The following is a 61,896-nucleotide window of genomic DNA, read 5'->3' as shown; positions in this document are numbered from 1 at the left end:
CATAAAAATGATTAATGTGCACACTTCATAATCTGATAGTAATTTTGCAGGTGCACTTATTTTTGCGGAGAAAATAACTTTTTAACAGTAATCAAAGAATGAATCCCATTCTCTTTGTGTGTACAACATGTATGAGTGTCTTTTTGTGTCAATGTTAAACATATTTTTGTTTGGCTACATTTTTAGTGCTCTATCTGGTTTAACTTCAGATTATTTGGATGATGTTTGTATTTGTTCTTTATAATAACGTATATGAGGACAGTTACTGTAAGACTGAGAGGCTGCACCAATATAAAGAGATGTTTAGTTAGCTGCTCTTTATAAACTATGTTTCTGTTACTAATACATAAATATAAAAACTTTTCAGGGCAAACTGAGTAACTCACACATTTTCTATTCTCTGCTATTGACCCTGTCTGCTGCTGCAAACACAGAGCTGTGTTAGCTTCTCAGGTGCTTTTGATGCCTTCATGTTTTACAAATTTTCAAATATATTTTACGGTAGAATTTATGTGTTTTTACTTTTTTAAAACTCTTTTTTTTAAAACATGTATTTCTGAATTCTGTTGTATTATGGGATAGATACACCTTCAATAAACTTCTATTATCAATGATCAGTGACTAATTATTTATAAAGTCTTTTTATGAATCAGTCAGCACTGAGGCTGCATTCGAAAACAGCTTCAGTGTAACAAGTAATGTAACAAAGTAACAATGTTAAAGCAAAGTGAATGCTGAAAATTCCCCCAGGACATGTTTCAGCGACTGTGATGGCCAAACCCATGGCCACACTCTAAAGTGGGTAACTCTTATGGGTTTTTTTTTTTCATTTGAACACAATAATACACTTTAGTTTCCAATAGGTTTATTGATTGGTTTTGATACATTTGTTCTATTTGTACAGTGGGGCAAAAAAGTATTTAGTCAGCCACCGATTGTGCAAGTTCCCTGATAGGTTTGTAGCATAAACCTATTCGCTGGAACGTTGAAGACAATATAATTACACCGCAAAGCAAGACACGAAGTAGGCAAGTTCTTCATGTTACTCGTATACGGGAGAGAACCGGACAGAGCGCCGTCCCTTCGCTTGACCCCAGTTGCTCTCGTCCGTTCTCCCGTACCACTGTTCTTTTATTGAGGTTACATGAATATGCATAAGTTCATTAACATATGACATCTACACACACACAAAGAGTACCTTGCCTGTGTATGAGGGTGTGTGTGTGTGTGTGTGTGTGTGTGTGTGTGTGTGTGTGTGTGTGTGTGTGTGTGAGGTCAAGATGTGACCCTGTGAAGCCTCCCCAAGGCTGGCGCCTAGAAGTCTAGCAAATTTATCTAAACAGAAAAGCACTTAGACTAGAACAAACGTAGCTACGTTAATCCCACCATAAAACAATAAGACAAGATGCGAACTTTTCCCATGCCCCCAAGATGCAGGTGTGCATAATGCACACCAAGCCTCTGTAGCCTGTTAAAGATCACACAACTTATCACTACACAATTGATTATACACCTCTAAGCATATATGGTTAAATATTTCTAAGCATAAATGACAATCAACAATACAAAACCTATCATTCCCCCCTTTTTGACCTTTATGCTAGAAAAGTTCCCAGTTATGAATACCTCATGTCTGACAGCTTTAAGGCAAACACTGTTATATTCAGCATATGTCAAATCACCCTAAATTACTGAAAAAATACACAGTTTAACAAACGTATTAGCAGTTATCCCATTCCTCATTGAGCTCATCTCACAGCAAACTGCATCTTACGAGCAACCAAAGAAATTGTTAATTTAATAGTGAAAATAAGAAAGTAACATTTTCAAACACATCTCAGCTTGGTGATGCTTCCTGCGGGTGTGCAAATCACATGTCTCTCTGCAGAGTTGTTTGAGTTCTGCAGGGCGTCATGAATGTCTCTTCCAGTTGTTTCATTGTCCATAGGACCAGAGTCCAAATGTATGTAGGATAAACATTCAAACATACCAGTTAGTGTTGTTGTTTGTCAACATGGGTCTCAGCTATTTCCAAAGCTGCAGACCTCTCAGCACTCTAGTTTTATGGCCTCCACCAACCCCCATCACCTCATTCAAGCCTTCGTCCTGTGAGGGGGATATTTATGACTCCTTAATTGTCCACGCTCTGCAGAGAAACACCTCTGTGAAAAGGGTGCAGGGTTCAGTTGTCTTACTGCTATTATGATCCCAGCAGCCTTCAGAGTGTCATCGTATGCACAGTACAGTGGCACATTAGGTGATGTTCATAGGAAACTGCTGTCATCACCACCATAGCTTCTGGTTCCTGTGCTTTCACAGAATCATGATGTCATCCTCGAACTCCTTCTGCGCTGTCGATGGAGCTTGGCACGCTCCCTCATCCCTTGAGTTTTCATGTTCCAACGCTGCTGAAGGTTTAAGGCAGAGCACGTTGTACACCTTAGTTGTCTTCCTCAGCGTCAATATTGAATCTTTCATTTTATTTAAAATCTCCTGGAAGCTCAGTAGCACAGCTCTCTGTGTCATGTCTGCTGTGCTGAAGATGATCTCTGATCCTCCTGAAGTCTCTCTCCTGGGGCCCGTTCTTCGTACCTCGCTAAGTAGGTTAGCCGGATTAGATTGTTGACGATTTCGCGTGATCCTGGATCAGTCGGTTCCCCGAAGCTCATCCGGGACTTGCTGTCATAGCAACAGAGCCGTAAGCGTAAACCTGCTCCCGAGCAGGTTTACTTTATGTAAACAGGATTAGATCGCGGCCACGCAGGTATGTCCGCTTCATTTATACGAAAGCAACAGCGATATTTTTCCACTGTTTCACCATAAATAAATATTATCAATGTAACTAAAGATAATGCAGCACCTGATCCTTTTATTGATTTCACACAGATACATACAGGTCATTTCCTAAAAAAGGGAAATGTACTATTAACATTCTATTACATGTATGTGATTATTACAGATGTAATTCATATTTCAGAGTAGTAATTGTAAATTACTTCGTGTAATCAAGATGAGAGACCACGGCTATAAAAGCGAAGGTGGATTTGGGAAGTCTGTCGCAGCCATGTCCTGTCCGTATACGCGAGCAGCCCATTGCGGAAGGTGCAAGATTGATAAGGAGAGTCCTCAGAATTCAGCGTATATTGTGGGACAGACAGGATCCTTTAGCTCAGCGCGACAGTGTGCTCATAGAGAGATATCGATTTTCCCGTGAGGGTATTATTTACTTAACCAACTTGTTGACGAGGGGGTGCAGGACCACCACCTGTCTTTTTTTCCTCTGCCCTTTTCTTGGTTGCTGTTATGAACAAACTAACAGAGTATTACAGGCCAGTATTACCTTGCCAAGAGACGCAAAGCAATCTAAGAGATAAATATTACCATTCTGTAGAATACTCCTGTATTCCACTTTTACTTGTTCCCATGTTCTTGTGGGTCCTGTTGTGGCTCTAATGTGAAAGGGGATATAATATAACATATTATAATATAATATAATGCCATATGATATTGGACAATATAGTGTCATATGATAGATCTACCCTACCGCCTACTGGTGTTGGCCAGAGGGGCCGATGGCGCGATATGGCAGCCTGGCTACAACCGTAGCTGCCTCCACCAGTGTGTGAATGTGGGAGTGAATGAATAGTGGTATCGTAAAGCGCTTTGGGTGCCTTGGAAAGCGCTATATAAATCCAATCCATTATTATTATTATTATTAAATTACCTACGAGTTTGATTTGTCAGCAACTTTCTGCCAGCCCTCTCTCCTTGCTTTTGCAGCCTTTGCAGTGTTCTCTTGCGTTTTAATTAAACTCTGAAACTCCTGAAATCCCTCACTCAAGAGTTCTTGCTCTGCTGCCGGAAAATACCGAGCACGCCCCTTCGACATTTTCGCCGACCAATCAGCGGGTTGCCGATCAATGTTTCTACTATCGATGCGTAGCCCCTTTTACGACGCCCAGTGATGTCACATTCCTGCGTCCAGCTGTAGTAATCGTCAACAGCAAGTGTGTTCGGGGAACCGGATTAGCGAGCTCACGGTTAGCGCGATGATTTGATCTTGGATGTGTCATTTGATCTTGGATGTAGTAAGCGACGTACGAAGAACGGGCCCCTGGCCTCAGGTCCCATCCTGTGGACGATCCTCTCAGGCACTCCTTCTCGTCATGCATAGTCCTGATTTTGGGCCTGCTGGATCTGTCTCAAAACACTCAGCTTCTCTGCCTTCCTCCTGGTTCAGCTGATTTCATGATGGGCCCCAACCAGCTTGACCTTTGACCTCAACCACTGCCTGGGCTATGCCTGGAATGTTTCTCCTCACTGCTGCACCTGTATTTCAGAAAGACTTCTATGTGGAGAGCATGTCAACAATCATCAAACCACATTCTTTAGTTCAGTGAACTTCACTTATAGGCCATCAAGCCTCATCTGAACATGGATGCACCACTTGCATAGATTTAATACTTGTAAATAAACGGCTAATCACACAAATCACTGCAACAATAATAGTAAACATTGTTTAATGTTAATTCTGGACCCCACCTCTTGACGCATGGACAACCATGCGTCAACTCACCAAACCTGGATCCCTGTCTTAAAAACTGGCTCCACCAGGAGCCTGCATACACAAGATCTGGAAATAAAACCAAACTTCACACTTATAAACAATTATATCAAAAGAGTAATAAGCATTCAGCACGGGCAAGACAAGTGTCATGTGCAGGTTTTCTCAAATCATTAAATCACTATTGTTACCATAATTCGCCTAAAACATGGATCATCCCATGTGCTCAGTTAACATTAATGTAATCGGTGACTTCTCTTAAGCAAAGTCACTCCACTTACATATTATTATTATGGGTTCAAAGTGGCCAGCTAAGAGCCCATATTCAACTTTTCCATAAACACCGTAATCTCTTATTTGTTTTACTCATGTCACTTGTCCGCTTCTGCCGAATCCTCCACAGCATTCACAAAGAAACAAACATTAGCAATACACATTGACTGTGGTCAGACGGAGGTCAGACACAGGTCAACAGGTTCCAGAGGTGCCATAAAAACACCATAAAATCAACCATCCATTGCTGTGGAAAATATGTTATTCATATCATCAAAGTAACCGTCACATTTTCCCAAAACACAGTGTAACAGCATCACCACTCATAACCTGTAAACACAGTTTTCCTCACACATAAACCCCAAAATCCTGTAGTAGGAAAAAACATCAACCAGTTGTCCTGGTATAAATCATGTGATCAAACCACATGAAGAACTGTAATGCTATAGAAAAGAAAATACAAATGTTAGCGCTGCACAGTGTGTACACTTTCTCACAGTGATCTCTGAGCAACACAAAATAGGGAATAGCACCCTTAGTAAATGCACAGACACAGAAAGTGGCATTTCACAGGTTAAATCATCATGCACCCTCGAATGTTGCTGTCATCTTACTGCTCCTGTAAAAGGAAACACATATAGATTCATCCACCCTTTTGTCCTGTCTAGGTGGAGATTAACTTTGAGCCGTGATCAAGTCTTGTCAGCTTTTACCAGTCGGTCAGTCAGTTTGTTTTTATTTCCATTCATACATTCATTCATTCTTTCTTTCTTTGTTTCTTTCTTTGCTGATAGTGGAACCTGTCGTCGCATTTAGTTTCCACTTCCAGCAAAATGACGTCATTTCAAAAAGAAAAAAGAAGAACTTTAGATCGGATTACATCGCTGAATCCTTTTTGGACAGGGACTTTCATTTAATAATTGTCCCAAATGAGTGGCTTTCTCCAGAACCCATTTTAATGTGGAGAAAATGCACTTGCAACGGCTTTCTCGACAGGTCGTATAGCACTTTCAATTCCTCACGTGCAGATCTGCTTAAAGAAAAGAAATAGACAAACAAAATCAGTGCCTGTTCAAAAGATAAAAATGGAAAATAACAGAGATTATCAAACAAAAATCTCAGTGCACTGTAAAAGTATCAAAATAAGAAGGCCTTGTTAAGTCATGACACAAACTCCTCATCAACTTCACAACAGGAGAAGAATCATCAGCTAGATTCACTCCAAACCAATCATCAGCTGCACAACGCACAACAGCCTAATGTCTTATTAACTTATGAGTTTAATCACCAGGTCTGTGCTCTTCACTCATTTAGGCCACAGATCTATTGTATTCAATTTTCCTTTTTCCTTCATCATAAAACATGTGACATGCTGTCATGCACTTCATAAAAGAAGTTTGTTCTGACGTATTCAGAGTTGTGTATCTAAATACAGGATTCACTCGCACATCAAAGCAGGAAACTCAGTGTTTTAAAGTCTCCACTTAACACAACAAACTCCAACACATCTCATTCACTCGTGCTAGAATTCAGTCACCTTTCATTAATCTAAGAACCGATCAACTAATTTGCATATCAGCTATTAACCCACTAAGTTGACAGGACAACAGGAAAGCATGTTCAAAATAGTATCACAAAAGACAATTTCCCTCATACAGTAAATTACTTGCTGCATTAATCAAGCAGGAAGCTTCTCCCAATTTACCATTTTAACACTAAATTTATTGTCTGATCGCTGGTTAGTCAAACCAGGATCTTTTTTTTTTTTTCCCACAAAAGTTAAATTGTTGTCCTGCAACCTAGAGAGTTAATTTTTTTCCCTTTAGGATAAATTCAGTATTTGATAACAAGTGTCTGCTAAATTTACACTATTTTACACTGATGAAAGATAACAAGCTAATTTTCATTGCATGGGTGTTTGTGTTATTAGGCAGGTCTAATGCATGTCTGTGGAGCTGCATCTCCAGCAGGGCATGTTCTTAAAGCTGCCTTTCCTACACACTTCTCTGCTATTATTTGATCATTTCTTAACTAATGTGCTATGAGTCTTCATGAGTCATTTTGTGTTTGGAATTGTTAGTAGGGTTAATTCATGTTCTGCTTGTTTGTGTGATTTTGTATGTTTCTATTTGTTTCAGACTCCTTCACAATTTTCCAACTTAAGCAGTCAGTTTTCTTTTCCCCAGATTTGCTAACCCAAATTTTGATTTCCCACATTTAATAACAGCATTCCTCTGTGTTTCCACTTACTCTCACTCTGTTGTCCTCTCCCACTTTCAACAGTCCACAGCCGGCAGTTCTCCTTCAGCTTTGTCCTGTGTTCCACTGTCTCTTCTTTCCATTTTACTCCACAGGTGGCAAATGTCAAACTCCAACAGTCTCCTCAGTTCTCCTCAAAAGTTTTCTTCACATGCATAGTGAAGTTGCAGCTTGTTGGAAACACAGTGCCATTCATCCGATCAGTCAGGATGATGGGTTTGCTCTTCTCTGATGCTGTTTGTCCACATTGCTGCTGCTCGCTGAGACTTTTTGCTCAGGACTTGCTGCTGTCTCTTTATCTGCCATGTTATTGCTTTGGAGCTGCATTCTTCAGGGAGGAGTGAGCTTGCTTGTGAGTTTGAGAGACACATACACATTGCGCTGTAAATAAGTCAGCCAGAACTTGGCCTGCATGTTTCCAATGATGTTTAACTATAAATTTCTTCCGTCCGACCGCTGCATGTGGAAAATTGATACAGGTCTGCTTTTCACCTGAAAGTGACAAACTAAGACATGTTCATTATCATCATCACTGCTTAATCAACACACATCTCTCTCTCTCTCTGTCTGTGTTTGTGTGAACAATCCTTTCTTGAAAGCATAAAATGACATTGTAGTTGTTTTTCGGCTGATCAACACAAAACCTTTTTCCTATGATTATTTTTCTTCGTCTACAATGTAATTTGTCTCTTTTTCACTCTTTTTTTTTCTTTACAATAGCTTGTGATCTGCAAAATCACCGCTCTCACTCACAATCAAAGGCAATTACTTTTGCACAGTGCACAAAAACACTGTGATGTCAGACACATTCACACTCACTTTTTCATCTGCATAAATAAATCATATGGCTGGTGATATGTGCCATGGTGATCCATAGGCATGATCACCAGTTTATTTAATTATTTTTAATCCAACAAAACAAATAAACAAAAACATGATGCTGATGCTACACACACACTAGTCAAGGTGCAGAAAAACTGCTCATGGAAACGCTGCACACTCCAGTTATCATAGTTATCATAACTCTGTTTCTTTCATATTCAATACAGCTTCTCCATCATGGACTTTTAGATGTTTCATACAGGGTTCAGAATACTGGTTGTTTTCACAGACATGCTGTATATTTCAACAATGGCTCATAATAAGACAACAGTCTTCCACACAGGTCAAGTGCCTCTATGCACTTCATTAGTTTAAATATTTACCTATATCACTTCACCTCACATGTCATTGTACTGAATTTAAGCAACCACAAGCTTAATGTAGGTTACTTTTAACAACTATCCACCTCAATTACGTCTATGGTTTGGCACACCGGCTGTTAACATTTTGTGTCAGGAAGGGGTGGGGGGAAAGCCACCCACCAGAGCATAGCTGCTGATGTGGGCTGGCCTTCTCCACACGCTCTTCAAGGCTGGTGTGTTTTCTGAAAACTTCTAACATTTGAATCTCTTCCATTTATAAGCCTGCGATTAACCGCACGGCTCAGGTCCGCGTGAAACCCGCGCAACCGCATTCGCGTGCACCCACGCAGCTGTGGAGCCTTCGCTCTCTCTCTTTTTCACATAAATACTTTGTGCTGCCAGGAGCAAAGTCCAGCACAAACGTCTGTCTCCCTCCGACTCACTCTTGGTTGCTTAGAAACCCATAATAACAACAACAGCTGCTGACGTCACACACCACGCGTTCTGCTCCGCACACACTCACACACAACAACAACAACGAGACGACGACGAAAATGACAATAACACAAAATAGGCCTACTCCGGACTCACACCGGACCGCTCGGGACCCTGACCCAGTTGTGGGACGCTCACCCAGTTGCGCGACAAAACCCAATGAAGGGACGCTCGGGACACACACCCAGGGCGATTTCAAAACCGGACACACAATTGAGAACAAGGAGGGAGGGAGGGTGGGGCACATAAACGAGAATGAACAGCTTGCAGAACGGGGGTAACCTATATACAGTGGGGCAAAAAAGTATTTAGTCAGCCACCGATTGTGCAAGTTCCCCCACCTAAAATGATGACAGAGGTCAGTAATTTGCACCAGAGGTACACTTCAACTGTGAGAGACAGAATGTGAAAAAAAATCCATGAATCCACATGGTAGGATTTGTAAAGAATTTATTGGTAAATCAGGGTGGAAAATAAGTATTTGGTCAATAACAAAAATACAACTCAATACTTTGTAACATAACCTTTGTTGGCAATAACAGAGGTCAAACGTTTACTATAGGTCTTTACCAGGTTTGCACACACAGTAGCTGGTATTTTGGCCCATTCCTCCATGCAGATCTTCTCGAGAGCAGTGATGTTTTGGGGCTGTCGCCGAGCAACACGGACTTTCAACTCCCGCCACAGATTTTCTATGGGGTTGAGGTCTGGAGACTGGCTAGGCCACTCCAGGACTTTCAAATGCTTCTTACGGAGCCACTCCTTTGTTGCCCGGGCGGTGTGTTTTGGATCATTGTCATGTTGGAAGACCCAGCCTCGTTTCATCTTCAAAGTTCTCACTGATGGAAGGAGGTTTTGGCTCAAAATCTCACGATACATGGCCCCATTCATTCTGTCCTTAACACGGATCAGTCGTCCTGTCCCCTTGGCAGAAAAACAGCCCCATAGCATGATGTTTCCACCCCCATGCTTCACAGTAGGTATGGTGTTCTTGGGATGCAACTCAGTATTCTTCTTCCTCCAAACACGACGAGTTGAGTTTATACCAAAAAGTTCTACTTTGGTTTCATCTGACCACATGACATTTCCTCTGCTGTATCATCCATGTGCTCTCTGGCAAACTTCAGACGGGCCTGGACATTGTTGAGATTCAGAGATTCTTTTATTGATACCATATAATTTGCCTTATGAAGAATGTATTAATAACATGTTTTAAAGTATCATTTATCAGTAATATTTCTTACAGGGTTTATATTGCATTGAATATGTCTGTCATTACATTGACCTTTCTATTTTTATAGGTTGAGTTCATTTTATACACAATGCATGAATGTGCTTGGTTAAGAGTTGATGTTCCATTCTAGAAGGTTTTAAGCTTCACTGGTGAGAGTGTCCAGGTGATGCATGCTGCGGGGAGATGAGAACATAGCAGGTTAATTGCATGCATGCTTACAATACACATATTAATCTAGCAGCAGGTCTGAGCAAAGGCCTAAGAGTCTTCTGCTTCAGTTTAAGACTGGCTGCAAAGTACTCTACTTAGTGACTAATGACGAGGGTCCAATTATTAGCTCTCAGAAAAGCTAAGACCTGAAGTTATTACCTTAAAAGGCAAGTAATGTAGAAAGGAGAAGTTATATGTTGGTGAAGGGTTATTAGAAGTGTACGTGATGTACCCTTGTTTGCACGGGATGAACTTTTGCCCGTCTGTCACCCTGTATTTTTGAAATGTATTGACGTAGGTGTGATATTTTGTCCTATAAAACCAGAACTCAATGTATTCTTGTCAGAGCAACCCATTCTGTATGCTGACGGTTGGTTGTCCTCCTGTGATAATAGAACTCATCGTTTGATTGCACTTTTCCGGAGCCTCCGTAGTTTGTTGTCTGGTCTAAAGTTGATCGATCTCGCAACATTTGGTGGAGGATGCGGGCAACTGAGGATCAGTAGAACGAGGTTCAGGTGTTGGTTGTCGGCGAAGGTTGAGGCCGGATCAGTGGATCAGACAGCAGACGTCACGGTGATCACTTTGACTATTGGGCCCACAGAACAAAAAGGTAAGGCACAAACCTCTTAAACAGAAATTGTGCTGTATTGGAGTATAATTCTAAAACAAGTAGTCAAGTGGTCATCCGTTGATCTCTGTTTTGAGTTTTGTTTAAAATAGAAATCTTTATTTGCAACGAAAGTGAAACTTGAGAGAATTGGCAGAGTCACAGTGTGGTCAGAGAATTGTTGCATTCACGGTTGACTAGGGAAAAGCAGTACTGAGCTAAAAGTAACTTGAGACGTCGTTGTTGAAGAAATAGAGAAGAGAGACTGATTTGTGTGTAAGGAATAAAGAGATTAAGAAGTGTCTAAAAGTCACGGAACCGAAGGATTCCACCCCTGGGAAAGACGTTTTCTGGGTACTAAACTAGGGGTGGGACCCCGCTGAGACTATGTGGCCTCAGATATAGCCTTGGTGATCGCAGAAGAATATAGCAGAGGTGATCATCTTGAGAGACACTTAATAAATACATGTTTTGAGAGTAAATGCCGGACAGAAGCTCCGAGGAATTGTGACATGTGTTGAGAGTAAAATACCGGACAAGAAGGTCCGAGGTGTTGATATATGATTGAAGAGAAACTCAGGCAAAGCTGTGAGCCTGAGGTCGTGTAGTGAAGTGTGCTGATTATTGAAAGTGAGACGTCTGATAATAAAATACTGTGAGCTATTACCTGTGCATTTTTGGGCCCGCCGTGGTCCATGAAACGCTGTGTTTCTGTAGTATTCCTATTGCCGTCTGAAAGACGAGCGGTAGTGTGCATATCCGGCTTGAACTGAACTATGGTTGTGACGTAGGAAACTGTCTGAAATAATTTAAAATGCCAGGCGCCTGCAGGCTGGCTGTGTGAGGCTTTTTAAAAGTCTCTTTTCCTTTCTCTTTTCGGGTTGAGAAAGTGCGTGGTTAAAAATTTGGGGGGCGGCCACTTCCCCTTTTAAGTTTAACGTAACAGGCACGTTGAGGCGTAGTTTCCCCTGTGGATGACAGAGTATGATATATGGTTCGTCGATCAGGTTGGAGTTGATTTATAGCCTACATAGACTCGGAATAATTCATGTGGTTGGTTTAGTTCACGGCGAAACAGAAAATAACTATTATATGCTTGTACTCCCTGCAGACATAACTGAGGACCAGCTTCCTGAGTTTTTTGGTCATTGTTTAAGAAAGTTTAAAGAGCTGGCTGAACTTTCTGAGAGAGGACTTGTTTCTGAATGAGAGATTTGAGTGTCTTTAGGTGTGATCTAGGTGTTAAGACTGGCTGGTTTGTGCAGTTGAAACCATTTGTTTTTTATCAAAAGTGTACCAGCAGATATTGTTTCAGCTAAGAGCTACTGGGTGCGGCCTACTTCCCCTTTTTACTCCCCCTTTTTACAGGAGAAGAAACCAGCACTGTAGGCCTCTTTAAGATTAAAAGAAATAACATTGCTTGTCTCTTGGTGATTTAAAATAACAGGCCTTGCTGAACGGTGTGAGTTTGACTTTAACAGAAAGAGAAGAGAATTGTTTTTAACTTGGTGCTGGTCTAAGGTAACTGAAATGTACAACTGCGCAGTTTTTGGGTTGGCCCGCACTTCCTCTTTTTATTGAGGATCGGTCTACAAGTTGCATGAAGTATAAAAGCTCTGTGATTGGTTTTTAGAGCAAGAGTTGCAGCTGGTGTGGGGTGTTTATTTTGTAGCGCTGATAATTGTGGCTGTGTTGAGAATTTATGAAGCAAATGCTGTTCTGACGTGCTGGTCAGTGAGTGTTATATCAAGCAGGGTACGAAAAGAGGAAGTGACTGCTCGGGCTGCCACAGCGCTTCTGACGAAAAGAGGAAGTGACTGTTTGGTGGCTGCAGGACATCTGATAAAGAAATAGGGAAGTTGCCTCAAGAAACTTGCTAGGAGGAGTCATATAGCAGCCATTTTGGGGAAATTTCAGAGGAACCAAAACAAAGAACTCAACTATGACATCTAGTGAACCAACGCTATATAAGCCACTAAATGATCAGCTGGAGGAGCTGAGCAAAGCCATCCACATGTCTTGTGCAAGAACAACTAAAGCAGCAGATAAAGAATTCAAAGCTGTAAGGAAATATGTGGAGAAATTATGTGCTGCCCAACAAAAACTTTGCAGGACAGACACCCTCTATACTTGATCTTCAAAGAGGAAGTCTGACAGAATACACCTGGTGCTGTCAGGATGTTTAAGGTGTCGCGGATAAATACAACAAAATAAAACTAGTACTGGTACCGAAAAAAAGAAGATTTATTCATAACACACGTGAAAAGACCCAGGAAAACCGAGTAAACGATAAAAACGATAACAAAATAACGCTGAAAACTGATAAAAACCCTGAAAACTACCCATTTCACACCCGAGCCTCAACTCTCACGGCCCGGTACCGGTCCGAGGCCCGGGGGTTGGGGACCGCTGATTAAGAGGACCCGAGGGAAGCTCGGAAAGCTAAGCAGAAGTTATTTGGAGAGGAGAGTGACTGTCGTTGGTTGAAAAGACTTCAGTGGTGTGGAAACATTATGGGTTCGCGGAGTCAGACGTGGATCAAGTAGACACAGTGTGTAAACTTTGCTACAGTGTCGTAGCTGCACCACAGAGCAACACTGCAAAGTTCACGAAACATAGATGTTTACATTTTTCATTTATTTTTTATATTGCAAACATTTGCACTGTTATCAGTATTTGCACACTAATGTATATTATTTTTTGACAATCTTTAAAGTCATTATTCAACACATTGTTATTGTTAAATAAATATCGTCAAATAATCGAGATCTCAATTTCAGTGAAAATAATCGTGATTATCATTTTTGCCATAATCGAGCAGCCCTACAACCATGTGTGAAAAGGAGCAGGAAGAAGAAAATGTTCTCATTAAACCCCGCCCCCTATCTACAATCCAACTTATATTACAAGTGGGCACCAAAAATCAGGGAACAAACTAACATTAACATTTTTCTCCGGTCCTAACCCAAACCAAACAACAAATTTACAATCAGAATATACCACTCCACATAGTAACAAGGAGAAAATACAATTAAAAAACAAATAAAACAAAAAATTATAATGGATCCATTTTCAATGAAATCCAATTTCATTCACATTCTTCATATCGAGTTATCGTTTTAAGCATGTAACACTTTTTAAAACAATGTAAATTTATACAATTCTTTAAATTATAATGAAGAGACTTCCACAGTCGTATACTCCTAACCGTTGGACTCATTAATCTCTGTGTAGTTCTAGCTAACTGATGCTTAAAATAAAATTTCCTTCTGCTATCTTCTCCCCCTGAACACAATAAAATACTCTTTGTAACTTAAAGGGCAAAATATTATTTTTAGCCTTAAACATAATTAATAGTGTGCGTAGTTTCACTAAATCTCCTAATTTTAATAATTTTGATTTTATAAATAATTTATTTGTATGTTCTCTATATTTAACATTATAAATCATTGGTATCACTTTATTCCGTAATAAGTTTAGAGGTTTTATAGTATTCTCATATGTATTCCCCCAGACTTCAACACAGTAACTAAAATATGAGAAAAACAATGAAAAATATAAAATGCGCATTGCTTTATAGTCTAATAAATCTCTTACATTTCCCAAAATATAAATGTTTTTAACCATCTTCTTTCTAATATACTCAATATGTGATTTCCACGTCAAATTTTCATCTACTATTACACCCAAAAAACGAAATTCAGTAACTCTTTCAATCAATTCTCCATCAATGGACATAATGACTTCATCCTCCTTCAGACGATTGCCAAATATCATGAATTTCGTTTTTGACAGATTCAAAGATGATTTATTTACATCAAACCATTTTTTAAATCTCAGAAATCATAATTTCAACCAAATCTTTCAAATTCTCTCCAGAGCAATAAAAATTTGTGTCATCTGCAAATAAAATAGAATTTAACCTTTTTGATACGTCACAGATATCATTAATATATAAATTAAAAAGTTTAGGTCCCAAAATAGAACCTTGAGGAACGCCACATACAATCTTCAATCTTTCAGAGGTATTGCCGAGATAATGTACATATTGCAACCTATTTTCTAAATAACTCCTTAACCAATTCAATGCCACTCCTCTCACACCATAGTTATACAATTTAGAAATCAAAATAGAATGTTGTAACGTATCAAAAGCTTTTTTTAAATCAACAAATACCCCCACTGTATATTTATTATTATGGGTTGCAGATGAAATATCATCAATGAAAGTCAACAATGCTATTGCCATTGATCTATTTTTACGAAATCCAAATTGATTTTCATTTATTAGTTGATATTTTTCAATAAAACTATCAAGTCTTTGCGCAAAGAGTTTTTCAAGCACTTTTGAAAACTGTGACAAAAGAGACACTGGCCTATAATTGTTAAAACTATGCTTATCTCCTGATTTATATAAGGGTATCACTTTTGCCACTTTCATTCGATCAGGAAATACTCCTGATTGTAGCGAAAGATTAAAAATATAGCAAAGAGGAATACTTATACAATCTAAAGTCTTTTTAATTATAACCATGTCTATACCATCACAGTCAGTAGATTTTTTATTTTTAAAATTTTCTATAATTGCTACTATTTCTTTAATGGTAATATCAGCCAAGAATATGGAATTAACCATTCTATTATCTCCTTTCCAGGCTTCCTCATATTCTGGATCGTCATTTTTCCTAATTAAATTTGCTAAAGTAGGTCCAACATTTACAAAAAAGGAATTGAATTCGTTTACTACTTCAGTCTTGTCTTCGACAACTTGATTATTCTTAATAAAATAATTAGGCCGATCTAAGGGTGTGTTCTTGTTACCCAATACCTCCTTAAAAATATTCCAAATGCTCTTAATATTATTCTTGTTTTCCTGAAAAAGTTTATTATAGTAGTCTTTCTTGGCTTTCCTCAATATTAATACCAACTTATTTTTATAGACTTTATATTTCATTTCCGCATTCTTAGTTCTCTGTGTTATATAATCCCTATATAAATTATTTTTCTTTTTACATGCATTTGCAAGACCCTTAGTTATCCAAGGTTTCATATTCTTATTCTTTTTCTTATACTTAAATGATACCAATGGACAATGTTTATCATACAAAGCCAAGTAAGTATTTAAAAATGCTCCATATGCAACGTTGACCTCATTAACATAAACCTCCTTCCAGTCCACTTCCATGAGATCTTGTCTAAACTTGTTAATTGCCTCGTTATTTCTTAACCTTCACGAAACCAACTTCTTCCTTTCTTTTCATATTTAAATCAAAAGTAAAAAAGACTGGTAGATGATCGCTTATATCATTTATGATGAGGCCACTCATAATATTACTCTCCAAACTATTAATTAAAATATGATCAATTAGTGTTTCTGATTTATCCGTTATTCTACTTGGCTTTATAATTAAAGGATAAAACCCTTTACCAAATAATAATTCAAAAAAATCTGACGAAGCCTTATCATTTGCCTCTTTACAAAGATCAACATTGTAATCACCACACAAACATACAGTCTTATTTCCCTTAGCCTTACTCAATAAGTCTTCTACTGCCTCTGTAAATAACTCAATCTGTGACCCCGGTTTCCTATATATGCACGTTACAATTATATTACTTCTTCTTTCTATATCCAATTCCACTGTCACAGATTCCATTAAATCGTCTATAGCCACAGATATACATTCAACTTTTTTACATTTCAAATCACAATTAACAAAAAGTGCCGCCCCTCCTGCCTTCTTCTTAGTTCTAATCGTACCCTTCAATACAGAAATGACAACCCCTATTCTCATCTAACCATGTTTCAGACAGAGCAATTATTTGAAACCTGCCTCTCAAACTATACAGAAAATCTTCAATCGAAGCAAAACTGATATGATTCATATTCCAAAAGGGGTCATAAGGTTCATCTGTGATACTGCATACAGAGATCATGGGGGATCCAGCTTTGGGGAATTGGGTTAAATTTAAAACATCCTCGTGTCCGTACGACACTAAAACGTTATTGCATCTCTTTATATGGAGTGAAGCTGTGGCTGAGTAATGAACTGAAGCACTGTCCCAGCTTTAACCAGGTGCTCTCACCCACTATTTACATTTGTGTGTGTTTGTAAATGTGTAATGTATATCTGCTGATCTGTTACTGGGGTTTCAAAACTAAATCCAGGCAACAAGTTGTAAGGGAAAATTTCTGAAAGCATACGACAAAAACAGGAAGAAAAGTGATGATCACTAAACAGTCGAAAAAGGGTGAGATTAAATATAAATTAAGGCCTGCACTTCTTCCTTTTTGCAGTTTTTAATTAAGATTAATTTTGTGCTTGTGTTTTGTTTTGTTTGTTGTTGTATTATGTTCACATGTTCAAATTAAAATCACATTACAATTACATACATAACAAATGGCGACTGTGCACACTTTATAATCTGATAGTTTTGCATGTGCACTTCTTTACTTTTTAACACTCGTTAGTGAATGAAGCCGTTCTCTTTGTGTATATGTTAGGGTTCCTGGGTCGGTGACCCAGTGTTTTGTGTTTTTGGTTCTTTGATTTTGTTATTTCATTATATTCTAGCTTTGCTTTACGGGTTTTTCTTAGTTAAGGTCCTCTGGGTGGGGTTTGGTTAGAGTTTTAGTGTTCTGGTTTTCTGTCTGTGTTCCATGTTGCTGTCTCCCCTGTCTGCTGTATCCCCACATCCAGTCAGTGTCTGTGTCTGCCCTGGTCCCACGTCTCTGTTCCCTTTGTTATAGTGCCTGCCTGTGAGTCTGTGTTATGTTTCCTGTTTTACTTTGTCTGATGTTAATGTGTCTGGTTTTGCTTCCTCTTGTCTCGTTAGGCCTGATTTGCCCCAGCTGTGTTTCCCTCCTGTTACTCATTCCCTGATTGCTCCTCTGTGTATTTAAGCCCTGTGTTTCTCTGTGTCCGTGTCGTGATCTACTGTTTATTTTGCTGTGTGTTCTGTCAGTCCGCCGGTGTAAGTTTATTTTGAGTTTTTTCCAGTTATGTTATGTTTGAGTTCAGCATTAAAGCTGTTTTGGTTTAAGTTTGTCTCTGGAGTCTGCATCATGGGTCCTATCCCTGTCTGCACACAGCCGTCACCTAACAGTAGTGATGGCCAAATGAAGCTTTCTGAAGCTTGTATTGAAAAACGGTTCATTAGTTCAGGAACGGTTCAGAAACGGTTCAGGAAGATACTGCCAGCACCGGAAACGTGCTCGTCATCTCCGAGCATGAAGTAAGGAGAGCCTTCAAGAGAGTGAACACCAGGAAAGCAGCAGGACCAGACGGCATCCCAGGTCGTATCCTCAGAGACTGCGCATACCAGCTAGCTCCTGTGTTCACTGAGATATTCAACATCTCTTTATCTCAGTCGGTGATCCCCACATGCTTCAAAGAGTCCATCATTGTTCCTGTCCCGAAGAAACCCCACCCTGCTTCTCTCAATGACTATCGCCCTGTAGCCCTCACCTCAGTAGTGATGAAGTGCTTTGAACGCCTGGTCAGAGACTTCATCATTTCTTCACTACCAGACACACTGGACCCACTACAGTTCGCTTACCGTCCAAATCGTTCCACAGACGATGCCATCTCTCATCTCCTCCACACATCACTCACTCACTTGGACACTAGAAGGGGGAATTATGTTAAAATGCTCTTCATAGACTACAGCTCTGCATTTAACACCATAATTCCCTCCACACTCACCACCAAGCTGGAGCATCTGGGACTCAGCTCATCTATGTGTCAGTGGATCTCCAACTTCCTAACTGGCAGACCACAGGCAGTAAGGATGGGCGGACATGTCTCAGCCTCCACCACTCTCAGCACTGGAGCCCCCCAGGGGTGTGTTCTGAGCCCCCTGCTGTACTCTTTGTACACATATGACTGTGTGGCCACTACCAGCTCCACCACCATCATCAAGTTTGCTGACGACACCGTCGTGGTGGGCCTGATCTCTGATAACAACGAGACGGCCTACCTGAAGGAGATTAGGAATCTGGAGAACTGGTGCCAGAGGAACAACCTCCTTCTAAACGTCAGTAAGACAAAGGAGCTGATAGTGGACTTCAGCACTAAGCAGGAGAGGAACTACCAGACCCCCGTCATCAACGAGTGCCCAGTGGAGAGAGTGGACAGCTTCAAATACCTCGGAGTTCACATCACGCAGGACCTGTCATGGTCCTGTCACATCAACACTGTGGTGAAAAAGGCCCGACAGCGTCTCTACCACCTCAGACGCTTGAGAGACTTCCAACTGCCCTCCAAGGTGCTCAGGAACTTTTACTCGTGCACCATAGAGAGCATCCTGACGGGAAACATCTTAACCTGGTTCGGGAACAGCACCATGCAGGACAGACGAGCTCTACAGAGGGTTGTGCGGTCAGCTGAGCGCACCATCCGCTCCGAGCTCCCTGACCTGCACTCAATCTACAGCAGGCGGTGCCGGACCAAGGCCAGGAAGATGGTGAAGGACCTCAGCCATCCCAACAACAGACTGTTCTCTCTGCTCAGGTCAGGAAAGCGATTCCGCTCCCTGAAGACCAACACAGAGAGACTGAGGAGGAGCTTCTTCCCGCAGGCGATACGGTCTCTCAATCACACCACCACACAGTACTGACCCACACATATGGTTCTTACACACACACTGGACTTTCTGGACTTTGGTTTTGCACAACACTGGTCACTATATTCTTCATTTCCGGTTAATACTTGTACAGCTGCTGTTATTGTGTATATATTTATTTATATTTCTTCATACATTCTTATATAGTTCTATATTGTGTATTTTGTTGTACAGTTATTTTATTTTCAACTTTAATTTATATATTTTGTCTTATTCTTCCCAGTTAAATTTACCCTTCATTCTAATTTGTGTTGTACAGTTATTTCATTTTTAACCTTAATTTATATTTTATTCCTTCCTAGTTAAATTTACCCTTTTTAATTTTTCATATTTATTTCCTATCTTATTCATAGCCTTTTCCTTTTTTTGTTTTCTTTAGGTCACGAGCAGTTGTCCAAGCATTTCACTACATATCGTACTGTGTATGACTGTGTACGTGACAAATAAAAATTTGAATTTGAATTTGAATTTGAATTACTCGAAGCTTTTCAACACAGTCCTCTCTGGTGACATCTGGTGGCCAAAAATATGAAGAGCAGCTTGAATCCACAAAATAAAACCGCTTCATTAAGATTGCTCACTCTACAGAGTGGAGTTCTGTCTGATATTGGGCCGCCGTTGTGTTGCTTTGAACGTGTATTTTTTGGTGGTTAAAAAAATGTGGTTTATTTGTTTAATAAATAATTTTGACCAGTAAACTCTCCTTGTTTAAATATGCACCATGGTGTGGTCTTTCTTTGCTTGTGTCTTCTTGATGTTGGTAAACACAATAATTGAAAAATACCACATTACATATAACATACATATAATAATGTACAACACATTATGGAGTATGCTTCTGCTGTGAGGTCCTGCCTCCATGCACTTATGCAATTAACTGCTAGACGGGTATATTTATAAATAATATTATATTAGGGACATTTCCCCAGACATATCTTTCATCTGGGGGTATAATTGATTCTGAAATGGAAAGGGAAAATGCTTATGAACTTGCAAATGAAAAACATGATGCATTTAAAGTAGCCCTTTTTCATTTTTATTTAAGAAGAGAACTTGTTCCACTGTGCGATGACTGAACCTGTTCCTTTTCGTGGCGATAATTTCTCCTGCCTTAAGGAAAATCCCTTCACATGGAACAGAGGAGGCTGGAGCGCACAGAAACTGGTAGAGATGCAGTTGTACAGTCTACCTGGGCCACACAAACTATCAGCTAAAGAGAATAAATAAATTCAATTGCTGCACATTTGGCAGACTAACATTTTCAGATTAATTAAACAATAAAATATATATTTTTACAACATTACATGTAAAGAGTCAAGTGGAAGTTTTTCTAAAGTTATTTAATGATATTTATATTATGGAAGCAGATTTTTTGACATTTTATCTTTTTCCCGTTTTTAGATATAATAAACACGCACAAAACAAAAGCAAACGGCCAGAACACAAAGCTGGAAAACCCACCCGATTGACAAAAATCAACTCAAAATTCTCCCACACAACAGAACCTCCTTTATTCCTCGCTGGCTCCAAATCTCTCAGTGGAATGATCAGTGGTTCGCTATCTGTCACCACCAAACACTCTACAAATCCCGCAAATGATTCACTTCCTTTTAAACCATTGAATCAGACACCGAAGCAGTTAGGCTCTAAATGAAGCTCCGGACGTCACTGATCATGTGACTCTGGCCAAACGAATCAAGCTTCGACACAGTGCTTCTGAAGCAGTGTGTTGATTTTTTTGACACACGCACCGGAGCTTCAGTTTCAAGCGGACCATCACTACCTAACAGTATATAACGTGTACGAGCGTCTCTTTGTGTCATACTATTTTTATTCGGCTACATTTTTATTGCTTTATCTGGATGATGTTTGTATTTGTAAAGTCTTTTTGGAATATTGTTTAAAAATGTGTTATTAGTAAAGTTCTCTATAATAAAGTAAACAGTGACCGTTACTGTAAGACTGAGAGGCTGTACCAGGATAAAGAGACGTTTAGTTAGCTGATCTTTATAAACTATGTTTCTGGTGCTAATACATAACTTTTCAGGGCAAACTGAGTAACTCACACATTTTCTATTCTGTACCACTGACCCTGTCTGCTGCTGCAAACACAGCTGTGTTAGCTTCTCTGGTGCTTTTGATGCCTTCATGTCTTACAAATCTTTAAATATATTTTGGAATTTATGTGTTTTTTTTTTTTATCCTCTTTTTTAACATGTATTTTTGAATTCTGTTGTATTATGGGATCGATACGCCTTCAATAAACTTCCATTATAATCAATGATCAGTGACTAATTCTTTATAAAGTCTTTTTATGAATCAGTCTGCACCGAGGCTGCATTTAAAAACAGCTTCAGTGTAACAATGTAACAGCAAAGTGAACGCTGAAAATTCCCCCTGGAAATGTATCAGTGACATCATGAGCATTCTGTGAAATTCATGAATATAAAATATCAGGTTTTTACAGCTTATAGAAGCCAAAGATTTCAGCCAGTTCTGCTCCAGTCACATGTGTAAAGATAACACATTCATCGTTTTAGTATAAAATGCTGTCAAAGGTCAGACATTAGCGTATTGTTATAAAACCATCATAAAACATTAAAGTGTTTGTCTGCTCGCAATATGGCAGCCTCGCCTCTGTCAGTCTGCCCCAGGGCAGCTGTGGCTACAGCTGTAGCTGCCTCCACCAGTGTGTGAATGTGAGAGTGAATGAATAGTGGCGTTGTAAAGCGCTTTGAGGGTCTTGAAAAGCGCTATATAAATCCAATCCATTATTATTATTATTATTATTATTATTATTATTATTGTTATTATTGTTATTATTGCTCTTGCTTTAGTTTGTAACCTCTTTTTCTTTTCAAGAGAGTGTGAGAGTGCAGACGTAACTACATAAGTTCCTGACTCTGTGTGTGTGTGTGTGTGTGTTCATTCATTTCATTCTCAACTACAGTGACAACAGCGCCACCTTGTGCCCAACCAGCAGAGCACAGTAAAGTTCTTCTACTGCCCAGTTTTAATGTGTTTTACTCTAAATATGTCTTGTGTTTCTTTCTGCTTCTGTTTCATTATATACGTGATGCAACTGTTGTACTTTGTACTCCATATATTTTATTTCGTTTTTCATGTTTTATCATCATAAGTACTCAAACTAATCCGGTTCAAAGTTATTTCAGTGAGCTTAAAGAATTTAAAAAGATAAATCTAGATGTAAAACCACATTTGAATAAACTGAAGTTAAAAAGAAAGATAAAGATAAAAGTTAAAAAGAGATTAAACTTTATTATGAATTTACAGGAAACCTTTAGTCTTTGTATGTTTACACTGAGGAGTGTGTTGTAATATCTATTCTCATTCCTCGTTTTAATAAGAATCAAACTTTGACGTCACTTCTGTGCTCTACAGCTTTTTTAAAAATGTAAACTTTATTTTTCACACACTCGCTTACAGAGGTGCAAAAACAAGGAAGTAGGATAGATTGGGTCAGCTGTGCAGTCTCTCCCAATCACAGCAGAGAGTGCTGTGTGGGAGAGAGGTGTGGAGTGACAGCAGCTGAGTGCAAAGGTGAGCTTGTTATATTTGTATATGGAAACAGCTGCTTTAAGTGTATTAAAGAGAAATCAGCACACAGACTCATGCGTGTGTCTGCTGTGTCATCTTTGCTGTTTCAGCTGTTATTGGACACAACCTGCAAACATGTCTGTGATAAAAACGAGTGAACATAGTCTCTGTTTGGGGAAGTAAAAGGTTTTTCATTTCCTCTGGTTTGGTGACGGGGACACAATCTTTTTATGTTCGTGGCCTCTCAAATCAAAATCAAATCAAATCAAAATGTATTTATATAGCACAGATTAAAACAACAATGTTGACCATAGTGCTTCACAGTCAGTAAAAGCATGAAACTCTAAGTAAGGCTGTCTCTGTGCTGTGGCGAGGTTTAAAACCAGACTGAAACCTTTCATTGATACCATTTGCATCTAAAAAGGCCTGAAGTTGTGACGTGGATCTGTCACAGACTGAATCTGGCAGGAAGTCATTTCAGGTCAGCCAGGAGCTTTTTAAAGATTTACGCTTTGTTTTTAAATCAGTTTTATCACAAGAGGAAGTTTGTAATTTCCTGCGTGTGGTCAGACACAATCCGGTCACTCAGCATGTTTTCTCAGTATCTCTCAAATCTAAGTATGTTCCACATTACAGAAGTCCTCATATAACAAAGCAGCAGCTCTGTGATTGTAACAGTGTTTAAATTCCTCCTCTCGGTCCTGCTGCAATGAGCCACAGGCTGGATTATCTGCAGGTATCAAAATGTATAATAATAATAGATTGGATTTATATAGCGCTTTTCAAGGCACCCAAAGCGCTTTACAATGCCACTATTCATTCACTCTCACATTCACACACTGGTGGAGGCAGCTACAGTTGTAGCCACAGCTGCCCTGGGACAGACTGACAGAAGCGAGGCTGCCATATCGCACCATCGGCCCCTCTGGCCAACACCGGTAGGCAAGTAGGGTAAAGTGTCTTGCCCAAGGACACAACGACCAGGACAGAGAGCCCGGGGATCGAACCGGCGACCTTCCGGTTACAGATGCGATTCCCAACCCCCTGAGCCACGGTCGCCCACAATAAACTTATGTAGCTGGAGAACTAGCTACTGTTCTTATTTTAAAGAACATTTTAAAGCCTTTTAACACAAATTTGAATTAAATATTGTAAATATTATACGAGGCCAATGTTGTGACGTGTAAAACCTCACTGAGGATGAAAGAGCCAAATTATGTGGACATTTTTGCATCTACTTTATTGTGTTTTATTAGATTATACTCGATGGTTTGGGCCCCAAGAAGACTAGCAGCCGCTATTGTGGAAGCTAATGGGCTTCCTTATATATAAGTAAATCAATCAATCAGTGGTCACTGCTGTGGTCCCTGTGAAATGCATTTGAACGTGCATTGTGGAGGCGTGCACAGTGAGTAGCTCATAATGACAACATAAAACCAGTACTATATAAATGAAGCAGGTGTGCCTGCAGGCAGGTGTCTGCTGTGTAGATTCTGGAAGGGTTGATGGCGACCTTTGACAGGCACCCAAGTTTAGTTTCGGATGTTCGACTGGGTTTAAGTCAGGGTCTCTGAGCTCCGCAGCACTCTATCATTTCAATGATAGAGTGAAGAATTACAACCAGTGGTTAGAATGAATAATGAGTGATGATTTCATCCCTTTGCTTCTTTTCCTTCGCTCTAGCCTAAAAGTGAAGTTTACACCTTCAACACCTCCAGCTGCATCAATAAGTTTGTCCTCCATTTCTAAATGTCTGTTTGTGTCGAGAGAATCTGATGTGATTAGTTTTCATGACGCAGCACGAATAGTACAGTTTAACTTATGTAAACATGGATTCATCTGTATTCACTATGCGCTCAGGAAGCTTCACTTTGTTTAGTGCTGAAGCTCCTTTGGGGCCGAAGCTTCAGCCCGGTCGGAGGTCTGAGAGCTGCGAGAAAAGTTCTCTTTACAGGATCTTTGTTCTTTTGTCCTTTCAGCTGTTGGTCAGTTGTGGTTCTCTGCTGTGGTAGGTGCTGTCAGCTGTGGGACGTTATATAAACGGACGTATTGCTTCTTAAATCACGTTCAGTTGATTGAATTCACCACAAGTGGACCAACACATGTAGAAATGTCTTTAAGATGATTCAGATAAACTGTATTAGGCCTGTGAGCTAAATGTCAAGTGTCACAACAGAAGCCATGGATGGTTTTTTTATGACACTTTGACCTGATAGTTGTTGGTGTTGCTTTGGTTCCTCCTGCACCTCTGAAGCCCACGACCAGTGTTGGCAGAGTTACTTGAAAAAAGTAATTACTTACTAATTACTGATTACTTCTCCCAAAAAAATCCTGTTACTTTACTGATTACTTATTTTACTTATTTTTTTTAAAGTAATTAGTTACTTAGTTACTTCGTTTTCAAAAGCATGATACACAACCTGAATATGTAAAGCAACAGACCTTTTAGCCCAATTCTATTTGTATGCATAATCTATCAAATAAAATCTTATCAAATGGAAATCCTCTTTTTAAAACTGTTTCATTAGTTTAAATCTTTTAATTTTATGCAAAATTTTATGCAAATAAATAAATGACATGCAACAGTCTTTGACTTGAAAAAATTGTTGAACATTTAAACCTATTTCCTGCATATAAAATAAAATGTTTTGTGTTTACACTCACTCTGTACAGCAATAAATAAATAAAATCAAAGATTCAGCAGCACTGAGTCCTGTCGCTTTTAAATCTATTTTTCATTTCAATTCACTTCAGTTTTTTTTATACAGCACCAAATCACAACAACAGTCGGCTCAAGGTGCTTTATATTGTACAGTAGAGCCTACAATAATACATACAGAGAAAAACCCAACAATCATATGACCCCCTATGAGCAGCACTTTGGCGACAGTGGGAAGGAAAAACTCCCTTTTTTTTTTTTTTTTTTTTTTTTTTCTAAATGACATCAGAAACAGCAGTATGCGACATTACGTGATGGCAGAGCTTCAGTTCATCCTTTGTCATTTTTTTTTTTTTTTTTTTTTTTTTAATAAATAAATATTAAATTTTTAAATATTAAAAAAGGAAAAACTCCCTTTTAACAGGAAGAAACCTCCAGCAGAACCAGGCTCAGGGAGGGGCGGGGCCATCTGCTGCCACCAGACCAGAGATGAGTGCACTGTCAGAGGCCATAAGAAGATCATTTGTAACCTTCACTAAAGCTGTTTCTGTGCTGTGCTGAGCTCTGAAACCTGACTGAAACTCTTCAAATAAGCCATTCCTCTGCAGATGAGGAAAGGCTTATTTGAAGAGTTTCACCTGTTTATCAGGAGTGGGGCGGGTGGAGGTTTGTCCACAGCGGTCGTGTCAGTGGGGGGATCCGGGGGTTTCTCTGTGAATGTCACATTCCCATGGCAGCGTGCTCGCTGCTCGCTCAGATTGGAAGTTTAATTTTCGCTGTAGAAAGAAGTTTTCTTCCCACACAGAGTGTAGAGCGGACACTGATGTTTTTGTCACTTTTTATGGACTAAAACTTAAAGTAATGTGATTACTTCCAGGCTTTAAACGCTGCATGGTCGTACTCTCTCACCATATTATCCATTGTTGATCTGCACACGTCTGTTGCTGCCAGTGGCGTCGCACACTTGTACATTATTGTCATGAGACACTCTCACAATCAAAATCACAGTTTAGTAACGCAGCGTGCTTATAGGAGAGTAACAGTAATCTAATTACTTTTTGCAATAGTAATCTCTAATGTTACTCATTACTTGTAACTCTTTACTGCCCATCTCTGCCCACAAACATCACTTTTGTGTTGCAGTGTGATGATGGAGATGACTGCATTCACTCCAATCCACAAAGTCCTGAATTGCTCCTCTGTACTCCTCCTCTTGTCTAATGATTAAGCCAACTGTTACATCCTCCTGAAATATTCTAGGATGTATTTGTCACCTAAATGGTTCCTTGTAGCACCGCTGTGAGTCTCAGGATTGTGTCAGAGACACTCATGCATGTGTTGAATGTAGAACTCTGTCAGTGCGCCGCAGGGAGGCTGTGGCTACAATGTAGCTGCCATCACCAGTGTGTGCCATTTACCATTTAACTAACTATGGAGGGAAAAGAAGTTTAAAGAAGTAAAGGCTGACTGATACGATTACACTGTGGTGCTCCAGGAAGTACATTTTATTTTCTCCTTGCTTTCAGGTTTTATATTCATTTTAGGATCCCAGAGACAAAAGGACAAGAGGAGACAGGAGCAGAAAGAAGTGTGGAGGAGACAGAGCTGCAAACATGGAGCAGGATAAAGTCGTGGAGAGTGTTAAACAAAAGCTTAAAGAGCATCTCCAGGAAAAGTTTACCTGGATAAATGAGGGCACATCAGATAATCGGTCTCGATTTAACAGCGTCTACACAAAACTCTACGTCACTCAGCAGGTTCAGGATTTTGGTTCCAGACCACATGAGATTCTTGATCACTTTAATGTCCCACATCAGCAGTCATCGTTTTCACAGGTGAACAATAAACAGATCGATTTCTTAAATATCTTTAAACCAGGAAGAATTCAACAACAACCAACAAGAGACAAGACAGTCCAAAGAGTGATGACGAAAGGCATCGCTGGCATTGGAAAGACGATTGCTGTCCAAAACTTTGCTCTAAGCTGGGCAGAAGGAAAATCTAACCAGCACATTGATTTCATCTTTGTGCTCCCCTTTAGAGAGCTGAACATGCTCAGAGATGCCGACTACAGTCTGCTGCAGCTTCTCCTTCACTTCTACCCTGAAATAAAACCCCTAGAAGCTACACAACAGCTTGTTCACAAGCAAGTGCTGTTCATCTTTGATGGTTTGGATGAAAGCAGATTTCCACTGGACTTTGATGGAGCTGTGAGAATAAGTGAAATAGATCGAAGATCAACAGTCGATGTGCTGCTGACCAACCTCATCCAAGGCAACCTGCTGCCTCGCGCTCTGCTCTGGGTAACATCCAGACCTGCAGCTGCCAGTCAGATACCTTCTAAATACATTGACCAGATGACAGAAGTCCAAGGTTTCACTGAGCAACAAAAAGAGTCATACTTTAGGAAGAGATTCAGCACTGCTAATCAGGCAGAAGAAATCCTGTCTCGTCTTAGAGGAATGATCAGCTTCTATTTCATGGGCCATATCCCAGTGTTTTGCTGGATCATCGCTGAGGTGTTTAGGAAAGGATGGAGTGATGAGAGGAGCCGCGGCATCACAACGATGACAGAGCTGTACATTTATTACTTACTAATTCAAACACAAAGAACGAGACAGAAATATGCAGGGAAAAGCTCCAAGAAGAGGTCCAAACAGAAGAAGTCTCAAGCCCAGAACTCTGCCATGCTTTTAAACTTGTCCAAGTTGGCATTTGAACAGCTGCAGAAAGGAAACATCATATTCTATGAAGAGGACCTCACAGAAAGTGGCATCGATGTTGATGAAGCATCAGTGTTTTGTGGATTTTGCTCAGAGATTCTTAAGGAAGAACGAGGCCTGTACAAGAAGAAGATGTTCAGCTTTGTGCATTTAAGCTTTCAGGAGTTTCTTGCAGCTCTCTACATGCACCACTGCATCCTGACGGACAACTTCAGTACTTTGAAGTCTTTCCTGGGTGTCGACCCAACAGATCTGAGCTTTCTGGATTTGCAGAAAAAGGTTGTGGATAAAGCCTTGCAAAGTGAGAAAGGTCAGTTAGATCTGTTTCTGTGTTTCTTCCTTGGATTTTCTCTGGAGTCCAATCAAACAGTGCTGCAGGGTTTACTGCCACAGGTAAAGAGCAGCTCGGACACCACCGAAGAGATGAAGGGATACCTGAAGAATTTCCATGTCAAAGACATCCCACGAGAGAGGTACATGAACCTTTTCCTCTGCAAGTTTGAGCTGAAGGAAGAGAGATTTCAGGATGACATCAGAATGTATCTGGATTCAGGAGCGAGACTCTCGACCATCGACTGTGCAGTACTGTCGACCGTGATGCAGATATCAGGGGAAGTGCTTGAGGAACTTGATCTGACAAATTCTGTCACACCGATTATTGGGACTGAGAAACTTATCCAGCAAATGAAGAACTGCAAGAAGGCTGTGTAAGTAGTTCACATGATATTTAAAATAAAATATTCAATATGTTTAAACTGTCCTGAGTTCAGTTCCACCATCAGGGGTCTTTCTGTGTGGAGTTTGCATGTTCTCCGCGTGTTTGCGTGGGTTCTCTGTGGGTACCCCGGCTTCCTCCCACAGTCTGAAGACATGCAGTTAGTGGGACTAATGGGAAAAATCTAAATTGGTGTGAATGGTTGTCTTTCTCTGTGTGGTAGCCCTGTGGCAGACTGGCGACCTGTCCAGGGTCCACCCCGCCTCTTGCCCTAAGACAGCTGGGATTGGCTCCAGCGCCCAGTGCCCCTGGAAGAGAGACGATGGATGTTTGAATTTATTTCCATCAAACAGCCAAAACTAAGAGATCACATTAGCTTTGTGTCAAATGCAATCTTGCTGGTTTTGCAACAACTCTCTCTGACAAATTTCCAAACTTCCAGAAACACATTATTGCTCAGTGTTGCTTCTACTGTTTGGCTCAACGTTTTATTGATTAAATCTCACAGTTAATGTCATGTACAAAGATTTGAACCATCCAACTTGGTTTGATTTGTAGTCCATCAACATTTTATGTAAATATTAAACAGTCAAGGACTGTGTCAAAAATAAAGGAAACAAAAACATTGGAAAAATTATTTCAAATATTTGTGGAATTTTCAAGCAAACTTGTGACACCACAAAGAGTGAAACAGAAATGATGCTGATGGAAGCTCTGTTAGATTTAAAGTAGAAATACATCAGGTGTGATACACATAAAACCACATTGTAGTACTTTCTATGATTATCTGGGATTTTTATATTTATTTATTTGTTTGCAAATAAACCAATAACTGTAGGTGAATAAGTATTTGTGCTTTTCTTCTGATTCTGCAGACTCATGAACGATCAGTTAAGCAAAGGCTGCTTCGACGTGCTCCTGTCTGTTCTTCAGTCAGCGGACTCTTGTTTAACAGAGCTCAGCCTGGTGTATTTTTCTAACGTCAGTGATGGTTTTCCTTCTGATCTCTTTGCTGGACTGGAAGGTCCTGACTGTAAACTGGAGACACTGAGGTCAGTTTAAACTGTTTCTGCAGGTTAAAACTTCTTTAGTGAAATTCTTTCAAAATCTGAAATCTTTATGTAACTACAGTCATGTATCATACGAGGACTAAACTACGGTAAATGACCTCAGTACATCTAAACAGTCGTCTCTACATTATTTCTAACTGGTGTGTGTTTCGCACAGGTTATCTGGGTTTTCTCTAGACTGTAGCGACTGTCACAGACTGGTTTCTGTCCTTCGATCAGACCCGTCACCTCTGACGGCACTTCATTTGATTAACTGCTTATGCAGTTATTCAGAGGATTACAGTGGATATTGTACAAATGACGTGAAGACCACTGGAAACCGTGGAGATTTCAGTGATGAGTCACACCTGCTGACTGTGATTCCTTCTGCTTTGATTGGTCCAGTCTGTAAACTGGAGCGGTTCAGGTACCTGCAGTTAGTGCAAGGATCATCTTTCATTTTCTCTCTGCAGGTTATGATGTGCAGATGTTTTGCTTTGTTTGCAGCATGCCTGGTTGTTTCCTGAAAAATAACTGCTGGCAGGTGTTTGCCTCCGTTCTCAGCTCTAACTCCCAGCTGAGAGAGCTTGACCTCAGCCGCAACGACCTGAAGGATCTAGGTGTGCAGCTGCTGTCTGTTGGACTTGGGAGTTTAAACTGTAGCCTGGAAACACTGAGGTACTGATGGCAGCTCGAGCTCCATGGAGTCCAAATACTCTGCAACATGTGTGGTAACGGTGAAGAGTAGCAAAGCCTTTTGCTTTAGTAAGAGCCATTTTCTCTCCAGGCTGTCATGTTGTGGAATCACAGAGGACGGTTGTGTCTCTCTGGCCTCAGCTCTGAAGTCCAACCCCTCCCACCTGAGAGAGCTGGACCTGAGCTACAACCATCCAGGCGTGTCAGGAGTGAAACTGCTGTTGGAGCGACTGGAAGACCCAGAATGTAGACTGGAAACGCTCAAGTCGGTACACTGTGTAGTATATACAGGTTAAATATAGCTCCCTAAACTACGTTTTTTCTAATATGTGGGTGGTTATCCAGAAAATGTTGCTGTATAACTAGAACTGCTTAACCAGCTGATTGCAGACCTTCATCGACTCTCTTGGTTGTGTTCAACAGTCTGTGGACTGATTTCTGTATCAGGGACTCGAGACTAGTTTGACCCCAACATAGCACCATATGGGGGTCCTCTTTGGTCCAGCGGCTTGTCTCAGTGCTTCTCTGATAAGTTCAAAACTAAGGTGAACATGTTGAACAACAGTCCAGTGTGACCTGACTTCAGTCGCTGTTACCTCTGCAGCTATGAAGTTAAGTGACGTTACACTCAGTTAACCTGGGCTGTAGTAAGGAGCGAGGAGATTGTAGCAGGTCCTGGTGTCCCCGTCAGCAGACCAGGCTGAGATTTACTTTATGTGAAACATTTTAAAACATGTGATCATGTTCCAAAGATTTTCTGTTTACATTCACATCACACGTTCATGCTTTAAAGTTCACGTCTCTTTATTTGCTCCAAAGCTGAGACCTTTCTGCTCTTCTGCCTCAGTGTGGACCACAATGAAGAGCACTGGGTCGACCCACAGCTTCTGAACAAGTGTAAGTGTCACTGAGTTTCTCTGTAACATCGACTGAGCTGAAGCTTAACTCACTGCATCTCTTTCACAGATGCCTGTGATCTCACATTCGACCCCAACACTGTGAATAAACAGCTGCTTCTGTCTCAGTGCAACAAGAGCGTGAGCTACACTCATGAACAGCAGTCGTATCCTGATCATCCAGAGAGATTTGACCAAACCAGTCAGGTGCTGTGTCGAGAGGCTCTGACTGGGCGCTGCTACTGGGAGGTGGACTGGGAAGCGTTTGTGAATATTGGTGTTGCATATAAGAGCCTGCCGAGGAAGGGACACTGGGACACAGAAATTGACCGTAGTGACAGAAGCTGGTGTTTCAGCATCACCTCGGTGAAGGGTTACTCCTTCCGACACAACCTTAAGGAAACCTTTATACAGGTCCCTCACGTTGACATCCAAGCCTTCCTGGTCACTCCAAAGAGACTGGGACTGTTTCTGGACTGGCCAGCCGGCACTCTGTCCTTCTACTTGGTGTCTGACGACACAAAAACTCTCATTCATACCTTCCACACCACGTTCAGCGAGCCTCTCTACCCAGCATTCACAGTTCGTTTAGGATCCTCTTTGACCCTGTGCAGGGTGGTGAAGATGGAAACTGTGAGTATTCTCGGTGCTCTCATGGTGTCACAAGTTTGTGTGACTGGAGAAAATATTTTACTTGCCTTCTCTGGATTTTTAGACTCGTTCAAGCTTCACACCTGAGATGAGCAAAGGAAGAACAGGCATTTCATACAGGTACGACACGCAAGCCTCGATGTGCCCACTCTACACTTTAAACTTGGATACAGAGCGCAGTCAAAGAAAAGCATTAACAAAATGTGTGATGGTCAGATTGTGCTGGTCTTAAAGTGTGTTCAGACTCACTGTAGACCCTGTCAACGTGCCCTCAGTTGCAAAAGGTTCAGTCTTGCTTTCAGTGCTTATTAAATATTTTCAGAGCTTTACCTTCCCACCAGACCTGTAGTGAAAATGTATGATTTTATATTTATTTATGCTTCATGGTTTACCAATGTCTTACTAACAGTATCCCGACCCCGCCCTCAAAGAGCTGATGAACAGCTGAAACAGGAAACACTAGTTAATGTTGCTGCACAGTAGAAGTTTATCATCTCATCCATGTGGTGGCAGGTGTATCTACTCATAGTAAAGACGCCGGTTTGCTTGTTGTATGCATTAAGTGAATTGGTATAGCATTCACTCTCATGTTTGTCCTGACCACACACTTACATGCTGTTCTGATCACACAGCTGAAAGTTCCTCCTGCGTTCTTCTGTGTTTGTTGTTTAACGCTGGCAGTTTTCAATCCCTGTTATCTGGAAATGTCCTCTTATTCCCAGGTTAACCCTTGTGTGGTGTTCATATTTTTGTTACTCAGCCAGTGTTCATGGGTCTGGTGGACCCGCTAGAGTTTTGGCTTTCCAAATTAACACTATCAAACAATTTTATGTTAAATTACTCAACAGATGTTTACTTCATCCCAATTACAAGACATATGAACAGCAAACATGGTTAATTTTTTCCCTTTACCTTTGTTAGATCTTATTTATGAATTAATGTGCTTCTCGTTTTTTTTTTTGTTTTTTTTTTTATCAAATGTTATAAAACAATCAGTTATAATCAAGTGGAGTGAGTGGAAAGACACAACACATTTACACGTGAAGCAATATGTTTCACAACTAAATGGGATCAGCTGCTCATCAATGGTGACATTAGGCCCAGGGATGTAAAACAGGGGGAGGTGGTGCACACACTTATCACACACTGTCCTGATGGCAGCTAGCTTGTCTCTCTGCCGTCGAGCTGGTCTGTCGTCTCTGTTATCAAAACGGATAATCCTGGAAATTTTGTGGAAGTTTTCCAGAGACATTGATGCACGGAAAAGTTCTTGTCGGTTTCTGCATCCCACAGGGATTCTGTCGATTCCCCTTTGGACCTGAAAACTCCTGCAAGGATAAGATGAATTTGGTCCATCTCCTTCCACCTCTCTCCAAAAACACACCGTCCTTCTAGATTACTGCAATCCAGAATAATTTTCTGGATGGAATCTGGGATGAAAAGCTCAAATGAAGACTTGATGTCCTGCACATGAGTAACTTCAGCCGTGTTGGCCCTGGCTTATCACAGTAACAGCTCTGCAGGGTGGCTCATTTCTTGGGCAAGAAGACCATTCAATGTCACCAGTTATTGACATCCATATTTCTTCACTTGCTGTCTGGTGGGCTTGTTCTGGTCCTGGAGCTGGCAGCAGATGGGGTACTCGTCTTCGTTTTGTTACTAAATGGTGCTCAACCTCATCCTCTTCTTCAAAGTCACTGTCAGACTCTGAATTTTCAGAAATGTGAAATATTCTGAAACCTCTTTGTCAACATCATCCGAAGCTCCTCTCTCTTCCAAAATCAATTGGATGGCCCTCGCATAAGATAATCTTTTGCCATCTTGATCAGTTGTGATTAAGAACCACACTGGCAAAGTCTTATTTATAGTATTATGCCCCTAATTTGCAGGTGGGACAGGGTATGAGAAAATAAAATTTGGATACCTCAAGAAAGAGGGTAAAATGTGTGGGAATGTAAGAGCAGACAACAATGTTGCAACTTTGTGCGGAGCAGGAGGGGAAGAAAACACTATCAGCAGCACCAGAAAGGAGGAAGACAAAGTGTGGGAACACAGGACCTGCACTTTCAACACTTTTATTAGACCTGGGTCCAGTGGACCCAAGCACCTTGTATGTAATGTAAATGCGTGGGGGGAGGTACAGTATGACGTCATTGAAAATTAGTTCGGATTTATGTTCTTCACAGAAAATAAGCCAAAGCCAATGAATTTCAGGTTGAAAAAATAATTAATTGTTTAATTTTTCTTTTGAAAAAAACTGAAAACGGGTCTCACAGACCCGAACACCATACAAGGGTTAATAATAACTAATAGGAAGACATTTAGTCACCACCATGACCACACCCAACCTTGTCTGATCTCCACCCAGTCACATGGGTAGCTGCACCTCCCTGAGCTGCTTCTGTCAGCGGCCTTTCCTGTTAAAAGTTATTTCTTCTCATGATCACCAAGAGCATCATTTTATAATTTCAGTTCTGTCACTAAGATTGTAGGGTTTTTACTTCGTAAGCATATTAGAGACGAATAGCTATACAAACAGAAATTAGACTGAATTTAACAGCTACAGCATTGAGCTCCGTATTGAACCGTTCTATGTCGTTCAGGTTCCTGTTTCCCGGTCCAGGGTTGTTCCAGTGTTCTTTGACTGGTCTGGTCTTTGATGTGACTCGTGAGAGTGAGGTCACCTACAAGACTCTGATCTGGGATCCTCTGGTCCTCCAACCAGCGCACAAAGTGGCCGGAGGCCCGCTGTTCGGCATCGAGTGTCCTCAGGACTCTATACGTCAGCTGCACCTCCCACACTGTGAACCTGAGCCGGGTAAGGACGCCACTGAACCACCTGAAGGAGAATTAAACCTGCAGAAAATGCTCTGATTTGCTTTCCATGGAAAGTTTCTGGAGGCTGTTGCAGTGAACGAAGCTGTGTGTTTTCCCAGCACTGGTCTCTGACAGCATCTCTGTGGTCCACATCACGGATGATGGCATGAGCATCATACAGCCTCTGAAGATCACTGAGACTCACGTGGTCGTGGACGTCCCTCACCTCTCCGCCTTTGGCCTCGTCTGGGATCTCGTTGAGCGGTTTTTCAATTACATGACGAAACCCATTCGTGGCCAAGTCCTGCTCTTCCTGAGAAACAGGCCACGCCCCATCCTCAGTGTGATGCTGCTCCCAGGAAACGTCCCTCTGCACGACGTATGACTTTATCATGAAATCATTAAATGGCTTCTGCATGAATAAATCCTCTGATTGTATCTGTATCTGTTTGCTTTGAAGCTCTGAAACTACTCATGCACTAAGAAAATGTTGTGATGTCTCTGAAGGTGAAAGTGCAGCACGCTGCTTCACAGTACATCGAAGCGCCGTCCTTCTGTTATTTCCACAAAGGTCAAAAGTACAGTCTGAGCAGCGCCCCGCACCACTTTAAAATACAGCCTGCAGTGAGTATCAGTCGCTGAGTGTCAGCAGACACTTTGTCCACAAAGCTGTTTTAAATTGTGCGTTTCCATTTCGCTTCAGCGTGCAGAGTTTTTTGAAAATTACGGACCAAATTACCACCCGACCTTTGAGATCATCCTGACAACGAACGCAGAGGAAGTGATGCTGATGGTGCAAGATCCCGAGGAGACACGAGTGTGGGAGCATGACCTTCATCTGCCCGGTGAGCCTTAACTCAGCACAAACTGAAACCTGACAGAGATCCAACCTGCTGTCCTGGTCCGATTCACTGACCTGATTTGTAGAAATGTTGCTCTGAAACGTGCTCACTGTGCTGCTGAACATATTTTTTCAGCTTCATCCTCGGCTGACTCTCCAGGTGGAAGTCCGCTTCAGATGGGGAACAGCGCCTCAGCAGAGAAGCTGCGACTCGCTCGCACAAACTTCGTCGATAAAGTGTCGGATCCGGTTCTGAACAAGCTGCTGGACGAGCTGCAGCACGTCACCGTGCTAACTGATGCTGAGGGCGAAGCGGCCAGAGCCAAACCGAGAGGCGAGAAAGCTCGAGACCTGATCGACATGGTGCGAAAGAAAGGAGCTGAAGCAAGTTCAAAAATGATCGCCGTCTTTTATGCCGTCTTTTATCTGTGCAAAGAGCTCGGCTTACTGTGAAGCACAAATCTGTGATGATCACATGCACGTAGACATGAGGTTCGAGGCAAAAAAGATTTAGCTTCCATGTAAAAGTAGCTAAAAGTTTGTCTTCTCTGTTTCTAATACTTATTTTGGGGAGTTTGAGTCTTTATTGGACACGACGCTCGTCTTCAGCTCGCAGCATCAACACTGAGCATCATCACCTAACTGTGGCTGAGAAATAAAGTCAGCTGCTCACTGACGTCACCAAAGAACCGGCTCCGAGAACAGCACCGACTCCACATAAGGATAGAAACTGGCACTGATGCGGCTTCAGAGCATGGCCTGTGATCAAGTGTGCACTTTTTGCAATAAACTCGATTCCATCATGTTTTTACTTATTTAAATTTGTAATTATTTATATATTTCCGTTTGATTATTTTTATTGAAGTTGAAACTAATACACAAGCTTCCAATAAATAGAACTCCTGGATGTTTTTTGGCTCAATCATTTATTCCATGCATTTAACTTGTCAGTTCCTACAAACACAGTATTATACTGTAATACAGACAGGAGACACAAGAGGGCGCTGTGCTGCCGGCAGACCTACTGAGCTGGAGGGATGAAGGTTGTAGACGCTGCAGGTTATTGAGTCAGTCACTGTAGTTTGGTTCAGTTTTTGTGGATCTGCACACGTCCTACAGATGGATCTGAGCAGCGAGGCCCGCTGTGCAGCTTTATGGGTCGGTGAACTGTCACCTGTCAGAGGCAACCTGGTTAAACATTAACGGGAACAACCGGATACAGGGGAGATCATTTTTTCTGAATCCAGCCTTCCTTCCCTTCAACGGGAACATCGCTGCGCACATAGAAATAATGCATTAGATTGAAAGGTTAGCTCAGTGGTCCACAGTGAGGAGCTGGCTCAGACAGGAAGTGCTTTTTCGGTCAGGTATGATCTTTCTCTCATGTCTGATTATTCTTCTGTGCACACAGGCATGTCTACAGGGTCGTTTGACCCTGACGCTACAACCCACACAGCTCCTGCACAAACTGTCTCCTTCAAAGTTACCTTACTGTAATTTACCTGTTAGGCTGACAGCAGTTCTTTTATATAGTTACATCTGCTGGTTGGGATCTTTTTCTAGCATACACGTGTCGCTAAAATAAGTTATCTTATCTTCACTCTTGACTCAACAACAGTAGCACCAGCACCTGGACACACCACAGAGCAGAGTAAAATTCTTCCATCGCCAAGTTTGAACGTAACTATAACATCACTTCCTGTTTCCACAACTTTCCCCCCCAACTTTATTTTCCACAGGCTCATACAGAGCTACAAAAACAAGGACGTGGACTGTATTGCATCAGCTCAACCCAAACGTGGAGCAGCGTGGAGTTCATAATGACGAATCTGAGAGTTTGAAGAGTCCGTGAAAGCAAAGGTAAGCTTGTGATATTTCTATATGTAACTGCTGCTGAAAAGAAGCAACGCCAGATGCATAAAGTCACAAGTGCGCCTGCTGTCTAACTTTGCCCTGTGCAGGCTTTTACGTGGCGCAGCTACGTCTGCAGCCTGTCCAAGCATTTCGTTATATCCGGTACTGTGTATGTGACAAATAACACTTGTATTGTATTACACACAGTCCTCCACAATTAGTGTGTTTGTGGTGAAAATGCCTCAGCCGGTCACGGTTTGATCTCTCATGTAGAATTTTGCAGAAGTAAAAGATTTTTCATTTTCTCTGGTCTCGTGATGTGGACACAAACTCTTTTCTCCACAAAAATGGGGCTTAAAGTTTGTAACTCGCCTCACGGATGTGGAGCTGATATAGTCTAAATTTGGCAGCAGGTTTTGTGGGAGCAGGAGTTTTTATAGGAACACACTTTGTTTTAAAATGTATTTTATGATGAGGGGAAGCTTGTAATTTCCCACTGGTGGTCCTACAGTGAGATACAGTCACTGTCGTGTTTGTTGGCAAATGCATTTTAACGTGTTTTGTTGTCTAAGTTTGCATAGTAGACCTACACTTAATATGCCACAATAACAAGGATAAAACAGAACTATACAAATGTTGTAGTGTTATCATCTTTATCTGGGAGCAGCTGCAGCTGCAGTGGCACAGCTAACAGACATGCTTTCCAGCTGTTAGGTTCTCTCGGTTCTCCCCAGATAGCAAAGTGACTCTGGACCAGATTTACCCGAGTGTGCACCACAGCCTCTATAACAGATCTGTTACAGAGCCTGTGGTGCATCCACGAGTCTGTCCTGTTCCAAATTTTCAGAAGGAATTCAGGAGAAATATCTGTCATTTGAAAAGATTTAATTTGCTTCAGCAGTTGAAATGACAAGTTTACAGCGCCGGACCCCAGTGTGACACAACAGCCTGCAACAGTTTATATAATGTTACAGTAACATAAGATTATTATGGCGATCTTCTCCCAGAGCCAAACGTGGCAGTCTGCTGCAAATCCTCCCATCTGTTCACGTCCGATCTCTTATCTGCTCTCATTCCTGAAATCAAACAAACAAAGAACACACCCTGCATAGTCTTCATTATCTAATATTATCCTACTGCTGATTGTAAGGTCTAGTTCAGGACACTGTTCAGACTCCCTGACCCAGAGACCATTATCATGTGTATGTGTAAGCCTCTGCAAAACCCTCTGCACTCTACGTCAGCTTCAATATTTCAAATCCAGACAGTAGCACTGTACGAAGCTTTTAACCCTCAAACACGGAGCGCCAGCACATTTATCAGCACATTAACATTGTGCATAAATAAAATAATAAAATAGCTTATTTAATAATTTTATAAACAATTTAATAATTTTCAGACCTAACAAGTTCACTTGCATGGTTGAGTCCATTTGCATGACAGAACAGATCAGGATTATGGATTCAGAATATCCCAGACTTCATAGCGCGGCGGTGGGTGAGGATAATTTTGCCGAAAAAAACGGCGGAAGCGGAGCGGCTGAAGAGTAAGCTTTTAAAAGTAAGTACTGAATATTATGTCACTTATTTATGTGCAAATGTTTAATAATGAAGAACATTAAAACATTACTGTTGGCCACACTTGGGCAAAGTTATGTGACATTAGTGATGTTTGTACTTTCAGCGTTTACTTTGTTTTAAAGCCTTTACTTTATACGCCGTTTGATAGTCGACCTTAATCTTACAGAGAATGTGATGATTTTGTGGATAATTAAAGTCAGTCATATATCCACAAACACAACAAGCTGAAAGTCAGTGATGCTGCTCGGTTTGCAGTCCTGAACATCACGGCACAAGCAGGATTCACTGCACTGTTAATGTTAGCTGTGTTACATTGCTGCCTCTGTTCGGTGGTGTCGAACCAAACGGACTTTAACGTGTGTTTGAACGAGCTGACGGTTCACTCGTTAAGCTGAAAGAAGGATGCTTTAATCACAGCAGTCACACATGTGTCCACTGCACCATCTGGAACTCTTCTTGTTTACACTCGTAATAACACAAACACTAAATCCTCCTGTTTGTAGCAGTGTGTACACCTGAGACTGTCACCTGTCTGTCTGTCTTGCACTCTCTCTCTGTTTCTTTCTCTCTGATTGTGGAATAAAAGTATGAACATGTGTTTATAAGTTACACTTGTGTTTGAATCCTGCAGCTTATCACACATTTGATTTCCATGTGTGACAACTGCAAGTGTCCAGAGTGAGGACAGACTGAGGGACCCACTGCTGCACATCATCTGTGAGGCTTTGCAGCCCTGATGATCCACCAGGACAAACTCAGCAGTGTGTGAGGAAGAGGAGGAGGAAGAGCCAGCAGCAGCTGACAGATGGAGAGAATAGACAGACTGTTCCCTGTTTGTGAAGGACTGCTAGGAAAGTTTAACATAACTGTCTGTGCTGAATCAGTCTTATTAAGTAATGTTCAAATAATGTGATCATCCCAGTGTTTCCAGTGTGAGAGAAAGTACTCAGAGTACTCAGGGCCTTCAGGTTACACACTATGAAAGGCAGCAACAAGTTTAATATTCAGAAACCTAAAGTATGTATCAGCAGCAGAATGGAGCTAAAAATAAATGTTGGTTTCAGTTCTATGAAGCTTTGAGTATTTTGGATCAGTAGCACTGCTGTGTTTGTTGCATCATATTACTGTAACTGTTTATATGCTTTATATATTCTGAGCTAAGTTGATCTATAGTGTTACATCATATTCTATAAGGATGTTATGTGTTTGTAGACTTTCTGCCCAGTTTGATCCATTTAGCAGACGTCAGCCTGTTTAAGGCTCTGATATCTATTCTGTGTGACTTACAGCAGTTATGACATGGTCTGATTTTCTCACCCAATAAAGGAATATTTCATATATCAGTCTACTCTTCATTCTATCAGACACAGTTATCACAGCTCCTACATTTGCTTTTTACACATATATGTAAGCATTGAGCCACATTTAGTAATGCCAACATATTAAAAGAAAAATATTTGTCTCTTATATATAAAACATCTATAGTTACACTGTCAAAGATACTTGAGTGTCTTTGAGTGAAGATTTAAGGTGATAGGAAATATAAATAAATGCAAGTTGAATCTTTACTGAAGCTCAGTATTTGACACAGAGTTCATGTTCACTGCTGTAATAACTAATAATGATCAATATAATAACTATAATATTGGCCATATCATATTTACACTGACTTTAGTCTCATGAACAACATTAGCTAATTGTTATTTACTAGCTAATCTTAAAATAACTGTTCAGCACAGAAATGAAGCCCAACAATCATGTTTTACAGTCCTGTGGTCTCAGCCTCAGATACTTATCAAATCACACAGAGCTCATGTAGAAACAAATGTACAAAACATGTTCTCCTTCATTTCTGTCAAACAAAGCTGTATGAAATGTTTCCAGCTGTTAGTGTCATGGTTGCTAGGCAACCTGGGCAGGCTAGACTGTCCCATTTCACAAGCCTACAAGCCTCGCACTTCCGGCCTCAGCGGCCTGTGAGTGCGTGGCCCTTGAGGACGGTTAAGGCTGCAGTCAATACACCTCTCTGCAGACCCTGTGCACGAGAAAATGCTAACTTCCTGTAGGGTTGTACATTTCCGGTAGCTTTATTTTGCAGTCAATTGCTACTGCGAAGGTAGACTCCAAAACCATGTCCAAAACACGAAAACAGAAAGATTACGTTAAGTTGCAAAGAGCAGAGGGTGGGAACACTCACCACTGCTGTGTCATAAAAAAATCAAATGATCAGTTTTGATGTTTGAAGAGCGTAGATCGATTGTTTGTTTACGTCACTCAACACAAGCAGAACTGTATTACTGCAGCAGAAGACACATCTCTGTATAGTGACAGTTCTTGTGATTTAAACAGGCAAATGTCCAGCATTCAAACTACAGGTGAACAAGAGTCAAAGCCAGATGTTTCCCCGTTATGTCGATATCAGTACACACCTACAGAGCATGTCAAGAAGCTATGAAAAAAGTGCCAGGATATAAAAAAATATGTGAATGATTGCTGGTCAGGGTCAATATATGTTAGTATTCATGAAGGGTATGTTGTGACTAATCTTCACAATTACAGTGGTCCCTCGCTATAACGTGGCCGTGCCGTGCTCTCCTGTACAGTACAGAATCGCTACATCGATCACCAGCAGACTCTGAAGTGCTGCACTGTGTGTTTGTTGCATTTGTTGGGGAGAAAACTTACAATGTTGACGAAACATTTTGCACCTGTGGTAGCACCCAACTGGCTGCTGGCTCTTCCTCCTCCTCTTCCTCACACACTGCTGAGTTTGTCCTGGTGGATCATCAGGGGTGCAAAGCCTCACAGATGATGTGCAGCAGTGGGTCCCTCAGTCTGTCCTCACTCTGGACACTTGCAGTCGTCACACATGGAAATCAAATGTGTGATAAGCTGCAGGATTCAAACACAAGTGTAACTTATAAACACATGTTCATACTTTTATTCCACAATCAGAGAGAAAGAAACAGAGAGAGAGTGCAGGACAGACAGACAGGTGGCAGTCTCAGGTGTACACACTGCTACACAACAGCACCAGAGAAGGAGGATTTAGTGTTTGTGTTATTACGAGTGTAAACAAGAAGAGTTCCAGATGGTGCAGTGGACACATGTGTGACTGCTGTGATTAAAGCATCTTTCTTTCAGCTTAACGAGTGAACCGTCAGCTCGTTCAAACACACGTTAAAGTCCGTTTGGCTCGACACCACCGAACAGAGGCAGCAATATAACATAGCTAACATTAACAGTGCAGTGAATCCTGCTTGTGCCGCGATATTGTGCACATGGATTAACGGATTAACACACGGACACAACATGAGGATAGAAGCTCCTCTTGAGCCTCTCTGTTCTTGCCCGGATGGTTCGGAACCTTCTACCTGATTGCAGAAGTTGGAACAGTTTTTTGCTGGGGTGAAACAGGTGATTTGAGAACGGAGTGATATCTTTCTGGTGTATAAGACAAAACTAGCATTTATGTGTGGGTGTGGTTCTTCGTGCTTGTCTGTGCAGTCGTCTATGAGATTTTATATGGACTGCAATATTGGTTTTTAAATCAAAAACACATTTTGGAGAAATTTCTTTAAGTTCAGAGAAACTTTATTAAAAACGTTAGGTAAATTTCAATTGTCTTGTCAAAGGGTACAAACACTTGAACTTGTGGTCATTTTTATGCATTAATAATAATTTAAATTATGTCTGAAAGTGTGAAGTGTTGAATGTGGATGTAAAAAAATGGAAAATCAATTTAAACAAAAATATTTAAAAAAGCAAACCCTTCTGAATATCACTACATTATAGACTTTTTTTACACCAAGATTGAGAATCTTTTTATCAACACTTGCCCTCGTCCTGCGATATGGTCAATTGTTCTATCTGCATTTTTTGTCCTTCTCAGCTGTCATCCTCTCTATCCAGTTTTGAACTTCCCACAATAACTCAGCTATGTTCCATAATTACTAACTTAAAGTCATCATCATGTAAACTTGATCCACTGCCGACAAATCTTGTTAAACTCTCACTCCCATCTCTTGCCCCACTGATTGCTAATATCGTACACTGCTCTCTTATATCTGGTTCTGTTCCTTCTTCTCTTAAAACTGCAATAATAACTCCCATACTGAAAAAGAATGGTTCAGATCCCTCCAATATAAATAATTTCAGGCCAATTTCAAATCTCCCTTTCCTAGCAAAAATTCTTAAAAAGACAGTGGCTGCACAGGTTCATCATCATCTCACTGGAAATAACTTGTATGAACAGTTTCAGTCCAGCTTCCGTTCATGTACAGAAACAGCCCAAGTAAAAATCACCAATGATCTTCTGCTTGCAACTGATTCTGGACTTATATCCATCCTCATTCTCCTTGACCTTACAGCTTTTGACACTATCTCCCACTGCATCCTCCTTCACAGATTAGCATCTATTGGCATGGTACAGCACTCGCCTGGTTTACCTCTTATCTCTCTGGCTGCTCACAGTTTGTTCAGTTACTCCCTCACAGATCAGTATCTACTCCAGTTAATTCCGGTGTACCCCAAGGCTCTGTCCTGGGTCCTTTACTTTTTATCATCTATCTCCTACCCCTAGGTAATATTTTTAGGAAGCATAACATCCAGTTTCACTGCTACGCAGATGACACCCAGCTCTACATATCCTCCAAACCCACAGCTACTCTCCCACCCACATCCATTTCTGACTGTTTAAGTGAAATCAAGGTCTGGTTTACTCACAACTTTCTTAAACTTAATGGCAATAAAACAGAATTCATTTTAATAGGCACCAGATCAAAACTGACTACAGTTCCAACCAGTCTTTTGTTATCCATTGATAACTCTGTTGTCACACCCTCCCCTCGGGTTAAGTCTTGGTGTCATCCTCGATAGCACTCTGTCCTTCACAGCACATATAAATAATATCACTCGGTCTTCCTACTTTCATCTCCGCAATATTAACCGTCTTCGTCCCTCACTCACTCCACACAGTACCGCCATACTTGTCAATGCTCTTGTCACATCTCGTCTGGATTACTTTAATTCTCTTCTCTATGGTTTACCTCATAAATCCCTCCATAAATTGCAATTAGTTCAAAATACAGCTGCTCGTAGTATTTCCAGAACTAGATCCACTGAACATATAATGGACTCAGAGCCTTTAGTTGTTCTGCCCCGAGACTTTGGATGCACTTCCACTTGCTCTACGGACAACACACTGTCTCACCACTTTTAAATCATGTCTCAAAACTCATCTGTTTAGAATTGCATACACCTGATCTGTCTTAGGCCATTTTTACCTTGCTCAGTTTTTTTATTTACTTTTATGACTGTTTATGTCTAAATTTTATCTACCATGTTTTCTATATATACATTTTTCTTATGTTTTTTATGGCATGTTTACGTGTTACTGTAAGGTGACCTTGAGGGTCTGAAAGACGCTTATAACTAAAATGTATTATTATTATTATTACTCCATTATAATACTACAGGAAAAAGGACTTTTTTTTTTTTCTTGCTTTCAGGTTTTCATATTCCCTTCAGGAGGATCCCACCAATAAAGTGACAGGAGCAGAAAGAAGTGTGGAGAAAACAGAGCTGCAAACATGGAGCAGGATAAAGTCGTGGAGAGTGTTAAACAAAAGCTTAAAGAGCATCTCCAGGAAAAGTTTACCTGGATAAATGAGGGCACATCGGATAATCGGTCTCGATTTAACAGCGTCTACACAAAACTCTACGTCACTCAGCAGGCTCAGGATTCTGATTCCATATCACATGAGATTCTAGATCACTTTAATGTCCCACATCAGCAGTCATCAATTTCACAGTTCTTTTATCAACAGATCGATTTCTTAAATATCTTTAAACCGGGAAGAATTCATGTTCAGCAACAACCAGCAAAAGAAAAGACAGTCCAAAGAGTGATGACGAAAGGCATCGCTGGCATTGGAAAGACATTTGCTGTCCAAAACTTTGCTCTAAGCTGGGCAGAAGGAAAATATAACCAGCACATTGATTTCATCTTTGTGCTCCCCCTTAGAGAGATGAACATGCTCAGAGATGCCGACTACAGTCTGCTGCAGCTTCTCCTTCACTTCTACCCTGAAATAAAACCCCTAGAAGCTACACAGCTGCTTGTTCACAAGCAAGTGCTGTTCATCTTTGATGGTTTGGATGAAAGCAGATTTCCACTGGACTTCGATGGAGCTGTGAGAATAAGTGAAATAGATCAAAGATCAACAGTCGATGTGCTGCTGACCAACCTCATCCAAGGCAACCTGCTGCCTCGCGCTCTGCTCTGGGTAACATCCAGACCTGCAGCTGCCAGTCAGATACCTTCTAAATACATTGACCAGATGACAGAAGTCCAAGGTTTCACTGAGCAACAAAAAGAGTCATACTTTAGGAAGAGATTCAGCACTGCTAATCAGGCAGAAGAAATCCTGTCTCGTCTTAGAGGAATGATCAGCTTCTATTTCATGGGCCATATCCCAGTGTTTTGCTGGATCATCGCTGAGGTGTTTAGGAAAGGATGGAGTGATGAGAGGAGCCGCGGCATCACAACGATGACAGAGCTGTACATTTATTACTTACTAATTCAAACACAAAGAACGAGACAGAAATATGCAGGGAAAAGCTCCAAGAAGAGGTCCAAACAGAAGAAGTCTCAAGCCCAGAACTCTGCCATGCTTTTAAACCTGTCCAAGTTGGCATTTGAACAGCTGCAGAAAGGAAACATCATATTCTATGAAGAGGACCTCACAGAAAGTGGCATCGATGTTGATGAAGCATCAGTGTTTTGTGGATTTTGCTCAGAGATTCTTAAGGAAGAACGAGGCCTGTACAAGAAGAAGATGTTCAGCTTTGTGCATTTAAGCTTTCAGGAGTTTCTTGCAGCTCTCTACATGCACCACTGCATCTTGACGGACAACTTCAGTACTTTGAAGTCTTTCCTGGGTGTCGACCCGACAGATCTGAGCTTTCTGGATTTGCAGAAAAAGGTTGTGGATAAAGCCTTGCAAAGTGAGAAAGGTCAGTTAGATCTGTTTCTGTGTTTCTTCCTTGGATTTTCTCTGGAGTCCAATCAAACAGTGCTGCAGGGTTTACTGCCACAGGTAACGAGCAGCTCGGACACCACCGAAGAGATGAAGGGATACCTGAAGAATTTCCATGTCAAAGACATCCCACGAGAGAAGTACATGAACCTTTTCCTCTGCAAGTTTGAGCTGAAGGAAGAGAGATTTCAGGATGACATCAGAATGTATCTGGATTCAGGAGCGAGACTCTCGACCATCGACTGTGCAGTACTGTCGACCATGATGCAGATATCAGGGGAAGTGCTCGAGGAACTTGATCTGACAAAGTCTTATACACCATTTATTGGGACTGAGAAACTTATCCAGCAAATGAAGAACTGCAAGAAGGCTGTGTAAGTAGTTTGAGATTGAAACAAGAGTTTCAATTAAGTAATTTGCTGAGGCTGTTTTTGAGGCTTTACTAACATTGCTTAGGATATGGATGGTAAATAGTAAATGGCCTGTATTTATATAGCGCTTTATTAGTCCCTAAGGACCCCAAAGCGCTTTACATATCCAGTCATGCACACATTCACACACACATTCACACACTGGTGATGGCAGCTACATTGTAGCCACAGCCACCCTGGGGCGCACTGACAGAGGCGAGGCTGCCGATCACTCACGCCACCGGGCCCTCTGACCACCACCAGTAGGCAACGGGTGAAGTGTCTTGCCCAAGGACACAACGACCGAGACTGTCGGAGCCGGGGCTCGAACCGGCAACCTTCTGATTACAAGGCAAACTGCCAACTCTTGCGCCATGATCGCCCCTTAGATGGAGGATAGATGGTGAATACTTGTAAAGGTAAGGAATAAAAACATAATCTCATTTAAAGTCTGCCATTTTAATATAGTGGAAATGACATATACAGTGCATATCGAAATTATTCACTGCACCTAATTTGTTCCAGATTTTCAATCCTGGAGCCAGTCTCCTGGAGTGAGGCTGGACTCTGTCTCAGTCTGGAGTTTGCCCTGGTGAGAGGTGGTGAGCTGGGGTGGGTATCTTGGTATCCCCTTGGCTTGCTGCGTGTATGTTGGGGTTTCTCCCAGTGGACGAGAGGGCTTGTTCCCTGCACCTCCAGGTCAGTGAATGGGTCCTGACCGTCGTCTGCGCTTATGCGCCGAGTGGCGATTCAGAGTACCCAGCCTTCTTGGAGTCCCCTGAGTGGGGTACTCCACCTGGGGACTCTGTTGTCTTACTTGGAGACTTCAATGCTCACGTAGGCAATGACAGCGAGACCTGGAGGGGCTTGATTGGGAAGAACAGCCTCCCAGATCTGAACCTGAGTAAGCTTTGTTATTGGACTTCTGTGCAAACCACAGTTTGGCCATAACGAAAACCACGTTCGAACATAAGAGTGTCCATAAGTGCATGTGGCATCAGGACGCTCTAGAGTGTGGTGTACCGAAGAGATTCTGTCAAACTCAGTGGCAGGGCCCCTTGAGTTGATGAGGTTCACCCTCAGTTCCTGAAGCCTCTGGAGGTTGGTAAACTGTCTTTGTTGACATGCATCTACAATGTTGCGTGGAAATCAGGGGTGGTACCTCTGGTGTGGCAGACCAGAGTGCTGGTTCCGATCTTTAAGAAAGGGGACCAGAGGGTGTGTTCCAACTATAGGTGGATCACACTCCTCAGCCTCCCCAAGAAAGTCTATGCCAGGGTGCTGGAAAGGAGAGTACAGGAGAGTTCCCCGTATAAGCTGGAGGAGGTGGTTGGTTAGAGGGTGGTCTCGGTTTTGTGTTTAGGCTGCTGCACCCACACCCCGGCCCTGGACAAGCAGAAGAAGATGGGTGGATGGATGGATTTTTATCACATTACAGCCTTATTCCAAAAGGGTCTAAATTTATTTTACATCTCAAAATGGTACACATAATATCCCATAATGGCATAAAAGTGAGCAAAGATTGCTTGAGGTTCTGCAAGTTTATTAAAAATCCAAATTAAAAGTATAAGATGTACATAAGTATTCACAGCTTTTGGCAACTTCTTGAGTATGGTGCTACAGGCTTGGCAAACCTATTTTGGGGCAGTTTCTCCAATTCTTCTTTGCAGAACATTTTAAGCTCCATCAGGGAACATCGCTCCATAGCCATTTTCAGATCTTTTGAGAAATGTTCAATCGGGTTCAAGTGTGAAGAAAGCACAAAGCAAAGATTAAAGCCAGCATAAAGAGACTTTACAGTGGTCACCATGGGTTTTCCTTCGGTCTCTACTGTAAACGCCTTGGTGGTGTACTGCAGAAATGGTTGTCCTTCTGGTAGTTTCTTCTCTCTCCATAGAGCAATGCCGGAGCTCTGTTAGAGTGACCATCGGGTTCTTGGTCACCTCCCTGATTAAGACCCTTCTACTCCAATCGCTCAGATTGGCTGGGCAGCCAACCTAGTGGTTTCAGATGTTTTCCATTCACAGATGTCCCCATAAGCAGATGTCACGTGCTTATGGGGTCATTCAATGGTGCAGACATTTTTCTTTACCCTTCCCTAAATCTTGGGCTTGATAAACTCCTGTCTCAGAAGTCTGCAGACAATTTCTTGAGCTTCATGGTTTAGTGTGTGCTCTGACATGCACTGTCAACTATGGGACCATATAAATAAGTCCTGATGAGATACTTGCGTCCTTTAAACTAAAACAGTGGTACTGGTTGCTACATACATGTTATGAACTAACATACCATTATTATAACAACCGCAGTGTCCTCTGCTGTTTAGTTTCTCATTACCCACAAAAATACCAAAACTCACTATGATGTGCTGTTTCCACTTTTCTTCTGATTCTACAGACTCAAGAGTGAGCATATAAGCAGTGATCGATTAAGTGTGGTACTCTCCATTCTTGAGTCAGCAGACTCTTTCTTAAAAGAGTTACATCTGGTGTGCTTTTCTAACTTCAGTGATGATATTCCTTATGATCTTTTGGCTGTAGTGGAAAGTCCGGACTGTAAGCTGGAGACACTGAGGTTAGTTTAAAAAACTGTTTCTGCAAGTTATACTTCTTTTAGTTAAATAATTTAAATAAATTTAACTGTCCTAGCTATAGTTTTTCCAGCTACTGAATTACTGGCATATATTAGCATTTAAGGTTTATAACTAATATATGTTTTGCACAGGTTATCTGGGTTTTCGCTAGACTTTAGGAATTGTCACATTCTGACCTCAATCCTTCAATCTAAACAATCACCTCTGAAGGTCCTGGACTTGACTAACTGCCTGTACCGTCAACCAAAGGATTACAGTGGATATGATACAAGAGGGTTGAAGATGAATGAAAACTATGAAGATTTCACTGATGAATTAACTCTGTTGACTATGATTCCTTCTGCTTTGATCGGTCCAGTCTGCAAACTGGAGCAGTTCAGGTAAAGGCAATTAGTGATGGGACCATCTGCACATTTTGCTCTCTTGCATATATGATGTTCAGATGATTTTGTTCTCTCTGCAGCATGCCTGGTTGTTACCTGAAAAATAAGTGCTGTCAGGTGTTTGCTTCAGTTCTCAGCTCCGACTCCCAGATGAGGCAGCTTGACCTCAGTTGCAATGACTTACAGGATTCAGGTGTGCAACTGCTCTCTGCTGGACTTGGGAGTTCAAGATGTAGGCTGGAAACACTGAGGTACTGATACACCCTCTGGTCTCATAATGTAGTTCACATAGTCACAGTTAAAAGAAAGCATACCCTGTTTCAATTCTACGGAGCCCCGCAGGGGACATGGGAGAAAAAAAAATTAAGACGGACTTTTGCGAGATCTCGCAAAACTTTTGCGACATTCTTCAGCCTTCGACCTCCCGTTAGCTTCGAGCTAACGGGAGGTCGAGACCTACTACAGCCGCGAGGAACACCGCTTTCCCGGCACATTGTGCCTCGACCTCCCGGTCGGCTTCGAGCCGGCGTCCGAAGAATGCGGCTAAAACTTTTGCGAGATCCCGAGTTTTGTTTTGCGAGATCTCGCAAAAGTTTTATATGAAAAATAAATTAAAAAAAATAAAATAAAAATCATCAGGTTCCTACCAGGTTTTATGTCCTGTAAATAGAAGCTCAGATGAACAACACATAACAGGTTACACTGTGTCATTTTTTATTTAATGAGCACTGAGCCAAAATGCAGAAACAGTAGGTGAAACGCAGAGTAAACTCTTTGATTCAATAGCTTGGAGAGCCTCTTTCAGCATTAATAACTTCAAGTATTTTTCTGTGGCTTTTATCAGCCTCTCACATCACTGTGAGGAGATTGTCACCCACTACTTTGTTACAATATTGCTCCAGGTCATTGGGGTTTGCTGCAACTTGTTCATGCATTGCTCTCTGAAGGTCATGCCACAGCATTAAAACCACCAATTAAATCAGCATTTAGTTCGCATTTAGATCCTGAATGTTTTCCAGTTTTGAATAATCTTTTTCACTTTCTTAATTTTCCCTTTAACACTTCCCAGACTGATGAGCAGCAAAAAATTCTTCTCTAAGATCATTGCTGATGTCTTTCCTTCTTGGCATTGCATGAACACACACCTGGATGTTCCAGACCAGCAAACTGACCAAACCTCTGCTCTTATAGAGATGTTTACACTTAGTGATGATCAGTTAATTAAGTTGATTAGCAGCACCTGGCTGACCCTCTTAATTCCTTAAAGCAGTAAGGCTGTGCTTTTCACACAGTTCGTCTGTATTTTGGTGTTGTTACTGTTAAATAATAGCTCTGTATGATAAGTTGCATTTTTACCAAATTGTAAGAATCAGATAATTTTTTTTATTATATATCGATGTTTAAACCATAGATATGAAAGAGGGTGTACTTTATTTTTATCATTACTGTATTTTGCATGTGCAAACCAAGTTAAAAGTTGCTTTAGCTTCAGTAATGCTTTCTCTCCAGGCTGTCATGTTGTGGGATCACAGAGGACGGTTGTGTCTCTCTGGCCTCAGCTCTGAAGTCCAACCCCTCCCACCTGAGAGAGCTGGACCTGAGCTACAACCATCCTGGTGTGTCAGGAGTGAAACTGCTGTTGGAGCAACTGGAAGACCCAGAATGTAGACTGGAAACGCTCAAGTCGGTACACTGTGTAGATTCCACACTAACTGATTTTATACCTTTTCTACACAGGATTTTAATCTTGACCATCAAAAACAAAATAATGAACTACAGAGCTAGAACTGCTTAAACCTTCTCAACATGAACTAAATAGCAACTCTATGTATTAAATTGTTGTAACCGGTACTTTTGAAACGGTGCAGGTGCTTAAACGGTGCTCAAACCGGTGCTTAAAGAATAGAGAACACAAACTTTGTCCAAAAACCTCTCATGTTTAACTGTTTTCCACTTTTTCTTTGGTCATTTTAGCCTTTTGGCTTGTAAATTTAAATTGGGCCTAGCTTACAATATAAAGCGTTGTGATTTGGCGTTGCGTTAATAAAACTGAATGGAATTAAATTGGCAGTGTCTGAATTGGTTTTGTAGTGTAAATGTAAAGACACTCTCGGCTTTCTTGGTTGTCTGTAATGATGCCATTGCCTTTAACAGGACCCACTTCTACAGAGTCAAGATGACTTTTTGTCAAAAATGCCTACGATGTTGCTCTAACACCACTCAAATGTCGACCTTCTTAAAATCCAACAAAAGTGGTATCAAACCTTTGTTTAAAGATATTAATGAAAATGTAAAAGTCAAGAGGTCAACCAGTCCCCCCACATTACCAAAATCAAACAAAGTTGATGTCAAACGTTTGTGCTGCAAACATTTTAAAGATATGAATAAATGTTTCTAGAGGTCATCCGAGGTCACCCTGCCCTTTTCTGTACTGTGAAAAATTTGTGAAACATAAAATAGTATTAGATATTTTTAAACTAGGTTATAATATAGCAGTTAGAACAAACTGTGCATGCTGTCGGAGAAAAAACTTTGTTTGCTGGTAACAAAATACAAACTATCAGAAGAATGTGGGCGTGTTTCCTGTTAGAAAAGGTAAATACTTGGAACTGTCTGAGCATCTCAAGTCTAATTCAATAATAGCCATTTCCATCATCTAATTCACAAAATAAAAAAGGACTTTCTTTCATGAATTGTTGCCATCATTCCTTTGTGCAGAGCACAGTGTGAGGACATGCGCTGGTTTTCAGACGCTATGGTTACATCCTTTCTCAGGTCATCATATGCACGGGGTCCTTTTACAGAATGCCATATAATGCCCAAGTGTTTCTGGTGTTGGGCCCTCCTGAAATGCAATGACTGCTTTCAGCATGAATTTCTCTCTTTGGACTAGCATAATGAATGGGAATTCACTAAGTGAAAACTGTTTTGGATTGGGAAAACTGTACTCCAGAGTTTCTGTAGAGCATTTCCCAAGGTCTGTGTTACTCCAGACAAGTTCTCTGAAGGAGTCCCTGTGCAGAGTAGCTTTCCTGATGAATCTATTTCAAATGCTGTTGGACATGGATCAGGACTTTGGATTGGTCTTAGGCATGACCATTGATCAACAACACCGCTGCCTAAGAGAAAACCTGTAGTGATCCCGTATGTGTATGAGAATTTGCATAATTATGATGAAGGAACTGAGCTCCCAGCCCATTGTTCCTTCAGTGGGCTGGTTTCATTATGCAAATGTACTGTTTATGCGATTGAAACCTGCAGTCAGCTGAGACTGAAGAAGTCACCTGATGATGACGAAACGTTTCTCCCACTGAAACGTCCAGATGAACAGAATCAACCTTTGGAGATCTGAACATCTTACCATTGCCACTGGCCGTCACAGTGGGCATCCAGTGAAAAGGAGCATGTTGGATTTACTTAATTCAATAGTGGACTTTGCTTGCACACAATTGTTTTGGCAGAAATGTAAATCAACACAACTTATTCATATTCAATAAACTTTTGCATTTCGTGTTGATGAAGCACGATTGAAACATGTTTAGATGAAGCAAGTTGAGCTCTTGGAATAATTTAATCATTCACAATCTTGTCATTTTGTGGTACACCACATGCAGCCTCCATGAATAAGGAGCAACAACCATTTAATTTCACAAACTGCCTCCTGTCACTTAAATAACTCGGGACCCATATTTAAAACTACCCCTCTGACAACATAACATCCCTGTTTTCTTATTAATATATCACAAACGTTTGACACCACTTTTGTTGGATTTGAAGGGGGGGGGCAACTTCACTCACATAACTGCAGCCTATTTAAGGTCCCAAACTACTTTCTACAGCTATCAAGGTCAGCTAGTTAATTTAAACTGATGGGGCTAAGTCTCTGGTTAACTCAGCACATCATTGGTAAATTACTTTATCAGTTAATGTTGCAAAATTAACTAAAGCCAGATTCACTGTTTTGAGCGATGAGTACATTTTGATTTGACACTATATAAATACATTTGAATTGAAGTGAATCTTTCTCCACACAGACCAAAGCCACAGGGTGGAGCATGTCTCTGAGTGCTGCTTCACCTTTGTTGTTTCATATCAGGTGCTCGTTACTTGTCCTTTGACCATTTTTTTTACGCATCATCTCTGATAAGGTTGTTTTCTCTCCATCTGTGAACTAATTTTATCAACTCAAGGCAATAATTTCCTGTCACGGTGCCTTGACAAAACATGTTTATCATATTAGATTATTTCATGTTTATTTACTAATAATAACAGCCTGACCTCTTCTGCCTCAGTGTGGACCACAATGAAGAGCACTGGGTCGACCCACAGCTTCTGAACAAGTGTAAGTGTCACTGAGTTTCTCTGTAACATCGACTGAGCTGAAGCTTAACTCACTGCATCTCTTTCACAGATGCCTGTGATCTCACATTCGACCCCAACACTGTGAATGAAAACCTCGTCCTGTCTGAATGTGACAGGAAAGTAAGCAGCACTGAGGAAAAGCAGTCGTATCCTGATCATCCAGAGAGATTTGACCAAGTGAATCAGGTGCTGTGTCGAGAGGCTCTGACTGGGCGCTGCTACTGGGAGGTGGACTGGGAAGCGTTTGTGAATATTGGTGTTGCATATAAGAGCCTGCCGAGGAAGGGACGCTGGGACACAGAAATTGACCGTACTGACAAGAGCTGGTGTTTCACCATCACCTGTTCAAACGGTTACTCCTTCCGACACGGGTTGAGGGAAACTTTTATACCGGTCCCACACATCGACGTCCAAGCATTCCTGGCCAGACGCAGGAGACTGGGACTGTTTCTGGACTGGCCAGCTGGCACTCTGTCCTTTTATTCACTTTCTGGTGACAAAAAAACTCTCATTCATACCTTCCACACCACGTTCACCGAGCCTCTCTACCCAGCATTCAGTGTTCATAGTGGAACTTTGACCCTGTGCAGGGTGGTGAAGCTGCAAATGGAAACTGTGAGTATTTCTGGTTCTTCAGTAGCACCAACATCACAAGTTTGTGTAACTACAAAAAATATTTAATTTGCCCTCTCTGGACTTTTAGGCTCGATCAAGCTTCACACCTGAGATGAGAAAAGAAAGAGCAGGCGTTTCATACAGGTACGACACGCAAGCCTCGATGTGCCCACTGTGAGATTATGTCCTCTGCAAACACAGACGTGCTCAGAGTGCTTTACATATGCAAAGAAGAATGTGGGGAAAATTAAAAATGCTTTTAACAAATGTTTGATTGGTTGAGTCTGAATGTCAGATTGTGTCTGACAGTAGATGGTGGTCACCAATTGATGGAGTATTGGGAGCCAATTAATATACTGCTGTTTACAAGGTCGAATGTCAGTTTGAGTCTTTGTTTTATGTGTTATATTTTTGCAACTTCCCAACACACACATTTGTTAACTTTAACATGGCCTTGGTTAGTTATACCTTAACTGGTTAAAATACCAAAGTCATGGTCAATAGAGGCAGTGGCTGACCATCAACTCCTACACACGAGTAAGTAAAGTTTTAATTAAAAGAGACGGATGTGATCATCTAACTGTCATCTGATGGAAACGTTGAAGAAGGCCATAGATGCTTCTTCCTCTTTTAGGATTCTCTCACTAGTATAATAACATAAAGCCTTGGGTTTTACTTTGCAGTATGAATTCTATTGTGATGACAGTCTTGCACCATATAAATTAAATTAGACTGAATTTAACAGCTACATAAATGAGCTCCATGTTGAACCGTTCTATGTCGTTCAGGTTCCTGTTTCCCGGTCCAGGGTTGTTCCAGTGTTCTTTGACTGGTCTGGTCTTTGATGTGACTCGTGAGAGTGAGGTCACCTACAAGACTCTGATCTGGGATCCTCTGGTCCTCCAACCAGCGCACAAAGTGGCCGGAGGCCCGCTGTTCGGCATCGAGTGTCCTCAGGACTCTATACGTCAGCTGCACCTCCCACACTGTGAGCCTGAGCCGGGTAAGGACGCCACTGAAACACCTGAAGGAGAATTAAACCTGCAGAAAATGCTCTGATTTGCTTTCCATGGAAAGTTTCTGGAGGCTGTTGCAGTGAACGAAGCTGTGTGTTTTCCCAGCACTGGTCTCTGACAGCATCTCTGTGGTCCACATCACGGATGATGGCATGAGCATCATACAGCCTCTGGAGATCACTGAGACTCACGTGGTCGTGGACGTCCCTCACCTCTCCGCCTTTGGCCTCGTCTGGGATCTCGTTGAGCGCTTTTTCAATTACATGACGAAACCCATTCGTGGCCAAGTACTGCTCTTCCTGAGAAACAGGCCACGCCCCATCCTCAGTGTGATGCTGCTCCCAGGAAACGTCCCTCTGCACGACGTATGACTTTATCATGAAATCATTAAATGGCTTCTGCATGAATAAATCCTCTGATTGTATCTGTTTGCTTTGAAGCTCTGAAACTACTCATGCACTAAGAAAATGTTGTGATGTCTCTGAAGGTGAAAGTGCAGCACGCTGCTTCAGAGTACATCGAAGCGCCGTCCTTCTGTTATTTCCACAAAGGTCAAAAGTACAGTCTGAGCAGCGCCCCGCACCACTTTAAAATACAGCCTGCAGTGAGTATCAGTCGCTGAGTGTCAGCAGACACTTTGTCCACAAAGCTGTTTTAAATTGTGCGTTTCCATTTCGCTTCAGCGTGCAGAGTTTTTTGAAAATTACGGACCAAATTACCACCCGACCTTTGAGATCATCCTGACAACGAACGCAGAGGAAGTGATGCTGATGGTGCAAGATCCCGAGGAGACACGAGTGTGGGAGCACGACCTTCGTCTGCCCGGTGAGCCTTAACTCAGCACAAACTGAAACCTGACAGAGATCCAACCTGCACATAAAAGAGAAACGAACTTAATTCTCTCAAATCTCCGTCCTCGTTTCACTGTTAAATAAATGTAAAATAATAATAAGTTTATTAAGTTTACACCGCTGTGCGTCTGCCTGATTCAGTCTGCGCTCTGAATTTCATCCACAGTCAGTTTAGTTCAAAGCACATCTAACAGCAGCACACATTAACCAAAGTGCTGCACAGCTAAATGCAATAAAAGCCTCGAGGCTGAACAAATGACTTTGATGATGACGAAAAAAGTCTTCGTCCAGATGAACAGAATCAACTTCCTGGGATTTTTTTAAAAAAGATTACTTGGAGGTGAAACACCCCATCTCATTAATACTATAAACCAGTGTGTCACACAAAGCCAGGATTATCCCACAGGAAGGAAACAGCCTGGTACATACACACAACATTCAGGTGCAGCCAAAGGAAATCCTGCTTCTACTAAAGGCACGTAACAATGCCTTCAGATCAGGTGACGCTCAGGCCTGCAGTACGTCCAGGGCAGACCTGAAGAGGGGCACCAAGAAGGCCGAGCACAGCTACAAGCTGGAGGAACACTTTGTCAACTAGGACCCACGATGCCTGTGGCTGGGCATTCACACCATGAATGTTTCCTCCTTCAATGAGCTTCTACGCTCATTTTGACAAGGACGACAAGGAAAAGTCTGCCAGAACCCTGCCCTCTGATGACATCTCTAGCACGTTGCTTGCCCAGGCAGTAGTACCAGCGTGCTTCAAGACCACCTTCATCGTGCCAGTGCTGAAACGCTCATCACCAGCATGCCTGAACGACTTCAGGTGGGAGAGGACAGACACCCATGTCCCCATCTACATAAATGGCACAGCTGTTGAACGAGTCTCCGGCTTCAAGTTCTTGGGGACCCACATCTCTGAGAATCTGACCTGGTCAACTGACACCTCCAGCCTGGTCAAGAAGGCCCATCAGTGCCTCTTTTTCTTGAGGACACTGACGAAGAACCACCTGTCTTATGACATACTGGGTAACTTTTACTGGTGTGCGATGGAGAGCATCCTGACCAACTGTGTCCCAGTCTGGGAACTGTTACCGAACGCTAGGCACTGCAGTGAAAACCGCCCAACGCATCACAGGGACTCCACTTCCTGCCGTTGAGGATGTCCACAAGAAGACATGTCTACGCATCAATTCTCAGGGACTCCTCTCCTCCTGCCAATAAACTCTTCCAGCTCCTCCCCTCCAGAAGGCGCTACAGGAGCCTTCAGACTAAAACCAGCAGGTTTAGGAACAGCTCCTCCCCACAGCTGTCACCGAACTGAACTCACCCCCCCGCTGAACATTTCCATCCACACTCACCTAACTCCTACACTCCTCCTCCCCCCATCCCTCCCAGTGACCATGATCATGACTGTCATTCATTCTCAACGTTCACCACATGCTCACATTGGTTACTGCTGTAGTTTAGGACACTGACATAGTCTCTGTTATAGTGCGTCCACTGTTCAGAGAGCTACGCTTCCTCGGCTGTAGATATATTCATAACGCTGTTTACCACACATCATGCATCTGTATCGATGTAGCACATCTGTACATTTGGTCTGTATAGCAATATAAACATCTGTATATTTACTTACTATTTGTACATAATCTGTGCATAACTGTTCCCACCTTTTATCCAACGCTAATCTGTATGTAATCTGCTCCTATTGCACTTCTGATTAGATGCAAACTGTATTTCTTACCCTGTATTCAAACACGTGTAATGACAATAAAGTTGAATCCTAATCCTACAAAGTCTCATTAGATCACCAGATAAATGTGCTGCTGTAAACAATCCCTGAAGAAAAGTGTCTCCTCTGTAAAAACTGTATTTTTAAAGGACAGAAATCACTCGACCGTTGTGTCCATTAAAGAAAACCAGCTTTGGGACGTTTGCTGTCCTGCTCAGAATCACTGATCTGATTTGTAGAAATGTTGCACTGAAATGTGCTCACTGTGTTTCTGACTCTAAACGTATTTTTTCAGCTTCATCCTCGGCTGACTCTCCAGGTGGAAGTCCTCTTCAGATGGGGAACAGCGCCTCAGCAGAGAAGCTGCGACTCGCTCGCACAAACTTCGTCGATAAAGTGTCGAATCCGGTTCTGAACAAGCTGCTGGACGAGCTGCAGCACGAAACCGTGCTAACTGATGCTGAGGGCGAAGCGGCCAGAGCCAAACCGAGAGACGAGAAAGCTCGAGACCTGATCGACATGGTGCGAAAGAAAGGAGCTGAAGCAAGTTCAAAAATGATCGCCGTCTTTTATGCCAACGATCCGTATCTGTGCAAAGAGCTCGGCTTACTGTGAAGCACAAATCTGTGACACGAACAAAGAGACTCGTTGAGCTAAAATTTCCTTTCTTTCTTCTTAAAGTCACGATTATGTTTCCACTGATCACACTTCTTAGAAAGCAGATGAGCTTAGACGTGAGGGGAGACGTCCAGTAAATATCCATAAAAGAAAAATTTACAGTTTTTTCTGCAAAGAATGTCTGAAATGTATTTTAGAAATGTTAGTGTTTGTCAGACAGGAGGACAGAGAAAGTAGAAAGAGTGAGACACAGCTGCACTGGTGAATGATGCGAGCTGGACTCAGATCAGTGAAGCCAGCAGAGCCTGTGGTCGTGAACCATGTTTATGTGGAAATACAACACAAAGGTTAATAAAATGCAGCGAATGCCTGCAGTGTTGAGTGTAACGTGTTATTACTTGTGTTATAAAGGTTCAGTTCTTTGTGCAGCAGCTGGATGAAAAGAAAAAACCATCAGCTGAGTTTTTGGGACTTTCGGTCTGAATGAACAGGACGATGCAGGAAGTGTGTTTTTCATCGTGTTTATCATTGAAGTATTAAGACTCGTAACACTATATATGCAAATGTTTCTGTACCTGTGAGCTGTGCTCTGTAAACTGACGCAATACCAGGATCCAGACCTTTCATATGAACACTTAAACACACGAGTTCCAATAAAAATGCTTTGTGTTTGTTTGCTTTCTGTGGTTTAAGCGTTTATTTCCTGCACGTTGATGCTTGCTCATAGGGGGTCATATAACTGTTGGGTTTTTCTCTGTATCTATGAAGCGCCTTGAGGCGACTTATGTTGTGATTTGGCGCTATATAAATAAAATTGAATTGAATTGATGTTCGACGCCGGGATGTTCTGTTCTCGATGTCATGGCAAAAACTTCAGCTTTATGAAGCAGAAGAAGCCACATGTTTATCACCCGCTGCAGCTTGTGTCTGTTTTTTAAAGGCTTGTTTTTTACTTATTGCTAAGCTTCAGGACAGGTGAGTTTCCTTCCCTCACCTCCTCTCCCCTCATCTTAGACCCTCCCTCTTAAGATGCAAACAGAGGAGGCGAGGAAGAGACAGGAGGAGAGAGGAGTCAAGGCAGCAGGTAGGAGACAGAGGAGTCGTTGCTCTGAAACCATCGTTCTAATGAACAAACACTTAAAACATGATATGTAACGCTAATCAGTTACATGTAACTGATTACAGTTACTGAGGAAGAACATGCAGTTAAATCTGAATGTTTGCTTTTTCGTCTCCTTTAAATTTGAACTGGTTTCCAAACCATGAGCAGCTCAGGTGGAGCTCAGCAGTCAGGTCAGCTGGTCTGAAGTCAGTTGCTTTCCACTGCAGCTGTGCGCTCACTCAGGACAGCCTGAACATCTGGCTCAGCCATCCTTCCTCCTGCCCATGTTTTTGGTGTTAATATGACTTTTATTTTTATTTGTTCTCTCATCAGCTTCAAAACATAATGTAGCTCAAATCACTAGAAGATTAGCTAATGAAAACCTTCTGATCCACTAGTTTGTGGGATGTTTATTCATATTCTGGTCAAACGTGGCTTCAGTGGTTTTTTCTACGGTCCAGATGTGGATCCAGGTGACAGGAAATGCTTTTAATTTGAAGCACTGATGATGATGAACACCTCACATCACTCGTACCTTTGCAGGCTCAGCATCCATCAGCCACACCCACTAACAGCAGCTTCCCTCTACATCACTGCTCTTTGAAAACTACTGGAATTGGTGGCCTGGAAAATTAGGCCCTGGCGATCTGTTACCCTCAGAAGGCCGGAGTAACCTGTAAGAGCCGTTTATACTCATGTAGATTCATACTCAGGTTTTTACCTTTTTTGTTTCACAAAGCGTTAAAAAGGGAAAATCCCCAACTTAGACGTCACAGGATATTTTATTAAAGCAGCTTAGCAACAGTACAACAGAAACTCTTCTTTGATTAATAATAAAGAGGATTTATTTTTAGCAAAAGCACATGTAGATAAACTCTGGTATAGTACTCTTCATCATTTCAAACATAAAAGGCTGGAGGTTGACCTTTAACCTCTCAGGTGTGGTCAAAGGAGCTTGCAAAGAAAGGCGTCTGGACTTCTTTAAGTTACTTGAAGACCAGTTTGGTGTAGTCTCTCTCTTCACCTGCATACCCACCACGGAGGCCGTGGAGACTGTCAGAAAACGACTACAAGAAGACAGCTCCTTGGAGGACAGGACCAACTTCACACCCGATCAGATCTGCACACTGTTAGACCTCTGCCTCACCACTACATACTTCAAATACAACGAAGGCTTTTACAGACAAAAACATGGCTGTGCCATGGGCTCCTCCGTGTCACCTATTGTAGCAACCTTTACATGGAGGAAGTGGAGAGAAAGGCTCTTGTCTCTTTCAAAGTAAGAGTACCCAGCCACTGGTACAGATATGTGGACGACACCTGGGTCAAAATCAAGACACAAGAAGTGGAATCCTTCACTGCGCACATTAACGCTGTGGATAAAAACATCAAGTTCACCAGGGAAGACACAAAGGACAACTGTTTGCCTTTCCTGGACTGCGCCGTGCACATTGAAGAGAACGGCAAACTCAACATCGAAGTTTACCGGAAGCCCACACACACGGACCAGTACCTCCTCTTTGACTCCCATCACCCTCTGGAACACAAACTTGGAGTAATCAGGACCCTACACCACCGGGCAGAACGTGTTCCCTCTAAGCCTGAAGGGAAAAAGAAGGAACACACACATGTAAAGGAAGCACTCAAAACGTGCGGCTATCCTAAATGGGCGTTCTTA

General features: G+C 41.5%; 2 protein-coding genes across 4 annotated transcripts; both read left to right on the top strand.

Moving 5' to 3' along the window:
* Positions 1–22,951: 22,951 nt before the first annotated feature.
* Positions 22,952–36,970, top strand: LOC113023542 (NACHT, LRR and PYD domains-containing protein 12-like). 2 transcript variants are annotated; one of them, XM_026169624.1, is made up of 14 exons: positions 22,952–23,015; positions 27,198–29,101; positions 29,985–30,161; positions 30,337–30,585; positions 30,666–30,836; positions 30,946–31,119; positions 31,702–31,751; positions 31,821–32,383; positions 32,466–32,521; positions 35,005–35,219; positions 35,338–35,597; positions 35,726–35,842; positions 35,922–36,063; positions 36,196–36,970. In XM_026169624.1, exons 2-14 carry the CDS (start codon positions 27,285–27,287, stop codon positions 36,510–36,512), a joined length of 4,308 nt encoding a protein of 1,435 aa, XP_026025409.1. In that variant the 5' UTR covers positions 22,952–23,015; positions 27,198–27,284; the 3' UTR covers positions 36,513–36,970. The 2 variants fall into 2 exon arrangements, with proteins under 2 accessions (XP_026025409.1, XP_026025408.1); XM_026169623.1 differs by having other exon boundaries at positions 30,946–31,145; positions 31,674–31,751.
* Positions 36,971–37,040: 70 nt separating this feature from the next.
* On the top strand, positions 37,041–59,798 carry LOC113023541 (NACHT, LRR and PYD domains-containing protein 12-like). 2 transcript variants are annotated; one of them, XM_026169621.1, is made up of 16 exons: positions 37,041–37,426; positions 37,799–37,919; positions 45,004–46,907; positions 49,341–49,517; positions 49,668–49,916; positions 50,000–50,170; positions 51,429–51,606; positions 53,954–54,015; positions 54,212–54,261; positions 54,331–54,896; positions 54,985–55,040; positions 55,685–55,899; positions 56,018–56,277; positions 56,400–56,516; positions 56,596–56,737; positions 58,794–59,798. In XM_026169621.1, exons 3-16 carry the CDS (start codon positions 45,085–45,087, stop codon positions 59,111–59,113), a joined length of 4,386 nt encoding a protein of 1,461 aa, XP_026025406.1. In that variant the 5' UTR covers positions 37,041–37,426; positions 37,799–37,919; positions 45,004–45,084; the 3' UTR covers positions 59,114–59,798. The 2 variants fall into 2 exon arrangements, with proteins under 2 accessions (XP_026025406.1, XP_026025407.1); XM_026169622.1 differs by lacking the exon at positions 53,954–54,015 and having other exon boundaries at positions 37,042–37,426; positions 51,429–51,602.
* The last annotated feature ends 2,098 nt before the right edge of the window (positions 59,799–61,896 follow it).

Source organism: Astatotilapia calliptera, chromosome 6 (assembly GCF_900246225.1).
Source record: "Astatotilapia calliptera chromosome 6, fAstCal1.2, whole genome shotgun sequence".
In the NCBI taxonomy this organism is placed as follows: domain Eukaryota; kingdom Metazoa; phylum Chordata; class Actinopteri; order Cichliformes; family Cichlidae; genus Astatotilapia; species Astatotilapia calliptera.
Note: the sequence above shows the minus strand (reverse complement) of the source record. Positions and strands in the feature narration are given on the sequence as shown.

What these genes read in the sequence shown, in the direction of transcription:
- LOC113023542 (XM_026169623.1), top strand. Translation starts at nt 27,285, where the DNA reads ATGGAGCAGGATAAAGTCGTGGAGAGTGTTAAACAAAAGCTTAAAGAG. An exon ending in AAGAACTGCAAGAAGGCTGT is followed by an intron (nt 29,102 to 29,984) that starts GTAAGTAGTTCA and finishes CTGATTCTGCAG; the next exon opens with ACTCATGAACGATCAGTTAA. An exon ending in ACACTGTGAACCTGAGCCGG is followed by an intron (nt 35,220 to 35,337) that starts GTAAGGACGCCA and finishes GTGTTTTCCCAG; the next exon opens with CACTGGTCTCTGACAGCATC.
- LOC113023541 (XM_026169621.1), top strand. Translation starts at nt 45,085, where the DNA reads ATGGAGCAGGATAAAGTCGTGGAGAGTGTTAAACAAAAGCTTAAAGAG. An exon ending in TGTAGGCTGGAAACACTGAG is followed by an intron (nt 50,171 to 51,428) that starts GTACTGATACAC and finishes CTTTCTCTCCAG; the next exon opens with GCTGTCATGTTGTGGGATCA. An exon ending in GCACGACCTTCGTCTGCCCG is followed by an intron (nt 56,738 to 58,793) that starts GTGAGCCTTAAC and finishes GTATTTTTTCAG; the next exon opens with CTTCATCCTCGGCTGACTCT.